The following is a 71,716-nucleotide window of genomic DNA, read 5'->3' on the forward strand; positions in this document are numbered from 1 at the left end:
TACTGTAACAATGTTGTAACTATACCCCCCCCCCCCCCCCACCCTGCCAAAGATTAAACAGTGGAAATAGCATATCCGATCTTACTACTATAATTGAAATGGCCTTCAAAAGTACGTCCGGGGTTACTCAGCACACGATCACTCCACTTGCCTCCAAACGTGCTCTGGCTAATACTTAGGCTTCTTTCCCCGCCTTCAATGTACTTACATATTATACAGTTAATATAAAACTACATTTTAACATTTTAGCCACAGCAACTTTCCTTCTTTTAGGCTGTAGCATCTTTCATTTGGCCGCTAGGACCCCACCCTACTGCGCATCTCCATATATGGCCATATCAGTTGTATCACTGGTGCAACGTAACTGTGATGTAGCTGATCGGGCCTAGATGTAAGTTCACCCTTTAAGTTCTTTAACTTTAAGTTCACCCTTTATACTGACAGCTGTAGTACTGAGAAATGTCTGTCTGAATGTCGCACTGACAAGCCAGACCAATACATTCTAAAGTACTCTGATGATACAGTTTTGATTTCTCTTTTGGATAGTTCCAGTGATCCTGGACTGCACCAACACAGAGTAAATAAGGTGGTGGAATGGAGTGATAACAACGCTCTTATCATTAACACAAAAAAGACAGAAGAGATTGTTTTTTGGTGCCCCACTAGAGATACACAGATCCCCTATTACTATTCATAGTGAACAGATCAACCAGGTATGTTCGTATACATACCTAGGAGTAGTAATAGACCACCTTTTGTCATGGAAAGACCAGATTGAATCAGTGGGTAAGAAGACAAAACAAAGAGTCTATTTCCTTCGCCGTCTGAGATCTTTTGGTGCTAGTAGACAGATTCTTCTTTTGTTTTTCACTTCTGTTATTATGAGTGTCCTGCAGTACTGTAGTACCACCTGGTATGGATGTCTGTCTGACTGTAGCTTTAAAGTCACAACTGCTGCAACAAGTGAACATTTGTTCAAAGATTGTTGGACAACCACTTCAGAGGCTCTATACATCTACGTATGATAACAGTATGATAAGGTTGGCAAGGAATATCACTTCAAACACTAGCCATGCTTTGTATGGAGAATATAGGTTGCTGCCTTCAGGAAGGAGATACAGTGTTCCTACATACAATAAGGTCAAACTGAAGAGGTCCTTTGTCCATCAGACGACATTGAGGCTTAATCAGGAGTTATAAGCCAGGGGTAGGCTGAGTGGTGGACATTGCTCTTGTCTTTGCATGTCTTTATGTATTTGTATTTTGTTGTTTTCTTGTGTCATGTCAAATGTGTGTACTGTTATATGTTGCATACATGGCTGTTTCTGGGTCGCAAGACAAATTTCAGTGCAAACTGACAATAAAGTATTATCGTATCGTATTATCGTATCGTATGTAAGGGCCGTGAAGCGGCCCAAACCTCTAGTATCCTAAATCAAAACAGGCCACATAACATTGTGGGTTTGTAGGTTTGCTATTTTTGCTACAATTCCTTTTTTGAGTGGTGCCAACCACTATATCTGACTTTGTCTGTGTGTCCGTGTGTCCGGGTGTATGTCCAATAAACAAACATTGATGACAACATCAATACGGTGCTCATCAAAGGCACCACTCTCTTCAAACAGGGTGTTATTTTTTATGTATAAAATACTGTCATAATGTAAAGTTTCTTGCAGGGGTTCGAATGCAGCAATGGTGGATCAGGTCACCGCCTCCTGTCTTGAACCCCCGTCTCCACTCATATAACAAGGGAACCAGGAGACCTGGTACTGCCAGACCCCTAGTGGTTGAAATCTGAATGGCCGGACTTGGCCTGCAGAGGAAAAGAGGGACAGACCGACCGACAGACCGACCGACAAAGCCTCATGTAGGCCGACCCCCTGGGTCTGGCAATTAGATGAGAGAACTAGAAAGAGGGGGAGAAAGGTAAAGTGGCAGTACCCCGTGGCAGTACCCCTCCCTCTACGTGCGCCACCTGGCGCACATCTGGGCCAGTCCAGATGGTCATGATGAAACTGGTGAATGAGGGATGGATCCAAGATAAATCTTCGAGGGACCCAAGAACGCTCCTCCCGGCCATAACCCTCCCAATCCACTAGATATTGCAGCTCTCGACCAATGGCGGTTAACGTCCAGCAGTCTTTGAACTGTGTAAGCCGGGTAGTCGTCAATCAACCTCGGTGGTGGCGGGGCAGGCGCTGGAGGGACCAGTGGGCTGGTGGAAACTGGTTTGATCTGGGAAACATGGAAGGTAGGATGTACTCGGAGAGAAGCCGGGAGCTTCAGACGAACAGCACAAGAGTTAATGATGGACATGACTTCAAAAGGACCCACATAACGAGGAGCTTTTTGTGGCTGACTGAGTGGAATATCCTTGGCCAAAAGCCACACCATCTGATCAGGCACGTACTGAGGCGCTGGGGTTCGATGACGATTAGCCTGGTTCTGAATCCTCTACCCAGCGTTGAAAAGAGCAGCGCGGGCACGCTTCCAGGTCTTATGGCAGCGTCGCATGAGGGCCTGGACAGATGGAACAGCTACCTCGATCTCTTGAGCTGGAAACATAGGAGGCTGATAACCAAGAGAACAGAGGATGGTGGCATACCAGTGGAGGCACTGGACAGAGAATTGTGTGCATATTCTACCCAAGGCAATTGAGAACTTCAGGTGGATGGATTTGCAGACGCCATACAGCGTAGAGCAGCCTCAACTTCCTGATTGGCTCGTTCAGTCTGACCATTTGTCTGAGGGTGGTAAGCTGAGGAGAGGCTGGCAATAGCACCCAGGGCTGTACAGAAAGCCTTCCATACGTGAGAGGTGAACTGGGGACCTCTGTCTGAGACGATGTCAGAGGTCTGCAGTCTCTCTAGCAGAAGGAAGTTTATGCAGAGCAATGAGATGGACAGCTTTGGAAAACGATCAATGATGGTCAATATAACTGTTTTACCTCCTGATGGTGGCAGGCTAGTGACAAAGTCCACAGCTATATGTGACCACGGACCACTCAGAACCGGCAGGGGTCGAAGAAGGCCAGAACTAGGTCTTGTGGGTAGAATGCCCCATTCAAGGACCTGGGAGCGCACAGCATCAGGGACGAACAGACAATTTTGAGGGCCGTAACCAGGGTCAGGCTGTTGAGTTTGAGCTTGCAGGACCCTCGACTCGATCTCCCAGGTGACGGCGGCGAGTAGCCTAAACAGGTAGGTGGCACAATGGGTTCAGGATCGGTACCACTCTCCTCCACAGAGTATTGACCAGATAGAGCATCAGCTCTTGCATTCTGGGAACCTGGACGATAAGTGAGAGAAAATTTGAATCTGCCAAAAAACAAAGCCCACCTCGCTTGCCATGATTTAAGTCGCTTTGCTGACTGAATGTATGACAAGTTCTTATGATCAGTCCATACAAAAGGGCTGGACAGCACCTTCCAGCCAATGGCGCCACTCCTCCAATGCCTCTTTAACTGCCAAAAGCTCCCTGTTGCCGACATCATAATTTCTTTCTGCAAAATCAAGCTTGCGTGAGAGAAAAGCCAGTAGGGGAGCGTGTTGTTTTTAACAGTGATATTGTTCAGACCACGGTAATCAATGCAAGGTCTTAATGAGCCATCTTTTATTGCCAACAAAAAAAAAACAGCACCCACCGGAGATGAAGAGGGTTGGATGATTCCAGCCGCCACAGAGTCCCGGATGTATTTCTCCAATGCTTCCCGCTCAGGCCGAGAAATATCATACAACCAACTGCTGGGAAGAGGAGCGCCATCCAGGAGGTTGATGGGACAATCGTAGGGCCGCTGAGGTGGTAAAGACAAAGGTTGATCTTTGCTGAATACTTGAGCGAGGCTGTGATAACACTCAGGTATGAGTTGGTCTGCAACCGATGAGTCTTCTCCAGGGACAGATGTGCACGACCCAACTCCATTGGCTCGGACTGGACCTCATTTGGAGACTCGGCGGAGCTCTGGGCTTCTCGGAGATTGAGCGCTGCGGCTGGACGGAGGTGAGACACGGAGTGGAGCCCTGGTTGGAGATGGAACATGGAATGGCGCATGGAATGGAACACCAGAAGACGAGTCCACCCGCTGAGAACGGAAACCTCTCTCTCTCCGACGCTCACGGAGGCGATTATCAGGACGAATGGAGCAACTAATTAACTTGTCGAGATCCTTCGACTTGTCACGGGAGGCCAACTCGTCCTTGATGTCTTCATTCAGTGCTTTATGGAACGCACCTTGAAGAGCCTCATTATTCCATCTACTCTCCGCAGCTAGTGTACGAAACTCAATTGCAAACTCTGCAACACCACCCCTGGCAAAGGGACATGAGTCGTCTAGTAGCCTCCTTGCCTCGTAAAGGATGATCAAACACCTTCTTCATTTCACGGGTGAAAGCAGCATAGGACTGGCACACTGGAGACTGTTCCTCCCAGACAGCAGAGCCCCAGGTGAGAGCGGACCCCTTCAACAGGCCGAGCAGGTAACATATACGGAAACGATCTAAAGCATAGGTTTGTGGTTGCTGTTCAAAAACCAGAAAGCATTGCATTAGAAAAGCTTGACAAGCTCCTAGATCCCCAGCATAACGCTCTGGTGCGGGGACTGGCACTTCACGGGCCAGTAGAGCCTCAGGGGCAGCAGCAGCAGCTGCGGGGGGAGCAGCAGCGGCCAGGCCGAGGTGATCCCGTATGCCATTTACACTAACAGTAAGTGACATCAGAGGCAGACTTCCAGGTTTCCCGATTAATGCGTAAACATTAATGGATGGTGGCTGCTGGCTGCTGTGTGGGATGTGACTTACTGTATTCCTGATCTCCCACAGTCCGTTCAGGTCCAGGAAACACCAGCCAGAGCATCTGTGCTGGCACAGGTAGGCCTACCTATGACATTAGAGCATTGGGTTTCTCTCTGAGGTTCCAAATGATGATATAAACTTAATGACAAGTTGGGAGATGTTGTAAGAGAATTACTATTACTCATTTTATATGACATAATATGCCACTCCCTATTGATTAAGAGGAAGACACTTAGCTTATAAATTACTGTCAAAGCTCTTTTTTAAATAGGTGAGTTGACTGATGAAGCAATTTTATGGTAATTATCTTATATTGTTAATGTTGTCTTGACTTTGTATTGTGTTATTTTGCGGATTAGCAATTGTGTGTGTGTGTGTGTGTGTGTGTGTGTGTGTGTGTGTGTGTGTGTGTGTGTGTGTGTGTGTGTGTGTGTGTGTGTGTGTGTGTGTGTGTGTGGGTGCGCGTGTGATTTCCAGTCGCAGGGAGGTGCACATTCGTAGAGGTGCTGTCACAATTTGTGATTTATTGACTGTTGAGATCTCTGACCTGTAACTTTTGGGTTTATTTATGTTTCCTCTTCCTCTACATATTTGTGGACTGGCGGCATTCAAGCGGCATGTCCTGGTGGGACACTCACCTCAGGATATAACCATACAGTAAGCAATACACGACTACCAGCAAAGACACATTTCAGGAGACTATCATGGGCACACCACACCATCATAATTATTACCACACCATTGTGACGAAAAGAGTTGGCAAATATAGACCTTTAAGTGGCCTATTATAAGTACTATGATAATGGGTACTACACTAAGTAATCTGACAACGGGTACTCTGACGATGGGTACAGTACAATGGGTACTCTGACAACAGGTACAATGGGTATTGCATGACCATGCGTTCCCAATGGGAATCGCCCTAGTATAAATTCCTCAGATCTCCATATGCCTGTATGTACTGTAGTATGTCTTGTCCATCTGTTTATGTTAAATATACCCAAATTTGGAGTATCACGTGCACTTTCCAAAATATGACGATGACTGACGTCATAGTCCCATTCTTTCTCAGACCTTTAAATGTGATCTCTCCACTAATCCAGTCAACACTAAGCTATTTGCCATGCCGTTGCTTAATATTCAGACCATACTGCTTAAGGCAGAAAAGCCTCTCTTCTGGGTCGGAGCTTTCACCATATCATCCCTGGGGTTATGTCTGATATATAAATCGATCTCAGGCTGTAGGATTTGGGTCTTGGGGAACGGGAAGCTTCTCACCCCAAAGGTGGGGAAATGGGCAGTTGTGACGGGAGCCACAGATGGAATCGGGAAATCCTACACAGAGGAGCTGGCCCGTCGAGGATTTGCCATTGTGCTGATCAGCCGCTCCCAGGAAAAGTTGGATTATGTGGCCAAGGCACTCGAAGAACAGTTCAAAGTTGAGACAAAGACCATAGCTGTAGACTTTGGCAGGACAGACATCTACTACAAAATTGAAGCTGGCCTGGCTGACTTGGAGATCGGCGTTTTAGTCAACAATGTTGGTGTGTGTTACCAATATGCTGAGTACTATCACAACATTCCAGATTTGGACAGTTTTATCACAAACATGATGAATGTCAACATGGCCTCAGTGTGCCAGATGACACGCTTAGTGCTTCCCCGAATGATAGAGAGGTCCAAAGGAATCATTCTCAACATGTCCTCTGCCACTGGCATGGACCCATTTCCTCTGTTGACTGTCTACTCTGCTACAAAAGCCTTTGTGGATTTTTTCTCGCGCGGTCTGCACGAGGAGTACAAGGATCGGGGAATAATTATCCAGAGCGTTCTTCCTTTCGGTGTGGTCACTAAGATGGCCGGTATCAGGAAGCCCACCCTGGACATGCCCACCCCGGAACGGTATGTAGCGGCCCAGCTGGCCACCGTGGGTCTGCAGAGCCAGACCAACGGGTACTTCCCTCATGCAGTGATGGGCTGGGTGTCCACTTGGCTGATTCCCAGCAGCATCGTCATTCGTTTTCAGTTTAGGCATTTAGTAGACGCTCTTAATCCAGAGTTCATACCTGGTCGCCAAGTTTCTCCATCTGCAGCGCACCAGCTACCTCAACAAAATGACAGAGCACAGGAGGCTGAAGGTCTGAAGACAGAATGAGAGACTAGTCAATTAGCTATCAAAACCACTATCCGACATCAATGTTGATTTAAAAAAAGATCCAATTGTGTGTAATCTTTGGATCAGTATGGCTCTAATGTGGATCTCCAGACATCGTGGATCTCAGACTTCATGTGACCGGTCTGTTTCAGTCATCTTTTTCATGTCAAGCTGATACGTATTTGGCTGCGGACCCCCATCTTAAAATGTTTTGTGCCAGGAACCCCCAGAAGAGAAGATCTGTGTAAAAAAGAGAAATCCAAAGTTTTAAATAAAAAATGTTTTAAACATTTTGAATAATTTTGTGCATCTGCTATTTTTGATAACATTTGAAAAATATTTTCAAAAATAGCAGATGTACAAGCTAAATGGATAAAGTGGTTAAAATGATTGTTATGCTAAATTAACTACTTTTGCTGGGGACCCCCTGGCAAAAGAAACACATAAACAGCAGTCATATTCTGACACCAGTCCACAAAAGTGGTTAACATACAAGACAAGTTCTTGTCTATTCAAATCCTGAATGAAAAACTGCTGCCAACAAAACAACATTTGATGGGGCTGGGCAATATGGATAAAACCTTCTTTTTTTCACAAAATTGGGAAAATAGCTGATCTACAACGATCTGATCTATAACGCAACAACACCGTCATATGGTGAAGCACAAATCAAATATTATTTTGTTAACTATAAAAACAGGAACAGATTGCGAAGTGTAATTAGCAGTTGGGTGCATGTAGCCTATCTTCAAACATGCTTGTGATGTTAATTATAATATAATATGTCCGATTCATTGTCTCCGTCAGGAGACTATGTTTTCGTTCTCGTCTCTCCGTGTGTCCACCAAGCTAACATTGGTCAAGCTTCACGTGACACGTGACAATATGTTGAAAGGGTGTGCTTTGATTGGCTAGCGAGACGCATGATGAAATAGAGACCTATAAATGGGTGTGTCACTTCTAAAGATCATTTATATCTTTTGAGGTGACACACCTATCCATCAGCCAAGCTAACATCGGTCAAGTGACACGTGACAATATGTAATATTGACAGGATTAATGGAGAGTTAAAATAGCACAGGTCCGCTGGCGGAGACCTGTGCTCCGAGGAGCACATTTTCTAGTTTATTATTTGGCCGGTAAAATATAATCCTGTCGGTCAAGGTGGGCGGCCTTGCGGAAACCCTGATCCGGTAGGAGACCCAAAGTTGACTGTTTGAGGCTCCTACCGGAGCCGCCGCCATCAAATTATTGGTTTAGGAATGTGACAAAAACAAAAAAAAATCCATTAATTCAAGTCTCCATGGGGTGAGTAATCGATAGGGAAAAAAAACATGTTGGGGGTAAACTATCCCTTTAACTCGGAGAGTTGACATTTTGGTCCCTGCATCCCAAACCACCCCATCCCAGAGAGCAGGAACATGGATGTGTTTGTATTCATGAACGCTTGAACATTCACAGCTTTTCCATCGGATCTGCTGAGACACAGATGAAGCAAACTGACAGAACCTGAACCAGGAAGTACGCCTCTGGTTTATCAGCTATGTCGAGTACAACAGAGACAGAGAGATGGAGAGAGAGGAGGGGAGAGAGAGGGATAGAGGGAGTGTGGGAGAGATTACAGAGAGATTCCCAGATTAAAAAACTGAGAATAAAAAACTCACATATCTGCTGGGTGAAGTATAGAAATTTGCAAACACAGCTGCAAGATTAGTGAGTTGTTGTGACAAGAAAGGGATTTCAATGGAATACAAGCACACAAAGACTGTCATCCTCTGTGTATTCCTGCATCATCTGCACCATGCTGACCTCGATACCTGTAGATACATTCAAGAGAGCAGATACCTGGCCCAGAATCCATATTCCGAGGGGAACATTAGCCAAAAATAGCAGATCTACAACCTCACAACGTAACGTGTCCGCTGTTTTTGGCAAAGAGATTTGGTGTAGAGTAGATGGAACAAGCAGTCCAAGTACAGAACTAAGGTCCAGTTTACTAGGTCTCGAGGGTTTAAGTGGTTAAATGTAATTGCTAAACTGTTGCTATTTGTGTGTGTGTGTGTGTGTGTGTGTGTGTGTGTGTGTGTGTGTGTGTGTGTGTGTGTGTATGTGTTTTTCATTTCTAGCGGCGCTAGCCGCTCTATACCTTTAGGTATAGATCCTGCTCTATACCTGACTTTGTCCGTGTTCACCGTCAACGTTCTGATTGGTCAGACCCGTCAATGTTCTGATTGGTCAGACCCGTCAACGTTCTGATTGGTCAGACCCGTCACGTTCTGATTGGTCAGACCCGTCAACAAAGTGATTGGTCAAGCTTCACGTGACACATGGCTATAAACACATTATAAACATATATCGATGACAAAATGTATCAAAGGCGCCGCTACCTTCACACAGGGTGTGATTTTTTTTTAAATATATATTTTTTGGGGCGGTGTAGCCGCCCCCTATAAGTGAGTTTTGGACACCGACCAAAAAATGTGTGTACCCCCTAACCCTTCCATTGTTAATGCAAATCGATACTTTTTTCATATCAGCCAATCACATTACAGCTAGTGTCATCACCACTAACTGTAATGTGATTGGCTGACTTTGCAAATTCAGGACTGTGATTGGCTAGCGAAACACATGACACATGTGCAGCCCTATGAATAGCAGTATGGACTTTAAAAAAAGTCATTTATCCTTTTTTTAAAGTGAGTCATGTTGTGATGACCACACACCGCCCACTTCACAGTGGGTGTGATTTTTGAAATAATAATTAAAACATTTTAGGAAACACACACAAAAGAGGGATAGTTTCTCACAACCCATAAAAATGTGTCCGGTCCGCGACCCACAAATGTGTCCCGACCCATACTTTGGGAGCCACTAGCAGCAGTATGGAAGCCTGTACGTTAACTGTACAGTAAGTTAATTCTTTGCATGTGTTGCTGTAGTGTTGGTAATAGCTTAACTACAAACAGACTGCCTCTGTGGAGACTGACACAGCGGCTCTGTGTGCTGCTTTGATCTGCTGGATATTGTATCCCTGTATAAAAAGGGTCAGTGCACACATGGCCTGTTGCTGTCCATCAGCAGTGGTGCTGAACCATTCACTAATAAGTGACATGTGCTGTCCTTCGTTTGTCCATTGCTCCAATCATCACCACATAGTAAACCTCTCTAGGCAAGGCAGACGGCTTCACAGTAAAAGTGGGTGACAATGTTAGAAAAAGAGGAAATTACCTACATTTCCAGTGATAAAATGACAACTAAAGTGATCAAAAGAGTCAACCACACAATATTTTTGTACAGGATCTCCTCACTGGTCAGTAAGAATACATTGAGGAGGACACTAAGAGGAGCACTCATCCAAAGTCACTTCGACTATGCATGTACCTCATGGTACCATAGCATCACAAAGGCCTTAAAAACAAGGCTCAGACATCCCAAACTGGTCAGGCTACAGGCAACTCATTTAACCCCTGCTCATTTTGCTAGGGTCGGATAGCTCAGGGTAGATGACAGAGTACAGCAACTTGCAATGGGCCTTGTCTACAAGATACACTACACCACAAAGACAACCATGTGCCTGTCAAACTACTTCCAAAACGTCAATAACGTCCACAATCACAAAACCAGATGGAGCTCCACTAATCACGTTCAACCCAGATTTGGCTCAAACGAGGGGTACATTTGTTCTCCTGCTACGCCACAAAAATGTGGAACGCCATACCACTGTCGTAAAGCAGTGTAAATCCGTACTCTCCTGCAAAACCGCACTTACAGGTGGCTGATAATCGAAACTGGCCCCTGTAAAAATGTACCACAGACGAGGATCGATTGACTGTTCTCCTCCCTGTCAGTGAGCTCTGCTGCCAGGTACAGCTATTGGCATTAATCCACTCTCACTGCAACTTATATTTATGGCTGTCAGTGTCACTCATAACCTCTGGCACAACTAAGTATTCAGTAATCAGGCACAACTCTAACCCCAACCGATAAACCTAACCTCTAAATGACTATAGTTCTAACCTCTAAATGCTCTGACACACTGAAAGCGCCAGAAGCTCGCGTCATCAAAGGGCCAAAGGCTCCCATTGTTTACAACGGCTGGTGGAGGTGTCAAGTGAGTTCGTCAAAACCTGTTAAGAGCTCGGTTCTATTTTGGAGCGTCAACATGCGGCTCAGACCATCCAAAATGAGTTGGAGCAATACAGAAAGGTAACCTCTTTTTATTTCAAACTCGTTTTGCAGTGCATATCAATGTTTGTTTTCACTTTATTGACCATTCTAGAAACAAAAGTCTGTTTTTTGGGCGGTGTAACCGCCCCTATATGTGAGGTTGGGACATTGACATTTGCTGCACTGTGATTGGCCACCCATTGTACCCCCCTAACCCTGCACTTTGATTGGCCACCCATTGTACACCCCTAACCCCTACACATTCAATGCAAATCTATACTTTTCTTTAAGTGAGCTTCCATCACTGTGATGACCACTAGCTGCACTGTGATTGGCTGACTCTATTGGCTGACTCTATTCAGCACTGTGATTGGCTAGCGAGACACATGTGCATAGTCCTATAAACAGGACTATGCACTTTAAAAAAACACATTTATGTTTTTTTTAAGTGAGTCATGGGTCTGTGATGACCAGTGTGACCACACCGCCCACTTCACACTGGGTGTGATTTTTTTTATGATTCAATAGATGATTGCAATAGTGTGACTCGTGTCAATGACTCGTTCAGTGTGTCAGGGCCTTAACCCCAACTTGCATTTTATTTGAATTGTAAGCCTATATCTAAAAATATTTTTTAACCATAAAACAACCATTTATGTTGTGAGAATTGAAAAGTGTCCTGACAATGTCTATTTATAGTAATAATACAGGTACGCATGCACCCACAATTAAAAAATAATAGCTGGTTTTCAATCTGGCTTCAGCAAATCTCATTCAACGGATACCTGTTTGCTCTATTTAACACAAAAGGAGTAGATACGTGCATGATTGTGGTATGATTATGTTGGATGTTCAAAAGGGGTTCGACTCCGTAAATCTTGATATCCTTAGAGCAAACAAGTGGTGGATGTGAGTTAGAAAAAGTATTGATTTTGTAGAGTGCAGAACTCCACAAATCAGCATCTGGATGTTGGACAATAACATCATCTTGCATAACATACTCTTTGGGTCTAATGCAAAACTAAAGAAGTCCCCTGGGTTGAGAGGGGTGGTAGGTGACTTTGAAATTACAGCCAAGGATGAAGTCACTAACTTAGGCTGCCTATTAGACAACACACGATCTAGAGTTAGTATGGCACTAAAAGTTATCTCAATGGTCAATTAAAAAGTAAAGATTCTAACCAGAATATGTACTTTTATAGATACTGGAGAAGTGCTTCGAGGGAAATTCACTCACTAATTGTCGCCAGTTGGTCAATGTCATTGTGATTACGCCTGCACATCCTGGAACACTAGCATCCCAAATATCCTTAAAAATAAGTTACACACCTCACAAAAGGAATGAATTAGGTTAATTAAATCTCCATAGTGTATTGGAGACACGTTACTGTCACAACAAGACAGACAGACAGACAGACAGACAGACAGACAGACAGACAGACAGACAGACAGACAGACAGACAGACAGACAGACAGGCCCCTCTTTCTATTGAGAGGGGCCAGACCTAATCTGCCAAGGGCTTTTTATTTGCAATGGCAGATTTGTCTGGAACCAGGCTATCAGTGTTGCCTCCTCATTTCCAGGTGGAAGTTGTCACTAAAAGTTGCTAAATTATGTTTGTTTTATGTCATTGCATGATGACATCATTACATAATGCCATGTATCTGTGTCATTACGTAGAATACACGTTACTCGTTTGTTTATTATCAAATATTGTTGTTTGTAAAAGACACAACATAAACATAATGTTACTTTTATGAACGGATATTTGAATTATTTTTTATCCCTCATACTATATACTGAGTAGGCTATAATGTGCTTTTTTGAGTATCTGTATTTTACTTGAGTATTTGTTTTTTGCACTACACTACATTTTGAAGACAAGTATTGTACTTTGGACTCCATTACATTTACAAGCAAGTACTCCTCTTTAACACAAGTATAAATTTGTCTGAGCAATTTTCGCTTGTAGTTGAGTAGCCTAATATTTGTCGAGGAGTGGTGTTATAGTGGTGGCCATAGCTGAATGGTTAGAGAGCCCGCCTGAAAAGCTGAAGGTCCTAAGTTCAATTCCTGGCCTCAGCAATGTGTTGAAGTGTGCCTGAGTAAGAAATGTAACCCCTCACCGAACGCTGTACTAATGGCTGCTCACTGCTCCTTGTAGTTATAGGATGGGTAGATGCAGAGGCAAACATACAGTGACAAAAAACACCATTTCTTCGTGTCGTGAGATGCTTATGCATAAAGGTAGAGTAAGTAGTGTTTTGTACAGTAGTGTTTTGTACAGAAACAAACCTATTCTCCAAACTCCAGTTCTTTAGTAAATAGAAAATACAGGATACAGGTCAGGAAACTGATGTCATCCAATCAAGAGAGAGAACTCATACAGGATATAAGATAAACAGGAGAAATTTATATTGGGAACAAAAACCCAGACATAAGTAGAGCTAGAACACTACTAAATTGAAACTGACACAGTCACAGGTTCTCTATCCCGATTGGATGAAATTGGTGAGCCACCTGAAAATGTATTTCTGTTTATTATAGAGCTGGAGAGATGGGGGCACCCCTGTTACTGAACAAACATATAGCAATGATGATTACAATCAGAAGAATACAGAGCTTTAACGTTTTAGAAATTGGCCTTTTTGTTTAAACCAAAAGATATGACTTACAGCACCTTTTAGAAGAACAAAGACACATTATAGTACTATTACTAGCAGCTCTGGTTTTCATTCAGTGGAACATGATTTGTTATAAACAGATTGGAAGGCAACGCAAAGCTAGTTTATTTGTATCCCACATTTTACTCCCAAAGTGCTTTGCATGAGACATAAAAGGCATTATAAAGTAATAAAGTGTAGAAGGAATTAAATAGAATAGATAGATACATTACTGAATCAAGGAGGGAAAGGAAAATGGCTTATATCAGCAATAACTTTGCGTTAGCCATGCTATTCGTTTTTATACCAGGAGGTGGCGATAAAGTCAAAGTAATTGATCACCCTATTAAAAGACAGGTACACTACAGTGTAGAAATATGTTACAAGTAGCTAAGTCCTGCATTCACATTTTAACTCAAGTAAAGTAGCCTACAGAAAGTAGAATTACTCATTAATATAGAGTAATGTAGCCTATATTGTATTATAATTGTTGTATTATCACTTTGTAGTTGGTACAGGAGCAAAAGCATTTAGCCTGTTTGCTGATTATAGTTTTAATAACCATAATATGCAAAGTAAATAAATTAAGCTGTCAGATAGGCCTAAATACAGAGGACTAAACATTACCGTATGTAATTTCCCTCTGGAATAGTCCATTATAAGTGGAGTAGAAGTTTAAAGGACCAGAACATTGAAAACTCAATTAAAGACAAGTACTAGAGAACCTCAATGTATACTTAGATAGCCAGGTTCACTATCATGACGGTCGTTAGCCCCATTACGAACCTGTATAGCGGAGTGAGAGGTTCGTCTTCGTGCTATACTGCAGAAATACTCTGTTAAAAGTAAAAGTCTGTATTCAAAATGTATTGAATTGTATTGAATTGAGCAAAAGACAAAGTACAAATTAAATATTGGCATTAAAATGTACTTAAAGTCCCAAATTAGGCAGAATGTCTCATTTCATGGGTTTCAAATGTATAAAATCTTTTGAAAATAGCAGATCTACAAGCTCACAATGCCTCAGGCATTGTTGAGCTAGATTGGCTATTTTCAAATGGCCGAAATGTATATAGGGCTGAAGTGGTTAATGTATGTTTTGTAATAATAATCAAAATCTACAAAGTAACTAAAGTTTGCAAATAATTATAGTGGAGTAAAAAGTAGCTACAATATTTGCATTAGCCCCGTTTGGAACCTCACTCTCTGTTTTCCGAATCGGGAGCAGCAGGCTACTGGCACCTGCCGTCCGGGTTGAATGGGAAACATGGCACAGGCTGACTAAATAAGCGATTTAAACGTTTTTTTCAACCCCGTCCTAAAAACTTTACTTTCCGGAAATATCTTAAACATCTGGAGTGTCTAGGACTACCTTTACTTGTTGGATACGAAATACGAATCATACGATGTTGCGAAAAAGGTGATTTTCACTACATTTGCACGGACTCTACCTCTACCGGGGACCATAGGCCGGGGACCGGTACAGCGGGACCTCATCTCGGAGCTATCGTGGAGCGGGAGGTTCCAAACGGGGCAATATTTGCCTCTGATGTACATCCCTCGATCCCAGAGGCAAATATTGCCCCGTTTGGAACCTCACGCTCATGTAGTGGAGTAGAAGTAAAAGTACTAAAAAATGGAAATACTCAAGTAAAGTAAAAATCACACCCAGTGTGAAGTGGGCGGTGTGGTCACAGTGGTCATCACAGTGATGGAAGTGATTCACTTTAAAAAAATCACGGTGCAGGATTGGTCAGTGTCCAAACCTCACTTATAGGGGGCGGTTACACCGCCCCAAAAAATACATCAACATTGTACTTACCACTTAAGTACAATACTTGAGTAAATGTAATTAGTCGCTTAACACCACTGGAACACAGAGTTTTGAATATTTAATACTAAAGTTTAAGCCCAATTTATAGCAGTAGTCAGTACGCCGCTTGCCAAAAATAACCAGTTATAAAATAACGTTCTCATCAGGAGTAGCTGTCTAGTGTTAGTGCCTGTGGGTCCTTTACATTATTTACTTCACTGAACCCTGACTGAACCACTGAACTCCCACATAACATGCTATTTTAGTTTACGATTATTCATTTCATATTTATTTATAACAATTTTATCTCATGAAAACGTATACAACAATATAGCCTATGTTTTACCCTGGCATAAAAATAGACGCCCCTGTACATTAAAAAAAAAAAAAAAAATATATATATATATATTATACACCTACGTTAATTATCACGGGATGGCCAGCAGGGCGGTGTTATCTGGTTATTGGTATAGAAACGAGTCAACCGGGCGGTAAAGGTACGTTACACCGAGCGCTCCCTCAGCAGTGCCTCTTCTTGGCTGGAATCAACATATATCTATGGGAATCAATTCACTTTTGCAGGTTGCAGATTCAGTCTGGAGCGGATACGGAAACGGCCCGCGCGCGCCTGCATGTGTTCGTGTTAATTACCGGATACAGTAGGCGGGCTCTATACCAGATATGAGTACTTAACAGCAAATAGAAAACGGGTGCTTAGGAAAGCCCGGTGACGCAAGATCACGTTGGTTCCGCTCATAGGTTTTGCAATTTGCGCAGCCAGCAGCGCGCAGCTAAAATAGCAGAACTACAAGCTCACAGCACGTCACTTCCACGACGCGCGGTGAGCTTGTACATCTGCTATTTTCGGCGCGTGACACCCGGCGCGCAACTATAAAAGCATCCGCAAGAAGCTGGAGACGTATTGAAAGACGTTTGGCGCTGCTCCACCGGGTCGGTCACACAGGGACAAGACCCACAGCCTTCCAGACGTTTCTGTCGCTTCACCCACTTTACACTTAGGTAACACCACGTTAGGCCCGGGTTAACGGGGGGATTGGACCGGGTTACAACGCGTTTTTACCCGGGTTTGGTCCGTTAATAACGCTGATAATGCCTCCCATCGAGAAGGACTCGGGGAGGAATGAACTCAAACTCCGCATCCAGGAGCTCATAGACACCAACCAGGTGATGGTGTTCAGCAAAAGCTACTGTCCGTATTGCGTGAAGGTACGTACATTGTTTGTGTTGTATTATTATAAGTAGTTTTATACAGTTAATGTATTTTTTGTATCATTATTTCTCCCGCGAAACGGGCCGTGTCTATTTTCTGGTGCTCCCTCCCTTCCTTCCGCAGTGTTACCTGTGGAATGGTGTCCATTTGCCGTCTAGTGCTCGTATCCGGTCTAGCGGCCGCCCTGTGTCCTGTTTATTTCCACGATACGAATACATGCGCTTTGAATGGCTGTTTCCGTATCCGCTTTAGACCCGGATGTACAAATTGCACGGTGTATCGATCCCTGATCCCAGTCTAACGGCAACAATACGCGGGGCTGATGCCTACGTTTACTCAGATGAGATGAGATGACTGTCTGTCGCTTGGCGAAAAAAAAAGTTGATCTACAAGCTGACAAAGTTGTCCTCTTGTAGATCAGCACTTTCTTGCGAGCGACACTCACACCACTGTACGATGGAAGTGAAAGCCTAATAATAATACAAGTTTCAGCCCGGTGAATGCTGTTGCACGCACATCGGTTTCCTATCGAAATCCGCTACGTCAAAGGTCGCTGCTGGTTGAAACTTAATTAATTAATGCTCAACGAAATTGGCCGTAAAGGCATTGTATGTAACACAATGTTATTATTATGTATAACAAAGGTGAGGGAGAGATTGTGTGTGTGTGTGTGTGTGTGTGTGTGTGTGTGTGTGTGTGTGTGTGTGTGTGTGTGTGTGTGTGTGTGTGTGTGTGTGTGTGTGTGTGTGTGTGTGTGTGTGTGTGTGTGTGTGTGTGAGTGAGAGAGAGTGTGACAGAGATCTCGTTGCTGTCAGACAGAAACCTTATCTCCATATAAAAAGAAAAAAAAAGAAATCCAATACATTAATGTCCTACTTAATCATCATACTACAGTGTGTCATACAAAAGTAGCAAAAATGTCAGATTGCAATGTCATGCATTTTGAGATTGTTGATCTGCTATTTTGCTGCTTTTGATTGGTGTTAAATTGTCCTGATGAAACACGTCGATTTAGTCAAGAGCATCCTTTTTGCAAGTGCCAGACAGTCTGTGGGACCTTTTTCTTTGATTTGATATCATAGATCCCTTTGTGAACATTTGAACCCCCCTGGTTGTCCTACACACCTGTCACTGCATGGGCCTTCTTTCAAAATAATTTGAATGCTGGAAAGTAAACGTTTTGGACTTACAGGTTTCCACCCGACAGCAACGCTATAATGTAATGTCAGTTTGTGTGTGAATATTTATACTATAATTAGAGCGGCCCTCACACCCTTGATCCAACCCTCAATCCGACTGATATGCCCATATATGGAGATCTCTGTATCTGTCAGTCTTGGTCCCTTTTATGCCCATTTATGGAAAGTCATGATGTCATCAGTATATGCCCATATATGGGCATGCTGATATGCCCATTTATGGAGATCTCTGTATCTCTCAGTCCTTGTGGATTTTATGATATGTGGAGATCCCTGATGTCATCAGTATATGCCCATATAGAGACATGCCCCCTTTAGTGCCCAGATATCTGAATTGTTTGCACCTGATGACACATTGAGGTTAGACAACATCCATATCTGGGCGTAGCTGCATTGGGAACTCCTTATATGGTTATGGCTGAGTCATTGTGACATGAGAGTGACTTCAGAGGGCCAGCCAGTACTCAATTAAGCCAATTTTAATATAGGATACTCCATGGTTTTGTTTTCTCAGTGTGATGCTCAAAAACATGTTACAATCAGTCTGTAGTTCAGTAGTATTAGTATACAGTATGTCTCAATTTTAGAATTTATGCAGTGTAACAAAATGATATGCTCTATGATAAAAGGATGTTTTGAAACCCCATATTCAGACGTAGGTTGATGTCATCAAGCATATCGGAGTAGGACTGCCAATCTAGAATCTTATCATGAACGGTAAAACCAGTCAGTCAGCACAACTCTTAAGATGACATTTAAGTCCAGGTAGAGATTATGTTTGGATGAACATGATGTAATTAATTTGAATCAAATGGTCTCTGTTGGGTGCAGAGTAGACAGTGCAATGCCCAGGAAAGGAAAGGGTTAAGAAAAACCAGAGCGTCTCTTATAGACCAGGCCTATAAGCTCATGTCACATCTGTGGTATCGTAGAGTTTGTGATGATGAATGTTTATTGAACTGCATTAAAAAAAAAGCTTTCCTCGCAAGTGATGGAAACAAGAAAGAAATCACTCATTAATTTACTTCTGGGTCCAGATATGATGGAAGAGATCCTAGTCTGAAGGCCTGTCACCTTCATAAAGCAGTGGTTCTCAAACCTTTCAGATCAAGGCCCAAAAAGATACATTTGGTGTGTCACCGGGACCCAAACTTAAAAAAATAAATAATTATACACTCTGCATAAAAAACGTTCTAATGTAAAGGAGTCAATGACCCCCAATTGTGTATGCATTAAGCCACAGACCCCCATACATCTGGGAGTCTGAGAGTTTATGGGTCCCTTTTGTGCCATTTGTACGCTCTCAGAGTTACAGACTGTTAAGGGTCCATTTGGTTTCTGACTATCAATCAAAAATGAGGACCCTTGGAACCCCCTCTAGGACCCCTTGAACCACTGATCTAAACCATCATGCCTCACATCAAGCAGAGCAAATACTTTCTTCATTTTCTCCTCAATTATGCCAAGTCATTCACAGTCGACTTACTCTTTGACACAGGGTGAGATAAGCTGATCTTAATCCTATAGAAATGCTGCGAGGGCCTTAAAGCACGCAGTACACACAAGAAAGTCCCAAGACGTAAAATAACATATTTTTTCCTTTTCTTTTCCAATTCTCGGAGTGATCGACTTGTAGATAGCAAATTAATTAGCCCAACTACTACAGATGTGCTCGCCAGTTATATTGTATTAAAATGCTCTACCATACAGATGTACTAGTTAATTATATTGTATTCTCATACTCTACCACTGTGGGGTCGGAGGAGGCCCCCAGGGGTCCTTGAAGAGGTTAGATCTGCTATTGTCCATCTTGAAAATTGTGAAACGATTAACAACACAAATCTTGTATGGGGGGTCCCTGGCACAAAATATTTTCAGTTGGGCTCTGTGGCCAAATTACATATTAACTGGGGGGGGGGGGCTTTGACATGAAAAAGTTTGAGAACCTCTGTTCTATCATACAGATCTGTTTAAATAACTTAAAACAAACCCTGGACTGTGGCTTTAATTCCAATTCCCCTCGCTTATCATCAGGCGCTCCGTTCCACTTGATAATATGGAACCAGATGTTTCAAATTCAACTGGTGTATGTTTGTTTCATATTTGTTTGATGTATTGTTGTGAAGACATGGTGAAGAACTGAATACACTGTCACTGTGTTTTCACTTGCAGGTGAAGGATCTGTTCAAAGAGCTGAACGTCAAGTGTAATGTGGTGGAGTTGGATCATATTGGTAAGAACATTTGAAAAGCTTTTGATCAGCAATGGTGGTTACTTAGTATATGTCACAAGGCAATATTAACATTATGCTCTCTCTCACACACTGTGTGTGTGAGTGACCCAATGCAAGAAATGCACCTTCCAAAAACAGATCAAAGGGGCTGCTTCTAATTTTAAAGTCTCATAATGACAATGATATAATGATGACATGGAGAGTTGAGCTTGTAAAAAATAAAATGAACAAGCCCAACCAACTATTGGGTTATAGTATCACTTAGAGATCCACCGATTTATCGGGCGTATAGTATATCAGTATCGGCCGACGCTCGCCTTGTTGACTGCCATCGGTGTACCAGCAAATAAGATGATATTCACAGCTGCCAGTGGCCAATCTGTTCAGCCATAAATCTAAATGATGTAATTTTTACTCATTAGAATATATTGTGATGAAGGTCTTAACGACTGTATATGATCTAAGATGTATTAAAAGGGGAAACCTTTCACAATCAGTGCATCGCTAGTAATGTATTCACACGTCACTGTGCATTGATGCGTCATCATGTGCTGTAAATGTACAGACATTCCTCACATAGCCTGGATGTTAATGTTTTACTCCACAACACAACGTCTCCCTTAACAAAAATATGCTGAGTCACCCACCGCCTATATACGACACTGCAAAACATGTTGAGTCACCCACCATATATGATATATCTGTTTGATTCTTTTGTTTTTTGTTCAGCATTAAACTGTTACTCAGATATATTTTTTTAAACTTGTCTTGGACATTCAGATTGACATTAATAACTACTCTCAACACAAGTTACTAGAGCCTGACCGATGACAGATCTTTTGGGATATTTTTGTTTTGTCAAAAAGTGCAACAGTGAAGCCAACCTCATGGAGGTCCCCAAGGCCAAGTACTGTACCTTGGGGGACAGGGCTTTCTCTATTGCTGCTTCCCCCTCCCTCTGGAACGCACTCCCCAACCATATTAAAGACGCCACCTCCCTCTCTTCCTTTAAAACCACACTCAAAACCCATCTCTTCAAGTTAGCCTTTACCAGTTGAGGTCAGTTAGCCTTTACCAGTTGGGTTGGGGTTAGGATGTCTCCCCAACCCATGCTTAACTTTTGTTTTTAATCTAGCACCTATGTCTTTATTGTTTTAGTTAAAGTCACTTTCCTTATGTAAAGTGACTCTTAACATTTTTTCATACATCTTTAAGTTTCTATTTGAGAATATTTAAATAAATAAACACAAAGAACAGTTTGAAGGATTAAAAAAAAAAAACCTGCATGCACTGAAGGCCCATTAAAATTCTTTGACTAGAATTCCAAATAAAGCTCACAACACGTTGTGGGCTTGTAGATTGGCTATTTTTGAAACATTTTGAAAAACCTTTGGAACATTTTTGCCATACGGCAAAAGTAGGCAGACATCGATACAAGCTAACAGCGTGTCATGATTTAAAGATTGGTTTAGTTTTGCCATTGCCGTGTTGTACAATGAAATACATAGATTTCAAATGTTGTTGTTTTTTCAATTATTTGAAAAAAAGCAATATAATGCTATATAATTATATCTTTTTTTAAAAGATTTCAAATGGTTTAATGGTGCTGTCGTTTGTGTCCAGAGGATGGACCCAACTACCAGGAGCTGTTGTCGGAGATGACGGGTCAGAAAACAGTTCCTAGCGTCTTCATCAACAAGACACATGTTGGTGGATGTGACAACACAATGAAGGTAGGCAAAGGGTTTTTTCTACTCTAAGGTTCATTGCAAAGAGGAGTTATTTTAGCAGAAACCTTGTACTTCCATATTTCAACATTTTATTTTTTTTCCCGAAAATGAGCAGTGTCGTGCATGAACAGTGTCATGCAAAAATAGCAAATCTACAAGTTCATAACGTCACAACACTTTGTGAACTTGTACATTGGGTATTTGAAAACTTGAAAGTTTAACTGAAAGTGGTTAAATCTGTCTGTTGGTTTTATAAATACTGAAGCAATGGAAAGTATTAACAAGAGCTTGTGACTAAATAATGACTACATTGGATCCATTGGAACACAGGTTCTCTTTTTTTCCCCATTTCCTGAAAAGTAAATGATTTGGACATGCAAGGTTGTCCACCCGACAGCGACATGTCTCCTTCACGTGCTCGGGGATCATTGTCTCTCTTTGGTTCCCGTTTTCATTCATTATTAAGCCCAATCCACAACAACGCAACTAGTTGCAACCAGTTTGACCCCCACCTGAATTGACCCGTTGCAGGTTGGCGCAGTTTTGCAAGTGGATGCACATTGCGACTAGTTGTGTTGCAAATCATTGGTGTAGCTACTATTACCCAATCAAGTGGCTTATATCCACATATCAGGAAAAAACATAATGTTGGGGGACACTTGCAATTCCCTCACGGCCCACATGTTGAGAATCACTTTCCTAATGAGAGTTGTAGTGGGAACATGTCCAACCTGTGCACGTTTCTATGACCGGCACATAAAGACGGTGTTGTAACAGCCCCAATCTCTCAAGACAGATTCTGCTGCTAACGGCAGAATTTGTCAGCACCACTGCCCTAAACATTTAGTGTTGTTGTCCTGTAAGTAGGAATAAACTGAGGCAAAAACAGGGACAACGCATATTTCTTTCTTTTGTTTTTTTTCTCAAATGGGTTCCCAGCTTGTAATGTCTTTAACCTATGCACGTTTCTCTGACAGGCACATAAAGACGGTGTTCTGCAACAGCTGTTGAATGGAGACACAAACGAGGCGTATGACTATGACCTCATTGTCATTGGCGGTGGCTCTGGAGGCCTGGCCTGCTCAAAGGTGAGCCCTGATAACAAACCTAACCTGGTTGACCTTAACTAGTCTAGTAGTGTCAGTGTCTGTGTTATGGTTTAATGGAGAGCAGCAATTTGCTTGCTGAGCCCTAGGGTTCATGAGGTGTTAGTTGATGGATAATGGGCCTACAAATAATATCAGTTAATGGTTTAATTGTGATTTTAGCTTTGAACATTGGAACATATAAGAACAATTACATTTCTGGTTCTTTTACCAGAAATCTTTAAAGAAATATTGCACAGGCTGAATCACTTGCAAAGAAATGATTGACAATGACCAGTACCAATAAAATGACTGACAATGGCCAGTACCAATAACAGAACGGGCTTTGTATATAAAAATGTTATACTTGCAAAACTGTGACGTGTTGTCAGCTTGTAGAACTGTTATTTTCACTATTATTGTTTTTTTTTTTCATTTTTGAAAAGGTATGAACAATTTTCAGCAAATTAATTCATACAGATGAATGAAAACGATTATGCAAAATAATTGCGACATATATTTGTGACAGACCTACAAAAGTAGTGTGAGATCATCTGTATTATGGTTTAATGGGGAGCAACAACCTGCTTGTTGCTGATTCCTTGTTTCTTAAAATTGTCTTTGCAACAGGAATCTGCTGGTCTGGGGAAGAAAGTTATGGTACTGGACTATGTGGTGCCCACACCCAGAGGAACAACCTGGGGTAAAAACTACAACCACAACAAAAAGTCCTGTATTGTACAGCAGGGATTCTCAACCATTTTAATTTCAAAGACCCCCAGTTTGATATACATTAGAGATGATGCAATTTGCACCCCAATCTACACTGTCAAATCCTCTTGTGTAAAATGAACTCTTGGGTGCCCAAATGGACCCTAACGAGGCAAGGACCTCTGGCCGTCCTGATGTTGAGAACCAGTGTTGTACAATACACCACAGTAATGAAACATGTCACCATATTTGTCTGTAACCAAATCTAAAGGTTAAGGGGCCGTGTCTACAGGACACGTCTTTTGAGCTGCTAGTACCTTTCTTATTCTATCTTAAAGACACGCTGGTGTGCTCCTCTTATATATATATATATATATATATATATATATATATATATATATAATGATATATATATCATTACCACATTACCAGCATAAGTCCATGTTTACTGTTATTATTCTCTGCGTTAAAGAATGCAGATGATGCGACGTTTGAACGTTGCAGGTGTAAATAAATACTCTACTTGGGTAGAGGTGGCTCTGGACATGATATTCAAAGTGTTCCACTTAAAAAGCGTTCTATGGACACGTCCCCTACTTTATTCTCCATTGCTCAATGATGACACTTGCTGACAAGAACTGATCACTTGAAGATCAGTTCTCGTTGTTGGCAAGTGACCCTGTTGTAGTACAGAGTATAAACTATTTTTTCTGTTTATTTCGGATGGTGCTGCTTTTTGTGTGTTATCAGGTTTGGGAGGAACATGTGTGAACGTGGGCTGCATCCCCAAGAAACTGATGCACCAGGCTGGCGTGCTTGGCACGTCCTTGCAAGATGCACGCAAGTTCGGCTGGGAGATTGAAGAGCCAGGTGAGGGCTTTGATGACAGTGCTTCTCAAACTTTGTTATGTCAAGGACCCCCGTGTGTGTGTGTGTGTGTGTGTGTGTGTGTGTGTGTGTGTGTGTGTGTGTGTGTGTGTGTGTGTGTGTGTGTGTGTGTGTGTGTGTGTGTGTGTGTGTGTGTGTGTGTGTGTGTGTGTGTGTGTGTGTGTGTGTGTGTGTGTGTGTGTGTGTGTGTGTGTGTGTGTAGGCCCTTTTTGATTAAATGCCGTTTAGCTGCAAGAATAATGTTCTTGTCCAGTCATGATTTGTGCTGACTTAATTTTTTTTGTTTAGTGAAACACAACTGGGAGACAATGACCTCAGCTATCAGTAACTACATCGGTTCGCTCAACTGGGGCTACAGGGTGGCACTGAGGGACAAAAGCGTCAACTATGTTAATTCATACGCCGAGTTCATCGAGCCACACAAAATCAAGGTTGGTACTTTCTGGCTGGCCGCTATGACCAAAATTACTTGTCATTGTGGATGTATACTTCTGCCATGCCAGGTGCTGTTTAGGTCTGCCTCTGTCTAGGCTCATAGTACATGTAGTGAAGACTTTGAAGGAATTTAATTGTAGGTGTTTTGTGAGGTCACAGTGACCTTGACCTTTTGACCACCTACTTCTAACCGCAGTGTACTTGTGTGCCAACTGAAATTACCTCAAGGCATTCCTTGTACAAACTATATAATATATGAGTTATATTCAACTTCAGCCAGTGTCTCAATGATCTTCTGTATTCTCTTGTAGGCTGTAAATAAGCGAGGTAAGGAGGCATTTCACACAGCAGCCAAATTTGTCCTGGCCACTGGAGAGAGACCTCGCTATCTGGGTATCCCTGGCGACAAGGAGTTCTGCATCACCAGGTCGGAACACAACACGACACCATGCGTCATTGATCTGAAAAACATTTAAATCCCAATAGTGGCTGCAGCCATGTTCAATATTCATGAGGGTGCAGTCTATTTGTTTTTATCTGAGGGAAAGGCTGCCATCTAAAACATTTCTGCCTGCTTGTAGAATCTTTGGTCAGCGCTGTAGAATATATTTAATTATGCTCATCTCCAATCCCTAAATTGCTTTCCCCCCTTAAGGGAGCACTTCATTATTTTCAAGTTCAACCTTATCTTCATATAATTGGTCCTCACTAATTCTCATTATAAGATGGCACCATTTCTGTCTGCTTGCTCTGTGTCTCACTCAGAGGACGGCTGTGGACAGTTCAGTTGTTTGTTGGGTTCCAAGCTATTGGAAACTACAGCCTTTCTCTTCCTGGAAAGTTAGGACTCATTAAACTTATATATATATATACTAGAGGTCCGGGCGGCCTACGGCCGCCCGAAACCCCTAGCCGCGCACGGGGCCCAGCGTCGGCGCCTGTATATATGGGATGAACATTTGGGAAAAAAAAAAAAAAAAAAAAAAAGTTGTAATGTAAAAGTAAAAAAATAGAGAAAAAAATTGGGAAGAAATAATATTTTTTATGTTTCAGAAAAAAAAATCAAAAAAAAAAATCATGCAGGTTCTTGCTTGTTTCTGGCGTGGCATCCCAACCTGGCATCCCAATGCCGGCGATGTGTACTTCCGGGTTGCATAATGATGACATCACTGTCGAATCCTTTGCTGTCATGAACCTAGCCTGGTGTGTTGACCAGTAATGATGACATCACTGGCTAAGCCTTTGGTGTCATGAACCTAGCCTGGTGTGTGGAGCAGAGCAGAGCAACGTGCTCTTGTTGTTTTGGGGATTTTCAATGGCGGGCCGTCGTGTTGTGTTGGCCTCGGTGGTACGCACGGTAAGCGGTAGGAAGCTGCTTCCACTTCCGTTGTGTCCGACATTTGGTGAGTAGAATTAATTATGTTGCGAGGTGGGAACGGTGTAGTGAGGCATGCCAGGTGCCCTACGCGAAACGTAAATTCAGGCCGCCCGCCGTGGCGACAGTGTTGGCGACATGTGGTCTGACGGTGTTGTGTTTAGTCGATAACAGAGCTGTGGGGTGTCGCCACCGAGGGCACGGAAGTTGCTCGCCATTTATATAGTTAGATATATATATATATTTATTGATTTATTCATTTTCGAGTACAAAAGAAGGGGAAAGACAAGGCAGCGAAGCCAATTCAGAGGAAGATATGGAAGGTAAGACGGAAGAAGAGATCGAGATGATGAAAATAATGGGATTTGGCGTCTTTAACACATCCACCGCCAAGGTCTAATCTCAAAATGCACTTACCACTGCCAAGCTTTTTTTGTCCTTCGTTCATTTGGTTCGACACAAACACGGGATCCGACATTACAAAACACCGAAGACCGCGACGCGGTCGGTGCCTCCACCAACAAGCAAAACAACAAGCCGAGATAACCGCTTCCAAAGTTGATCGCTAGACAGGAAACGGAGGCGGGACAAAAAACGGAAACAGTATTATTTCGTTTCCGGTCCCCCCCCCCCCCCCCCCCCCCGAAACCGGAAGTGCAAAAAAAATCCGGAATCTGCACCTGTTCGATTTAACATGGGAAAACACCCGCCCCGTAGGACTACGGGTACGGCGGTTAACGGTTGGATTTAACGGCCCGTAGGACTACGGTCTTGGCGGTCAATGTGTTAACACCACAAAGGGTAGGAAGACTGATCGATCATATATATATATATATATATATATATATATATATATATATATTATTTTTTTAATGACCACTGATCATGAAATCCGATGTCATTAGAGTTACGTTTCTGAACTGTCCACAGCCCACCTCTGAGATCTAGGGCAAGTAGACATAACTTATATAATATAATGTTTGTTTTACTTAAACATAGTAAATTATTACTTCTAATTAATCTATTTTTTTGTCTGCATTATAGCCAAAAAGTTTATTTATTGACACTAGATTTATAGGTGATGATCACAGCATTGACCCTGACCTCTGTCGCCCGCCAGTGATGACTTGTTCTCGTTGCCCTACTGTCCCGGGAAGACGCTGGTCATCGGGGCGTCCTACGTGGCCCTGGAGTGTGGTGGCTTCCTGGCCGGCATCGGCCTGGACGTGACGGTCATGGTGAGGTCTATTCTGCTGAGAGGCTTCGACCAGGACATGGCTGACCGTGCCGGACAGCACATGGAGGAGCACGGCGTCAAGTTCCTTCGCAAATACGTTCCCGTAAAGGTGCGTTGAAGTTAAAGATGTGCTGTTGTCAGTATGTTATGGTTAATTTATAGACCTATATGTTAAGGTTCATTTATAGACCATTGTACAATGCAGTATATAGGCTTGACACAACTTGATTAATGAACTTATTTTAATAGGTTTGTAACACAATGTGTTGTTTGGTGTGGTCACGTTTGCCAACTCTGTTGCAGTAGAGAAAGCCAGATTTGATTTGCTGTTGGAAAGTTAGGGAAATGTTTTGATTTTAAATGTTGTGCTGTCAAGGTTGGGAATATGAATTCTGAATATTACTGTAAGTAAGGTGCTTGATTGTTGTCCTCTTAGAATGCCTAGTGCTGTAAGCAAATAATTGATATTTTACGTTTTATACATTAAAAAAAGGAAGTGTTAATATGTTTTGTGCGTGTTAACAGATAGAGCAGTTGGAAGCAGGAACGCCAGGCAGGCTGAAGGTAACGGCCCGTTCCACAGAAGGTGATGAAGTCATCGAGGGAGAGTATAACACTGTATGTATAAATTACTATACTATACCTTAATGTGCTTATGTATACAACGGTATGAATGTGTGAAATACAATAACGTACTGTATACATACAACAATATAAAATACTATACTGTATTTGACACTGTTTGTATAAAATGCTATACCATACGCTGAGCTAATTTCTAAACATTAAAGCAGTAATTTCCTTGTTTCTCAGGTGTTGATAGCTGTAGGGCGAGATGCCTGCACAGACAAGATTGGCTTAGACAAGGCAGGGGTCAAAGTCAATGCCAAGTAAGTTAAATATGTTGTGTCATACTTCCTTCTCTCACAATAACTGTATTGTCTTGTGAAACGTCATATTGTCTGTACTTTGTCATTGGCTGCACTCGTGTGCTGGTTGAACTTGTTAAACATCATATTTGGTGGTCCAAGTTCTGTCCCAATTAAAAAGTTCATTTTGGTGGATCACGTGGGCATCAAGGGTGCGTACTGTTGTGTCGCAAAATTACAATTAGAGATTGTTTTAGGTGATAATTGAGTCGTTTAAATTTCAACATTCTTCCCAAGTTAACACAGCGGGATGTTCTTTCCAAGGATGTAAATCCATTCTTTGCATTCTTGATATTGACAAACAACTCTTGTCGTTCTTCCTCCTCTCTTCTTCCTCCTTGTCATTCTTCTCTACTTCCTCCTTGTTGTTCTTCTTTCTCTCCTTCCTCCTTGACAGTCTTCTTTGCTTCCTCCTTTTGTCATTATTTCCTCTCTACGTTGTTGTTGTTGTTTGTCATTATTTCCTCTACATGTTGTTCTTCTCTACTTCCTTGTCATTCTTCCTTCTCTGCTTCCTCCTTGTACTTCCTTCTCAACTTCCTTGTTGTTTCTTCTATCTCCTCATTGTACTTCTTTCTATTCCTTGGCTGTATCCCAGGTCTCTAAATTCAATCTTTGTTTCCCTGACATTCATCCTTTCCTTGGGCATTGTAGGAAACAAGGCGAGGAGGAAGGAAACGACTAAATGTTGTTTACATATGGCATGTCAGGTCCTCTGAAGCATCATGTTAAGGAACGTCCATTTCTGATGAACAGGACAAGGCTGAACCCAATTCCTCACCTTCATGACTTTGTTTAGACACACCTGCTCATTGATAGCAGTGAAAGAACAGTCTTTAGTTATGCCACAGTTTAATTCGACCACTACAGTTTCACATCAGCTTCCCCCATAACAGATGCACACATACGTGTGGTGTCATGCTATTCAGCTTGGAAAGTCTTCCTGTTTCCTCACTCATAGCTCCTCAGTGATGCCACATTGCCACCTAATCAGTTTCAGTTGTATTTGTTTACACAGTGGGTGTGTAAACAAGGGTGATGATTCACCCCAAGGGTGATGTTGTTTTTTGAGGATGACACGAGTCGAAATGTCAGTCTTCCCTGCAAAAATAATAAAACGTGCAGACCCAGTTGAGTGCTCCAGTATTTCATTTGGATAGTCTCTAATGAAGTGGCCAGGTATTTTTCTTCTTATTCAAGTTGTCCCTGTTGAGCACTGAGCCCTTCTACCTTTGAACTGGCTGAAGCGTGTTGGACTTCTCTTTGTGACTCACCCCAAGGGGACTCTGTACACTTCACAACATAAAATACACAATATCAAGAAAATGCACACTAAGCAAGCACTAATGCACACTCCTAGCTCCTTGGGGCAGGAATAAGAGACTCGGTATCTGTCAAACTGGTGGACCGAGTTTTAGTAGTGGCTCAAGTAAGGATGGGGGAGCTGGGAAACTTCAGACAAGAGACGTGGGATGCAGCCCTGTCATTCTGTCTTCTCTACTGTTCCTCCTCCCTCTAGAGGTCACATGATTCAGTGAGTCATGTGTCCATCAGTAGGTTGTGTGTGTGTACCTTTAAGACTGTGTTCATAGTCATGGTGATTCAGCAGTATCTACAGCTCATGGCTCAATGCGTGCGCGCGCGCGTGTGTGTTGTGTGTGTCTTTGTTTTACAACATGTAAGATGAGTAAAGCCCTTTAGGTTATTAGACACCGTCTGTTCTCGAACTCTGAATGACATTGCATGTTTTACAACAAGCCACTTCATTGTTTTATTAGACAATAATAGATTGAAAGTTCATCATGAAAAGCATTATTGAACCGCAACGAAAATGATCTGTTTCCTTCAACTTCATTGTATTTTTGCGGAGAATAATGATAATTTAAAAAAAAATATATATATATATATATTTTTTAATATTATACATATTTTATATAAGTGTTGATGCCAGAGGATATCCATCCAAACTACTCGTCCCAGGAACAAAATATGTTGAGATGGGGTCCGCGGCCAAATGCATATCATTTTGGGTGGTCCTTGACATGAAAAAGTTAGCGAACCACTGATATTATAGCAACATACGGTTTTCAGAAAACTGTTTGGAAGACCTTTGTAGATGCGTTCCCAGATTTACTGGGTTAACGTGGTAGCCGAATGGCAGCCGTGTGAAGTGCATTTTCAGTGCATGTTTATTTTAATAAAACATCAATAGATTGTGTTACAGCTTGAATCAATGGAACTAACATAGTAATGTATAAGTTCTTATTCATACATTATTTTTTTCCATTTTCCTTGTTATAATATTAAAATCGTAGAATTTGCCAATCATTTGGAGGCCCACTTGCAATACCCTCACGGCCCACCAGTGGTCCCCGGCTCACAGGTTGAGAATCACTGAGTTTGTATAGGATTAAGTGAGCAGAGTTAAAAAGGCTCATGGAGTCATATGTACTGTGCTGGATTTACACGAGGCTGTTTGGGGTCACCAGGGGGTTATTCCTTTACAATATTGAATTTGCTAACCACCTAAACCCTATATGGTCCACCGGAGTCCCTCAGGGCTCTATACTACTGTATTTTCTGTTAATATCTTTGCTGAGCTCACAACGGGACGTGTTATGAGCAAAGTTCAATTGGAGTCATTTGAGATTTTAGCGTTGGCTAATCAAAAATGGCAGATATACAAGCTCACAGCGCGTTACTTTGTGCCATGCTGCGAACTTGGCCATCTGCTATTTTTGAACATTTTTGGAAAAAAAGTGTGAGAACTACTGATCTATAAGGCATTTGTAGAATCGGCCTCAGGTCTTAAGTGGTAAATCACAATAACCTGCCACTGACACCCTCTTTCCAGGAATGGAAAAGTCCCCGTCAACGACGAGGAGCAGACCAACGTGCCTCACATCTATGCCATTGGTGACATCCTGGAGGGCAAGTGGGAGCTGACGCCTGTGGCCATCCAAGCTGGCAAGCTGCTGGCACGACGTCTGTATGCCGGCTCGAACATGAAGGTACACAACGCCACGCTAAACCATCTTCTTGACATTATAGGTTGTTGTTCCTTTCCCTTGGAATATTAGTATTGTGCTGTGGTGGAAAAAGTACTCACATTTTTTACTTATGTAAAAGTATCAATACTGCAATGTAGAAATGTTACAAGTAAAAGTCCGGAATTCTAAATTTACTTGAGTAAAAGTATTTGTATCAAAATGTACTTAAAGTAGAAAGTTCTCGCTATGCAGACGGCCCATTTCACAAGTTTTCGAATGTATAAAATGTATAAAAATCAAGTACTTTAGTTACTTTACACTACTGGTATTGTGATACATTTGGACACATTAGATTACTAGTTTTGGTTTGGTTAGTTTTTTGGTTAGTTTTTGTCACCAGAGTTGTTAACACAGTTTTATTAAAAAAGTGACGTTGAGTGCCAGAGATCTCACCGTTTGTAACGCTACGCTGTTTACAGCTGTAGACTCCACGACGAGCACCCGATTGTAAACAATATGCGTGCACGATGGTGGATGGTCCTGGCTAACGCCTGGAACAATAACTTCTCTCACGCGAGTCACCATGGCGGAGTGATCGCGGATCGAAAATCACTCGTTTTCCCCACTGTAAAAAGTTGAGGAAATATGGATTTTTTTTGCAAGGATATCAATGGGAGCGGACGGGAGCCAGGTTATTTGGCACGGTGATCCATCTGTCCCTTCTTCTCAGAGTCACCGTGGGTGATTCCAGAGCTGCGCTAGCCCCCCCCCCCCCCCCCCCCCCCTTGTGGAAAAAAACAAAAAGATTGACTTCACGGTAAATCCCGGTTTTGGCACCTAAGCGCTAAAAATGTAAAACCGGAGAATCACGGTTTTGGCACCCAATGTGTTAACTCATTCAGTGCCATTGACATGTTTTGTTTGACGACATTTTGGCTGGTTGAAGACCAGACATGCTGGCTCCTTTTATACTGATTATTTCTTTATAGAATCCTCAGGTGAAAAATAATAACTGCCGTATATCAGATTTCAAACAAAGATGCACAGTATTAGTCAAGTCAAGACTCAACCCTGCGTGCAAAACAGGAAGAGGGTTTTACAACGTGAAGCAGTAGAGCTGCACAATACATTGCAAAAATATGATTGCAAGCGCAGTGATTTCCAAATGGCACTTAAGCTGCAACTGTGTTAAAGGGAAAGGTATTTCACATAAGTATTGCCACACTCTGCTATCCGCAACACAATGCAACACACACATTGTGACCTTGTAGATCGGCTATTTCCACTATTTTGTAAAATAAATGTATAAATTAAATATGGTGTATTTTGACCATAATATATTGACATCAATCATTTTAGTTCTTTGTGTATTCTTTGTGTAGTTTGTCATATCTGCCCCGTAAAAGCCACGCAATTATTTGTATGACAATGAATTGTCAAGTAAAATTTCATAATCGTGACAGCCCTAATACCCAAGACTAAACTAAATAAAACCAAACAAAATCTAGTCAAGTCCTAAAATTGAAGCTACTTATGAAACAAATTAAACTGAAAAACTAAAAACATAATATCTGAATATCTCGAAACTGTATTTAATTACTGAGAAGCAGATCAGAAACCCCCGTCGCGGGACAGACGTCCCATGAAACTTAACATGCGGACGCAGTCGTGCTCATCTCATGCACACGCCCACCCGTGCTGGAGTTAATAGTTTTACTTTATTAGAGTATTTCCAATTTTCAATACTTTTACTTCTATTCCACTACATCTCGGAGGCAAATATTGTACTCCATTACAATTATTTGACAACTTTAGTTACTTTGTAGAATTAGATTATTATTACAAAACATACATTAAGCTCACAACGCGTCGCATCGTGATGTGTTGTGAGCTTGTAGATCTGCCATTTTCAAGAGATTTTAATACATTTTAGACAAATATGATAACTTGTGAAATGGGACATTCTGCATAAGGAGTACTTTATATTTTGATGCCAATACTTTGACGCGTCTTGGAGTGAGAGACTAAAGTTATCTCCCGGACTGGAACTTGCAGCTTTAACCCTGGTGTCTTGTCTTCCATCCTGCAGTGTGACTATGTCAACGTCCCCACCACAGTGTTCACACCGATGGAGTACGGCTCCTGTGGCCTTTCAGAGGAGAAGGCCGTCGAGCTGTATGGCCAGGAGAATATTGAGGTGAGATGCACTCGTACACAACACACCCACATTTTTCAGCACAGGTTCACATTCAAACAAAAAAAATGCTGGTTGTGCTTGTTAACTGTAGTTTATATCAAAATGACTTAACTGCGGAGCAACTACATATGGGGTGGTCATGAGTCGACATTGAAATGAGAAATAATTGTAACTAATTTATGAAAAATGATCTGGTATTTGCCATCAAATATTTTAGCCCTCATTTTCTTTTACAACCATAGTGTTCATCACCGCCAACATGTTTCAGTTAACAGTGAAGTCTACAGTCGCATCTACAAAGTGTGTGCTCTTGCCCCCCCCCCCCGGGCCAAGGGAATTCCCTCTGGCAGGAGCGTTAGAAATTTGGTCTCATGCGGGAGACTCTGGCTCGAATCCCCGGTAGGACATAAGGACCTTTAGACTAAAATGTTTTTTTTTTCTTTGTTTGTACAGGTGTACCACAGTCTGTTCTGGCCCCTGGAGTTCACTGTTCCCAACAGAGACAACAACACATGCTACTCCAAGATACTCTGCAATAAGCTGGACAATGTAAGATGCTCTTATTCACTGCTTCTCAAACCTTTTCATGTCAAGGACCCCCAAATGAATATGCATTTGGCCGCAGAGCCCCATCTGAAAATACATCTGCGCCAAAAAATCAGACCTCTTTGTTTTCAATATTTTATATGATGCTCCTGTCTTTACTGTCTGACAAAATAATAAAGAGATTTGTAAAAAAAAGAAAATACTTTGCGCCAGGGACCCCCATACAAGATTCGTGTTGTTAAAAATAATGTTGTATATAGGTTTGAAGGGGTTAAGCTGATTTTGATGCTTATATCGACACATTTTGCTGGGGACCCCCTGGAACCCATTCAAGGACCCCTGGGGACCCCATTTTGAGAATTGCGTTTTGTATTTATCTGATCCGGCTTTGTTATGAGTCCCCTGTTTCAAACATGCCACTCAATGCCGGAGTGATAATATTATATATCTCTGCTGTCCAGCGCGAATCTGCTAACTCCAAAACGCTCATTGTTCAGGAAACGAAAAAACTAAATATACGTTTTTCAGGAAATGAAGAAAACCTTATATTTTTTAAAACAAAGCAATACTGCCTCATCAAAGTTGGTATAGTGACTTTATATATTGTCAGATACTTGCATGTGTCATTATATTATCAACACTTTAACCAAATCGTGGGTAAATCAACACTTTACCCAGCGCAAGTGGAGTTAGTAGTTTCAGACGAGCAGAAATCAAGCTGAAGTGGAGTTAGGTGTCCAAACAGCAATAGCTCCACTCGCTGCTGAGGGAGAGGTTTCAAAAGGGTAGAAATTCCCAAAAGCTAACAATGGATCTCCAAGCTCACAATGCATCACAACAGCGTGTGAATTAATGCCCTGGTGCTTCATGACACTTATTATATAGGCCTACAATAATAAACAGGATATCAAATATTACAATGACTTCTGCAAAGAGGTAGTAGAACCAGCGCGACAGAAATGCTATGAACGTCTTTCTTCTTGTCACATTGCTCTCCTCATTAAACACTTAATAGATTTTAGAAATATAATGAGTTGTTTTCATAACATTAGCGTCAGTGCTAAGTTTGATAAACAGGTACACTGCATAGTTTTAACAGACTACGGGGAGTTTGTTTAAGTGTTCCTCCTCCTCGTTCACTGCGCAGCGCGCTCTACTCATGCTGTTAAAAAGCAGCACTGGAGAGGAGAGGGGGGAGTTGTTTGTTTTTGTCGGACAGTTTGAGGATCCAATGGAGTTGGGAGTTTTCGTCAGAGGCGCTTTTTAATACTTTTCATTGGTTCAAATGTTTAGATTTTTTACACATGCGTAAAGGGTGTTCAATAGCGTTGATTTATGAAAAAAAAAAAGAAAGATGAAAATTAGAGTTAGCTGGTTCGTCCTGGACACCGACGATATAACATATTATCATATTATGATAATATATGTTGTTCGCATGTCTTAACTGTAATTAACACAGCACCTACTGTCGGTGTGCATATAGTTGACCCTTCATCATGTCTTAACTGTCTTCTCATCTGTTATTAGGAGCGAGTTATCGGGTTCCACTACTTGGGTCCAAACGCTGGGGAAGTAACGCAGGGTTTTGGTACGGCCATGAAATGTGGTGCGACCAAAGATCAACTGGACAACACCATCGGTATCCACCCCACCTGTGCTGAGGTAAGAATAGCATGCACACCATCAAATATTGTAGTTTACCCGCTATAGGAGTGTCTTGTGTGTCTGCCGCTAATCTCGCGAATCACTTGAGTGATCAGCACCACATTTGTTGAGCACACTGCCAGTAGGCCAAATGTTTCACATTTTGTTATTTCATAGTCTCAATCCATGGCCTGCCATCCCTCCATATTTGGACAAGAATGATCATGATGTCATCAAAATGACATCAGAGCTCCACAGGGAAACTATGCCATCATTAGATCCAATATTTCTTTTTATCTTGTGTGATAACCTCTACTAAAATGAACATCTATTACCATGGTCCACTCCAGCCAAAGTTACGGTAACTTATTTCAAAACTTCACATGGCTGGTAAACCCCAATACTATGTACAATTTGAAGTGAAACCAGTTTGTGCAGTGGAGAAAAGCAAGACAGACAGTACAACTGTGTGACCTGCCTGTCCAATACTTTGCTATTGATATGAAGTTACCTTGTGTGCAGTTAGTGAGTGAATGTCCTGTTCTCTGCAGATCTTCACCACCATGGAGGTCACCAAGAGCTCCGGTGGAGACATCAAACAGTCCGGCTGCTGAGGTTAAACCCTGCTCGTTTAGCCAAGGCTGTCCTCGCCTTTTAAAATTCATATACATCTCTCCCTCCTAGAACGCTCTTAGTTCTCCCAGCTGCTCCCTCGCTCACATTGACACACACCAGGCGTTTCTCAGGAAAAAAAACCTAATGGCATGAAACCAACTCATTTGGCATCAGGTCAATCCTTGATGTCCAATGAGCCATAGCGCCCTGCGAGAGGGCACTGTTGAGCTAGGAGGGGACCCGGAGACCATGATGTGTGTCTCCGGTTGATGTGAGGACAGCCTGCTAAACAAGCGGGGTTACTCTGCTAAGCCTTCTGGGTAATCTCCAGCATGTCTTTCTCCTGGGGAGCACCGTGTTTTGTCACATGCTGCTTTTTATGACGTCCCCGCCTTGAAACCCCGATACCGGGATGGGCGTGGATCGATGTCCCCTTGCGGAAGCACCGGAGTTTGTCCTTTTTAAATCCCTTCGTCCAACTCTCTCCAACTCTCATGACTTCTCACCATCGCGCTGCACGCTCCCATTAAGCAGCTTCCACATCAGGCTCTGTGCGTCTTTATGTTGCAGTTCATTTTCCCATAGCTTTGTTTTATCGCCTCGGCAGCAGGTTTGAACCGGAAATGCATGCAATACCTTCACGTGTTTCCAGTTCAAATCTGCTGCTGAGACAATAAAATTTAAGCTATGGGAAAATGACCTGGAACAGGAAAATGTGTATGTCACATTCTGGAAACCTGGGACTACAGTCTATGAAGACTGGTAGAATGTACAGTATGTATGATGTAAAAACATTGGCACTTAACCAGGGTTTGACTGGATGTACACGACTCTGTTCCACATAGAACACAAACATGAGGCTTTATACTTTGGTGTCAACTTCTCTTCTGTCTAGCCTTCAAACATTCCAAATGTTTTATTTCTCTTCATAAAATGTCTGAGTTTTGTACCAAGACATTGTCAAGGTTTCTGCAGGGTGATGTCATTATTAATGTCAACATCTTGTCATATTTTAGTGTCATGATCTTGTCAGTTACTGTGCAAAATTACATTTGGATTTTTTGGCTTTAAAGACACTTTCTTACGCACAACAACATCCACCAAAAAAAACGGCACTACTTTCACCACTAGCATCCAAATTTCAAACCTCTGGCTGGCGTGTGGTGCTTGAGAATATAATTATATCCAACCAGAGCTAAACAGAAAATATTTACAGAGCTAAACTGAAAACATTTACGAAATGATGTACTTGATGTTCCTTGTCTAAGAAAATGTGTTTTCATAGGTTTCCAGTCTAGATTGAAATGACTACTTATTTGATCTTGTTGTTTGCCTCTTTACTTGTATGTAAGATATGTATCAATCCTCATAGAGGCCAGTATTTTATTCTACTGACCCTGGTCAAATGTATAAACGACTGCTTCACTGGTTATCTTTGTTTGGAGATGGATTTCTCTTTGAAGACTTAATTAAAATATGTATTCACCTGGGTGAATTGGTCTCCCTTCATCCTTAACCGTTTTCTTACCGGAAGGCTAGTTTTCAAAACTACCCTTCCTCAGTACTATCAACACAAATCAATATGAACCTTACATTGCCTGGCTGTGGGTCACTAGTGTCTCATGGCGTAAAACAACCTGCTTCTGAAATTCCTCAGAGCAGAACCAAATGTTCAGTTTTGATGTTTACTTAAAAGTCATCATAGGTTAAAAACATATTATGGGGGGTATCTCTCTCTACACACGCCCTGGGAAGGCAACTACCAGGCAGAGATCTGCATTCTGAGGCGCACACTTTTCTAGTTCATAAAACCGTTAACAACTTCTTCTGCTGGATGATGTCAGTGTGATTGTTTATTTTACAAAACAAACATTGTATACTGTTTAAGTATACAAGTTTTCTGCAGAATTCTGTCAGTGTCATAAGCCTCTATTCAGATCCAGTATCCTGTTACATAATGAAGAGCTTATAAGTGGGCTATTTTTGAGGGGGTCTTTTCCACTCAACAGCCCACATGGGTATTGTGGTTCAAAAGAAAAAAAGGGGGGGGGAATCAGACAGACCACCTGGTTTGGACTGATTTGAAGTGTGTCTGTGAGACCATTCAGATGCTATAAGAGGCAGACGGCATCAAGGGTGTCGGGTTGGGGTGTGAAGCCTTTGCTTTAAAAAAACGTAATCCTCGCTTCTCATCACCTGCTGGGGTTGCTACGACAACACTGGCTTTGATTATTCTTAATTGCATGTGATTGATAGTGAAGGAGATATGAGAGACATGAGCAAACTGATTAAGAGAGAACAGGGTAGTGAGTCAGCCCTGGTACGGTACATTTAAAGATTAAATCTAATTTGTTAGTCATAGTAATAAGAGGCCACAGACAGACAGACAGACTGACCTTTACTGAACCCTGTGGGGTTCAAGATGAGTCTAACGGTAACAGCAATGATAAGACCTCGACCTTATTCGGGGGCGAAGATATTTAGTGTAGTGTATTTAGTATAGACCCCATGGGGGACAACTAAGAGTACCGTATAGGGTTTATAAGTTCCAGTTTCTCAGGAATATTCCAGCATTCCACAATTATGTTCATAGTAGGCTGTATTTTTATTTGAACTTTGAACTTGCTGTACCAGGACTGACCCACCACCACCCAGTTGTGTGACATAGTCCTATTGCCTTTAATATCCTCTTTATCTCTGCCATATTGCCTTTAATATTACCTTTCTCTCTGCCATATTGCCTTTAATATTACCTTTATCTCTGTAATATTGCGACCAATATTCCCTTGATACAGGATATTGCGTCTAATGAAACGCTAACCGGTAATCGGATGCAATTTAAATTACCCAAAGCCTGAGTTTACTTTGACAACACTCATCCTGTTTCACAATGACTTGCTAGTTTTAGTGTACACATAGCTTATCAACACCGCCCTACTTATATCGTTTTAAAATATTCCATGTAATCTGTCCCCCATCTATTCTTCTAATTAAATTACCTGACTACCTGATTTGTCCAGTCAATTTATGGTTGGACTTTAATGTAATTACAACAGCTCTTTCTTCACATTATAAAAAGGAAGCATCATATCATATAGAGGCTGTGTCTTCAACATTGTCATCTATTGTGTATACATGTAACACAATGTAACATGTTGACTGTATCATGTTAGAATTGTGTTAAATGCCAACTTAATCAACATTTTGCAAAATCATCTTTACAAAGTTTGTTCCTTTCCTGGATTCTAACAACCCCATGTGTCCTCTCATTATTATTATAACATTATGCCAGGTCAGCATTACATTGTCAAATAATATGATGTTTCCTTGGTCCTAAATGTAATAAGGCAGTTCAACTAGCTGATGTGGTGATTAAAACATGAACAAAGGCACCACCTGGTGGACAATTTGTGAACTGCCCAAAGCCACATTGTGATATCAATAGTTTTAGTTAAAGGCCTAAAATATCTATTATGAAAGTACGAAGGTTTGTTCATATGCTCAGCATTGTCTCCTTTAAAATATGTATTAATTTTTTGAGCGGTGCCAGCCGCTCCAACAAGTGACCGAGTGTGTTGTTGTGTCTGTAATGTATGAGCACGGCATCAACAGCTGCAGCTGAGTGCAACACAAAGATGCAACCAGTTACACTAATTAAACACAAACAGGAGACCGTGCAACACATGTGGCACTTACAGACTTGCACATGCTCAGAAAAAAGTCTACTTTAAGTAAAAGTACTTAATGAAATTGATACCGCACATTCAGGTATGAGAGAAAACTAGATTCAGGTGACCTACACCTAGCCCGATCATTCATCCAGTGCCTTTTAAGTCCTGTGTGATCTGTACACCTTCCGGGTAACCTGGTGATGTGAAAATGAAAATGTCAAAGAGTGTGAAAGTTGGCTTGTCTCTGTCGGGTGGAAACCTCATCAGTCCAAAACTGTTACTTTTCAGGATTCAAATTAAAAAACAGCAAAAGTGGCAGATCTACAAGCTCCAAACGGGATGCTTTTGTGTGACGCTGTGGTATGATCAAGTAGGGCGTTAATTTAAGAAAAAACACAAAAGGTTAAAATATGCACACATACACACGTCCTCAGTATCAACATCTAGTTCTGGGATCACTGCCAGAGCACAGCTCAAAGCAGAGCTGTTTACCGTTCTGATATTGAGGGTGTCTGTGGCCAAGAAAAAGTTAAAGATGAATTTCAACGGTTAGCCGTATTGTCTGAGTCAAAAGGACCAACTGTTTTGCCTCAACGCTCACTTGAGAGAGTGCCTTAATGCTTATCAGTTAGCATTATTATGAACACATTGCTATGTTGTTGATGCGTCAAGGTTGAGAGCGCCCAGCAGTGCTGTTACTACGTCATTTTAGTGGTCAGGTTCTGATAACTGGACAGGAGTCAGGAATCATTCTTAGCTTTGTTTATTACGACAGGCCTGTCTGGGTTAGTAAAAGTGTTAAGCTTCCACAAGCTCCTCCTTCCTACACATCTGGTATCCATTGCAGAAGAGAACACAGATAGATCATTACATGCTTGCAGTGGTGGCTTATCCAACGGGCTTGAGGTGCTGAAGCACAGGGCACCAACCTGGGGGGGGGGCACCAAACGTTTTTTTGAAGCAGGGCTCCGCGCAGCACCGACAACCACAACTATATAGTTGCAATCAAATATACTATCAGTTAACAATACATTCTAACAAGTGCCGTTATTCACATTCAGCTGTGGTTTGGATCTTGTTCGGTGAGTAAGTTATATCTGTGTTTATTGATAAAATAGCGGTTGTAGGGTTCTAGGGAGAAGAAGAAGGGAGGAAAACAAAAAGCAAGGGTGAAATTAACACACCACTAAGGTAGAACTCAAAAACTAAAACAAAAAACAACAGGGCAGACCAAATACTAGAACTTAACTCTCTATTGCCTGGGCCGCACAGGTCTCACCGGGCAGTGCAGCAGGTAGTAGCCTCGGAAACCCAAGCAGGTAGTGACCCACGGCGCTACAATAAAGGCTTACGCTCGTCCAGAGCCACCCGTCCGAGCTCCCGCAGGTCCTCCCTCCCTGGAGACGGGGATCGGTGATGAGCTCTCCGCCGGCGGCCCTCTCTCACCTGCAGAGGTGGACAGTAACGGAGTACATTTACTTGAGTACTGTACTTAAGTAGCCTACATATTCTGAGGATCTGTACTTTACTTGAGTATTAGATTTCTTACTTGAGTACAGTCTTACTTGAGTACATTTCCAAAACAAATACAAATATTTTAACAAATATTTTACTTTTACTCAAGTAAATTTCTAAAAAGGCTGAAAAGTTACTTTTAGGGCTCACACGGCCAAACGATGCAATAAGGTCTGGCTGCAGTGTGTGTATAGGAGTCTGTGTGTCTATGTATGAATAATATGATAAAGGGTTGATAGGTTAACCGTTTAGCGTGGAGATGGGAGTGAGTATAGGAACTAATAATAATAATAAGGATTACGAACAATAAGTGTTACTAAGTATTGTATTATATTAAGTGTGAAAGTTGTACTCCTCTTTCACTCGTGTGCTGCATGGCCTTCTCTCTCTGTACCTTCTCTGCCTGTGTGGCTGAGGGGGAAGGGGGGCCGCACACACACACACACACACACACACACACACACACACACACACACACACACACACACACACACACACACACACACACACACACCAGTTCCTCTGGCTGGAGAGTATTCCTACTCAAGTAGTAATGAACACCCGAGAGCATACGTGACACGTGCTCTTCGACAATGGAGAGTCGGGATGGGGAATGACCCTGAATGAAAGCAGATGGACCGGGCAAGGTCAAATCGAACAAGGTCTGCCCCCACAAGTACAGAGAGAAATTGCAGGCATGAAGGGACTTGGCAGTATGACTATATCTGTTTATGTAGCCCTTGTATACCACGTTGAGACCTGGCGCAGGAGACAGCAACCGCCTGGCGGCCAGCAGAGGTCGCAAAACAACAATACAGGGGGGTGGACTCCTGGGTCCCTGTTTCAACTGTCAACAGTTCGGACACTTGGTCCGGGAGTGCGGCCAGTTGACTCAGGTCCCACGGGGTCAGATGGCGCCCTCACACTAACGCAGTAGCAGCCTCAGGTGGCTGGCATAACAATTATTGATGTATCGCGATATGATTTTGAATACTGGGAGTATTACACTCCAAGATCAGATGGGTTCCCAGATTGGCATAAACCTGATCTCTCTCTGATCTCTCCCTTTTTTGTGTCTTCCTGTGTTTCTTCAAATCTATCCCCCTCAAGCCCCCACCTCTCAGCGAGCACACACGCTCTCCCCTCTCACTGCCAATCGCCCCCACCCTTCTTTACTCTTTGGAACATACTGTCTATCTCTCCCTCTTCTGTGCGAGTGCATTGTGTGTCCCTTCTTCAAGTTTGAGTGAATGAATGAGAGAGCTACGAGTTATTCTACATTAATGTAGTGTTGAGATTATGGTTTGAAGAATTGAAGAAGTGAAGAATTATCGCTAATGAAGTTGGTTTATGTTCTTTTGTGTTTGATCACACATGTGCTGTGAGGGAGTTTCCAGTGAGGATGACACCCCGTTTGAGGCCATCTCCCTGATACAACGACCCACCCAGGCCAAACAGACCACACAGAGGCCTTTCGTCTGGATGGACACAAGTTGAAAGAGTTTTACCAAGGGGGCGGGTGCGTAGAGAGCCTGGTGAGCGCAGTCAGTGCACAGAGCACGGACGGCTGTGTTGTTGGCGGAAAACGGATGCACGCTTATGAGAAACAACAAAAATAAAACCTGGCGAAACAGTTGCGTGCATTAGAGCAAGATGAGGATAAAGGAAACATTCAGTCTAAATGTCCAGTTTGCTAATTCACAACTACTACTAGGCCTACTACAGTACTATTTGAAACTTTACATTTCTCTAAATATTATAAACTTTCACGACAGCCTAAGTACAAACATAATTTATGAAAAGGCTACCATAGAGGCTACAGTGAAGTCGGACTGAATGACTGAAACGTTTTTTTTTGTTTTAGACCCCCATACACGATTTGTGTGGATTTGGAAAATATTCCACAATTTTCATTTTTTTTCAAGATTTCAAGCTTGTAGATCGGCTATTTTCAAATATGCAATGTATTTGTATAGGTTTAAAGTGCTTATGTGGCCTATAATGTCGCTTTTCTTACGCTTGTTTTCATAGATCTGGTTGCTTATTCCTCCCGCAAAATCTGGCAACATTTCAGACAGGCTGCTCACAAACGGCTCGCTCGCGCTCTCTCCCTCTCTGTATTCCTCTCAAATAAACATCCCCCCTCGAGCTCAGCAAGCTCGCTCACTCTCATTCTGTTTTATAATAATGTTTAACTTAATACAGGTGTTATAAAGTCCAAGAGACTACCAACCAAGAGACACCGTTAGGCTATGCCACCTTCTCTGGGAAAGACGACAAGGTACGCAAGGTGGAAGTGAAGACCACGGATCAAGGTTGTGCAAAGACTTTTCGTAGACCAGTCACTGAAATAGTTTTGCTTATACCTAAAGAAGACTGATGTTCATATTCAGAACCCGCATTGTAAAAGTTAAAGATAATGACCTCATACAGGTCATGCGGGGAGTGTGTTGACTTGTAATGTCATTTTTGTTTCATGCTGCTATGTTGATTGGAATGACTTCATCTTGAAAGGCCCTCTTGACAAGAAGAGGTCACTGTGTGACATTAGGCCCTCTTGATTAGAAGAGGTCGTTAAGTTAAGGCAGGTTTGTGAGTTAAGTTAATTGCACTGGATACACAGCAGCTGTGTGAGCCTGCAAACAGCATTTTTATGTTAGAAGCAGCAGAGAGTGCATGCGTTTCATTTCTGTGTCCAATTTTGGATGTTTTTCAAGTAACCTTCTACATACCTTCACCAGGAGGCAATGCTGTAAGTTAAAATTCATGTGGAAGCTATAATTTCATGTCTTAGTGACAATTCATGTATGCATAATTAAGTTGATGATAAAAATGCCAGTTAATTATTATTTTGTATTAAAACTGATTGTATTTACAAGCTACTGTAAAGAGGACAATGACAGCATTTCATGTGACATTGTACGTTATGTTTGATTTCAGTTTTTACTCCATGACCTGTAATAATGAAGAACTTCAGTAAAAGAACAAGTCTTACATCACGACTCTGTCATCATTTCTATGGGAAGTGGAGTTTAGCTCGCTGTTGAGCTGAAGTTCAGCCCACACTTTGGCAAGAACAGCACACAGGTGTTATAAAGTACAAGAGACTACCAACCAAGAGACACCGTTAGGCTATGCCGTCAGGAACGCTCTCAAAGCGCGTGCATGAGCGCACCCTCAGGCACGGAACGGGAGTGCGGACGTACCTGTCAATCATACGCTGTACTGCGGAGACGAGCTTTTTCACCGTGCCTAGAGGACTTTGTTTACTGCGACGGACCCTTCTGTTATTATACTCCTTTCTACCATCCATTCCTTTCCCTGTGTGGGTCATTGAACAACTGTAAGTTGTGCTTTATGTTTGCTGTATGTTTCACCGTATTGCTGGTGTATCTGCTTAGGGTAATTTTGTGCCATTGTTTGATGTGCCGTTCTATCCCTGTGGAGTGGACTGACTTTTTAGGTTGATTGCTAGGTTGATTATTGTTATTATATCTACGTCTAAATAATCTACCTATATGCGTCATTTACCTGTATTTATTTGTTTGGACTAAAAGGGAGTCTGCTATTAGCTCTTGCCGTAGAATACGACTCTGATGTATTTTATGATTCTGAAAATACATCAATCTATGAGAGTCGTAGGGAACATTCCCCATGGCCAACTGGAGTTTAAATTCATAGCCCGTACGGCCTGTACAAATGCAAAAAAGGGTGCGTAGCCTACCTCATTGCCCCAAATGTCAACTCATTCTACGGCGTAGTAGTGCAAAGAACTAATAATCCATATTTTTCAATAAATAAGTGTTTTAATCGGCCGATTCTGTCGGAAATTCACAATGAATTGTGTATTGACGAAGCGCATCCGGAATTACAAAAAAATATATAAACGAGAAGTAATCGAGGTACACTTTTTTTTTTTTTTTTTTGAGCTGAAATGCAGGATTTTAAACGAAACCTCCCTCACTTTATTTGTAAGAAGATATTTATATGGAAGTTTTCAAATAACTTTCCAGTTGAAGCTATCAACAAATCTGGACCAATAGGATACTACATAAGGTGTAGCCTACTAATAATATTTTTCTGGAATAAAGCCTGTATGTTTACAGTTATTTATTTATTTTTAATCAGGTGACAGGCAGACACTACCCACTGGAGTTTCCACAGCACCAAGTAATGGTGCGTGTCCCTTTAAGGAGCAACACAATTCCAGAAGGAATAGCATCCATCACCGTAGCATACTCCTTAGGAATGCCACAAGTTCTAAGAAACTCAGAGTAATTTAACAGTACCCCATTACCATCAAGTAACTGATTTACACGGATAATATCATTGTTAAACCAGTTATGATAAAATAAAGATCTATTTTTAAACAATGCACCTATTATTCCAGATGTAGCATTTATGGGGGGAACATTTGTGTTTATATATCAAAGACCATGGCAACAACATTTGTTTATGATATTTTTGACAGATTTGAGGGAAGTTTCTCTATTTTATACAAAAGTACACAATTAAGGCCTCCAAACTTAGAGAAGATATAGTTTGGTATAAAGTTCCAAATCGAAGTAGGATTATTAAGGAACTTCTTAATCCAATTAACTTTAAAGGTATTATCATGAGTAGTACTATTAAGCCCACCAGTATCATAAGTATTCACAACAACAGAGTTCTTCACATAATGTTCTTATCTTATTCCTCCATATAAAATTGAATATTAATTTGTAATTTGTCAATTGTACTACTTATCTGCTTATTGGCAAACAAGGAAATGGCTGCATAAGTGAGGGATATTCCTTCTGCCTTTGTCAATAGCACTTGCCCTTTTTATGATAAATCTCTTTGTAGCCACTGATTAAGCTTTTTCCTTGTTTTCTCAACAATTGAGTTACATTTTTCAGCACAACGTGTCTCTTCATTCTGAGCAATGGTTATTCCCAAATAAGTAACCTTTTCTTTAATCAGAATATTACATACATGAGTAACATTACATTCTTTGAGAGAAAAGAGCTCACATTTCTTCAAGTTCAAACAAAGCCCAGGTGCTTCAGAAAAGGATTCAATTAACTCGATAGCAATGGGCACTTGACCTGATGTTATTGGAAATATGTCTTTTTCTCATAAAATCTTATTGAGTTTCATCAATGAGTGGGTCCAAAACAGCTTTTAATTGTGTAGCAATTATTAGGGCAAAAGGTTGTAGTGATTGTTCAATAACGAAATAGGCCGCCAATTGTCAATAAAAAGAGTGTTATTTTTGGGCTTGGGGATTAAAGTAATTAGACCTCGCGTCAGTGAGGGAGGAAGAGTTCCTTTCTCAATACTTCCAAAACTACATTAAGTAGAATAGGAGCTAGCTTTTCTGTAAACGCCTGGTAAAATTCCGCAGATAGGCCATCAACTCCAGGAGACGTATTCATTTTAAGATGTTCAATTGCAGGAGTAATTTATTTTAAGGTTACATTCTCATCACACAGCTTAGCCTCATCTTGATGAATTGGAGTAATATTGTTAAGAGAATTAAAAAATTAAGAGAGACTGCTGACAATACTTGGACTTATACAAATCACCATAACATTTTGAGCAGTAATCAGCTATTGTTTTAGGATCATCAGTCAGTGTCATTAATATTAAGCTGATGGATTATATTAGCCTTTCCATGATATTTTTCTAAAGATAGATAGATAGATAGATAGATATATACTTTATTAATCTCGGCTCCAGTGCCAATACATTCATACAGGTGTCAATAAAAAGAAGCATGGTAAACATTTAAAAAAAACATTACACCAATGGGAAAGAATGCAATAATAAAAACCTATCGGTTATAAATTGAAAAAGTAAGCAGAATTCTGCTCACCTTCGTCAATCCACCTTTTCCTTTTTAGCCAGCCATGTCTCTGAGCGGCGAGGTGTGCCTGGTGACGGGGGCGTGTGGATTCCTGGGACAGAGGCTTGTCAAGCTCCTGCTGGAAGAAGAGAGACTGGCAGAGATCCGTCTCCTGGACAGACAAGTAACACTTGAACATGTCAAGACTCTGGAAGGTAAATAAATCTAATTCATAAAAACACTTATTTTCAAAAGTTCAGAAAAAAAAAGTTCAACATTTTTTAAAAGCAAACATTTTTAACTCAAATCTTATGTTCAAATAAATATGTTGAGATGGGGGTCCGCGGCCAATTACATAATTGTGGGTGTCCTTGACATGAAAAAGTGTGAGTACTACTGATATAGCAACATACGTTTTTCAGAAAACTGATTTAGAAGACATTTGTATAATCGGCCTCAGGTCTTAATGGGTTAACTAACTAACCTTCACTCTCACAATTAAGGGGTCCTTGAAATATTAACAAAAGTTTGAGAACCACTGGAGTAATAGTGCTGATTTGATGTGTTTGTCAGACTGTATGGTGGAGACCAAGGTGAAAGTGTTTGAAGGAGACATCAGAGACAGTGATGTACTGAGGAGAGCATGTCGGGGAGCGTCCACCGTCTTTCACGTTGCGGCTCTCATTGAAAATGATGCTGTGGACGACAGCGAGCTCTACGGGGTCAACGTAAAAGGTACTACTTCAGGCCATTGGTTCTCAAAGTGGGGTACGGGGGGACCCCCAGGGGTCCTTGGGGGGGTACCCCCAAAATGGGATAATATAGCGTCAAAATAATTTTAACCACTTTAACCATATGTTATACTTTGGCTATTAAAAACTAGCTGATGCTCATAGCTCATCTGCTATTTTTGAAAAATTGTGAAATGCAAATCTTTGAATATATATTTTTAAAGAACATATTTTACTAAAATCTTTGCTCCTGGGTGTCCCTCGTAAACTATTTTTGAGATGGGGGTTCTCGGCTAAATAAATACATATCAATTTGGGGTTTCTTGACATGAAAAGGTTTGAGAACCACTGCTTTAGGCCTGTCTGAAAATGCTACATAAACGTTGAGAGTCGTTTCCATTCATCTGTATTAACACAGCTGTATGAAATGAACAGAAATGTCATATTTCCATCTTTATTCCCACATTATAACCACTTTTCAACCTACTACTAATTACTAGTTACTAATTTGGGTATTTAGTGCAAAACATATTAAAAATGTTGAAAGTTTTTCCAAAAATGTCAAACATTTTCAGAAATCATGAAAATAGATCCTTTTCATCTTTTTATTTATTTATTTAGATATTTGGTACCGGATACTGTCATGTTTTTCTTAGCATAGGTAGAGTGGCTTGGGAAACGGAAGGTCCCAGTTTGATCCCGGGCTCCCCCTTAGTTAGTATCGAAGTGTCCTTGAGCACCCCCAATTGAGCAGGGTGGTGTCTTGCATGGTTTCCTCCGCCACGTGTGTGTGTGTGTGTGTGTGTGTGTGTGTGTGTGTGTGTGTGTGTGTGTGTGTGTGTGTGTGTGTGTGTGTGTGTGTGTGTGTGTGTGTGTGTGTGTGTGTGTGTGTGTGAATGTAATGCACATTGTAAAGTGCTTTGAATGAAGGCGCTATATAAATGCACCATTTGCCATTTACTCAAACATTACAGAATTTACCTGCCAAATGTAGTCAACATTTCCTATGCACACTGCCATCAAGAGTCCTCTTCATGATCAAATTCTAGTTTGAAATGCAGCACTTTAAAGGAACTGCTTTTCAAGGCATATTACATGAGTCCCAAGCCCTCTTGTGGTGTTTAGGGGTAATGAACTGTATTAGGATTTACAGTACTGCACAACAGTGGTTCTCAGTATTTTTAATGTCAAGGACCACCAAATTAATGTATTTGGCCGTGGATCCGCAGCTGAAAAAAACAGGGACCTCCATACAGTAATGTTGTTAAAAAACATAAATATTTCATGCGTTTTGAGCTTGTAGATCAGCTATTTTCAAATAGCCTATGAGGGCTATAGATGGGGTTAAAGTGGTTAACGGACTTTGATGCTATATTAACTCATTTTGCTGGGGACCCCCTGGAACACCCTCAAGGACCCCTGGTGGTCCTGGGACCCCACTTTGAGAAGCACTGCTGTACAGTATGTGATGCTCTATGTTGAAACTTATTGTGTGTGGCGAAGTGTGATCAGTTGTACTTGAAATACAGTCACTGATTCTAAGGTAATAAACAGGGGTGAGAAAAAGAGTGGAAGTCCGCGCACCATTTGAGCTCCTAGTGTTTCGGCCGTAGCCGGTCTTCATCAGGTCTTTCAAGACCTGATGAAGACCGGCTACGGTCGAAACGTTGCCTAACAAATAAAAAGACTCTTCCACTGGGAGCTCAAACGGTGTGCAGACTTCCCCTCTTTTTCTCATGTACATATTGTTGTCCAGCACCCGATTAACTGTTTTAGGATGTGCGTGCTTACCCCTCGTTCCTAATAAACAGGGGTGCACATAACCTTTTTGGTCTAGTTCTCAGGGGAGCACCTGAGATGTTACTTGGTGCTCACCAAATACATTTTGCCGCGACCCGTCTTGCAGGATGGATAAAAGAGGGATACATGGATGGATCTTTTCATAAATAAAGATGAATCAACAAATTATGATGTGTGTTAGTCTGTAGAATCAGTAGTGTAGGTGAGGATGTGTGCAAAAACACTGTTCTGAAGCATATATTAAGTACTAGAATGTTGTTTTGCGCAAGCATATATATACTCAACTGACTACTTACACATGTTACCCACTGTTTCATTACAATAACATCAAATGAGCACGGCTCAATACATAAATAGTAGAAATCCTCATGAGAAAGTTAAATGGTATGGTGAATATAATTATTAAAGTTCCATTTTCACCTTCTGGATATTTATCTTATTGAATTACATGTTTTGAAAGCTTTCATATCAGTAATATTCAGAATGTAAGTAAACAGACATGCAGGCTTCTAAAAAAACACTTTGATAACTACGGTAAACCCAAATGCTCCATGCAATTATTAAACAACATTTTGACGCACACCGCTTTTGAAGTCTAAACACTCACACTTCACTCCGTGCATTTCAATCTGTGTGGATTTGTGGATATTTGTTTCTTGCAGCGGAATATCGTGTACACACACACAAGCACATCAAACCATTCTCTGAGGGACACCACATCCCATAGCTGACAAAATTCGACCCTATAGCTCGCTAAGTCGATCACCCAGTCTAGTCACAAACTTCACGTTTGCCCGCAAACTCTGTTGCTTAAACCCCATCCAGACAGCCTGCTTATGCCAGCTGTAACTAGAAAATGTGCTCCTCGGAGCACAGGTCTCCGCCAGTAGTAAAAAGGGAAAGTAAAAAAAATAGTGTTGGGCATGTGCTGGCCTGGCAATTGACCATCAGGTCTAGAGAGTTCATGGGAGCCGTAGTGTGGCAGTTAGCAGGTACTCAAGTCCTCCTGAGGTGTCACCAAGCCCACACAGGGCAAATGGAGGCGGGTTAACACAAAGTAAAAAGGGAGTTTTCAAACTTCTTTTATTTTTTGTTGTCATCATCATCATCATCATCATCATCATCATCATCGTGTTTTGTTTTGCTTGCGTTTTCGTGATGCTCTTTTTAGAAGGAGTCCATGGCCTTGAACTCGCTGAGAGCCTGAACGGGGGAGATGTGTTTCTTCTGGGAGCCTCGTCTGACACGTGTCTGACACTCCTCCGGTTCCTGATTAATCCTGTCTTACCTCACACCTATTTATAGGTCTCTATTTCATCATGCGTCTCGCTAGCCAATCAAAGCACACCCTTTCAACATATTGTCACGTGTCACGTGAAGCTTGACCAATGTTAGCTTGGTGGACACACGGAAGGACGAGAACGAAAACATAGTCTCCTGGCGGAGACAAAGACAATAAAGCTGATCATGGGAGGTCTAATATCTATGCCTGGACCGCTGGCGTAGTGGTCCAGGCACATAAGCTCTAGAGTAGCCTGACAGCACGTCACAGGTTCGAGTCCCGATTCCAACAAACTTTGCTGCATGTCACCTCCCATCTCTCTCCCCATTTCATGCCAGCCTACTCTCCTATCCTATCAATAAAGGCATAAATACTGTGTGTGTTCCAAAGTCACAGAGAGTGTTTTTATGTCCAGCCACACAGAAGCTGCTTGAGGCCTGCATACAGGAGAACGTCGTCTCCTTCATCTACACCAGCAGCATCGTGGTGGCGGGACCCAACTCCAACGGTGACCCCGTCATCGGCGGCGACGAGGACACGGCCTACACGTGCTCCCTGAAGGTCCCATACAGCAGGACCAAGAAGGAGGCGGAGCAGCTCACCCTGCAGGCTCACGGCGAGGTTCTCCAGAACGGAGGCCGGCTGGCCACCTGCGCCCTCAGGCCCATGTACATCTTCGGAGAGGGCTGCCGCTTCCTCCGCGGCCACATGGCGGACGGGATCCGAAACCAACACGTCCTATACAGAATGTCGGCCCCGGAGGCCCACGTGAATCCGGTGTACGTGGGTAACGTGGCGTTGGCGCATCTCCAGGCGGCCCGCGGGCTCAGAGATGCCCAGAAAAGATCCAGGATAGGGGGTCATTTTTACTACATCGCCGACGACACGCCGCCGGTCAGCTACTACGACTTCAATCACGTCATGATGTCACCGCTGGGATTCCGAATCCAAGACAAGCACAGGCTGCCCCTCCCACTCCTCTACCTGATCTGCTTCCTGCTGGAGGCGCTGCGCGTGCTGCTCAGCCCCTTTGTGCGCTTCGTCCCGCCCCTGAATCGTCAACTCCTAGTCATGCTGAACACCCCCTTCAGCTTCTCCTACCAGAAGGCTGGTAGGGACCTGGGGTACGCCCCCAAATTCACCTGGGAGGAGGCCCACAGGCGCACCATGGACTGGCTAGCCTCCGAGTTACCCAAGGAAAGGGAGAAAATATGGGCTAAAGCCTGATTATTGTTCCGTAGTACAGCAGTGTCCCCTGCCTCAGAGAGCAGATCTACAACTAAGCTTGTAGATCTGCTCGTTGAGGCAAGCAAGCTTTTAGCGCATTCCCTTATGGAAAGACAGCAAACAGCAAGATGTTTTAGTGTCTGGATTTATAGCTGTAGTTGGGATGAGCCTTTCTGTAATGAGACCATTTTTATCAGTAGGCTAGTCTGCTTTTGATCCAGTGGATATGAGAGCACAGTGCAGGGCTTTCTTTTTAATTAAGGTTTATGCAGACTTTTTCTAAGGTATGTAAGGAGTGATTGGGGAGGCGTAGGGGAAATGTTGTACTGTAGTGATTTTAATTTTAGTTATACTAGTGTGTGGGCAACGGTTATAACAACTTGTAACTGATGAATTTTGCTCTGTTTAATGTTCCTTTGTGTAAAATGAAATGTGAGGATTTCAAACATTGATGACAACACATTTTCAAGAAGAATAACATACTGTATATTAAACTGTGTGACCCACATGATTTGGGGTGGTCCCCATGACAGTGAAGTGACAACTTAAGAACCTTTAATACCTAAAAAAAAATCACACCCAGTGTGAAGTGGGCGGTGTGTGGTCATCACAACATGACTCACTTTAAAAAAAGGATAAATTACTTTTTTAAAAGTCCATACTGCTATTCATAGGGCTGCACATGTGTCATGTGTTTCGCTAGCCAATCACAGTCCTGAATTTGCAAAGTCAGCCAATCACATTACAGTTAGTGGTGATGACACTAGCTGTAATGTGATTGGCTGACTTTGCAAAAGTATCGATTTGCATTAACAATGGAAGGGTTAGGGGTATACAATGCGTTGTAGACTATTGGCCAATCACGGTGCAGGATTGGTCGGTGTCCAAAACCCACTTATAGGGGGCGGCTACACCGCCCCAAAAAAAGACCATTACTGCATCAAAAGTAATCAACAAACTATACAATAAAAAATGGTCAAACAATGGCCAAATTGTCAAATAATTTTGAAAACATTTTGAAAATAGCAGATCTACAAGCTCACAACACCTTGCGAGGCGTTTTGAGCTTGAAGATCTGCTATTTTCACGATAGTCAAACTAAACGTAATGCATTCAACTCCTACATTTCAAATTCTATTATATTATTATCTCAAAAGATTTCCCACACAAAAATCAATCTTCATCAATAAAAAAACAAATCAAAGATTTCTCAAAAGAATTTCATTAATACATTAAAAAAAAATCAAAGAAATTCCATCAATTAGTAAAAAAATAACACCCTGTGTGAAGGTAGCGGCGCCTTTGATACATTTTGTCATCGATATGTGTTTATAATGTGTTTATAGCCATGTGTCACGTGAAGCTTGACCAATCACTTTGTTGACGCACCTGACCAATCAGAACGTTGACGTACGCACACGGACAAAGTCAGGTATAGAGCAGGATCCGCTCTATCGGCTAGCGCCGCTAAAAACACACCCAGTGTGAAGAGAGTGGTGCCTTTGAAAGTGTAACTGGTTGCATCCTTGTGTTGCAATCAGCATTTTAACTAGTTTGGATCCCGGGGAGACATCATACCTGCATGCCAACATTAGACTCTGAAGATTTTCTTCTGTTACAATTGCCCCCCCCCAGTATACAGTATACAGTATATATTTTTTAATTACATTTTACATTTCTTGTCCTCTTTTTGTGATGTGACATAAATAATATATTTATTATTTAATAATAGTAATGTCACAATAATTGATATGATTATGATAACATACATCCAATAACTTATTTACTTAATGGCAATTGGCAAATAATATGCTGGATTGATTCTAAATAACACTTTACTTCCTGAATGAAGCCAAAATAGACCACGGTGCTAGGGTTACCAAAATGAACAGATCTGCAGATCTACAACTTGACGCAATTCAACGCATTGTGAGCTTGTAGATCTGTTTTTTCCCTCTTTTTTTGGAAGCAGTGCATTCTGGTCTGTGAGCAGTGTTGCCATATCTGCTGCGACTTTGGGCTTGTTTTTCTATAAAGTTGCTTAAATATTGGTAGTTGAGGGGTGCTTTTTTGGGGGGCTTGTTTCTGAAGTGCAGTTATTTGGGCTTGCTTCTATTTTCGGGCTATTGGATGTCTAAAATACATCTAAGGGCTAGTCTAAAACAGGGTTATAATTGACACACACACACACACACACACACACACACACACACACACACACACACACACACACACACACACACACACACACACACACACACACACACACACACACACACACACACTCTGGAGTAATGACTAAATAGGGAGAAAAAAGGGGTATAAATAATTGCCTACTCTAAAAAAGCAATAGCAAACACACACACATTGGCCTGTGTGTGTGTGTGTGTGTGTGGGGGGGGGGGGGTCTTAGTTCTTCAAGCAGGGTACATTCATAACCACAGTTCTCTCATGATATACAATGTGAGCTTGTAGATCTGATATTTTTGGTGAAGATATTTGGTGTACAGGGGGAGGTTATGTTTTTAGTTCAGAGCCCTGGGGGACCCCGTATATATGTAGGGTTTAAGTGGTTAAGTCTTATACTCCGTAGTATGGTCACCGATACGTTCCGTATCAGGTGATCTGTTTTTGTCGGCAAGAGACGCCGTCATGCAATTGAGTGTAAGTAAAGCTTTTAATAATGCACACTGTTGAATACCATGTACTGTAAGTATTTTCATGTACAGTATGATGAACAAAATCCAAAAAAACTACAGCGTGTACTTAGGCTACCTTATTTTTCAGTTGCCTCTTATTGATATTTAATGTATTCCACTTATTTTAAACTTGGCCTCAGTCAGTGGTGTGCTGTGGATTTTTGAGTTAGTGGAGCTCTATTTTAATGACGTCATGTGCACATAGCCACTCAGCTCAGTGCTAGTTGAAATACTGTATTCAACATATGTGATTTTTAATGTAATTATAGAGCTTTTTTCTTGTCCTGTGTGTGTGTGTGTGTGTGTGTGTGTGTGTGTGTGTGTGTAAATTGATTGTGACACTATATTAACAAATTAAAACAGACCCTCTGGTACACACCCCCCCCCACTGTATACGCTCGTCATGTCCGGCCATAAACCTTGGCCCATGGGCTCCATGGCCCTGATGTTGGGTCCATCCGTGATGATTATGACAGCGAGAGATGGATGGGCACCATGGCCTCGTGCAGTAGCAGCTCTTAAGTACAGTCCCACTGAAACACTGACACACACTGGCCCTCTAAGGCTCCACTCATCAGCTCATGAAAAAATGCTTTCTGCCACTTTCAAAGTGTGTGCTGGGGTGATGGGTGCTGGGTTTTCCTACTTCAGGCACCAGAGAAATAAGACTGGTGAGTACCATAAGTAAAAGTACTAAAATGTTTGAGAATAGTAGATCTACAAGCTCACAACGCGTTGTGAGCTTGTAGATCGGCTGTTTTCAAATAGCCTAGGTGTGAAATAGGGCTAAAGTGGTTAATGTATGTTTTATAATGTAATAATTTACATCTACAAGCCCGAATCGAGCTTGCTATTTTTGAATTTGAATTCTGAAAAGTAACAGTTTTGGACATATGAGGTTTCCACCCTGTAGCAACCACTAATGTAATAACGGCTCATAATGTAATAAGGGCTCATAATGTAATACCAAAAATGTAATAACAGCTCATAATGTAATAATCAGCTCATAATGTAATAAAAAAAACGAGCGCATAACGTAATAACGGATTTTTCAATAATGTAATAATTTGTTACACATAGGAGGCTCATAATGTAATAAAACCTCATAATGTAATAATGTTTCATATTTTGGGTAAGTATCATGGTAGTAAATCAGTATCATGGTCAGTATCATGCCAGTACCATAGTCAGTGTCATATCAGTATCATGGTCAGTATGTCAGTATCATGGTCAGTATCATGGTCAGTATCATTGGCGGAACCCCGCCAGTATCATGTCAGTATCATGGTCAGTATCATATGGTCAGTATCATGTCAGTGTCATGGTCAGTATCATAGTCAGTATCATGTCAGTGTCACAGTCAGTATCATAGTTAGTATCATGTGAGTAGTATGGTTAGTATTATGTCAGTACATTAGTTTTTGGTTTACTGTTTACGTAAGAAGATCTGGTCACAGACAGAGAGAAGATCCTTGAGCGCTGGGCTGAGCATTTTAACGGCGTCCTCAACCGTCCCTCAGCCATCAATGATGAAGCCATTGCACGCCTCCCCCAAGTCCCAGTCAACACTGCCCTTGATGAGCCACCAACTGAAGCTGAGGTCATCAAAGCCATCAGAGGACACTCAAATGGCAAAGCACCTGGTGCTGATGCAATTCCAGCAGAAATCTATGCAGCTGGTGGACCACCCCTGACCAGACAACTGGCAGACCTATTACTCACCATGTGGAACCAAGGGAAGCTGCCTCAAGAGTTCAAAGATGCCTCCATTGTCCACCTATACAAGCGAAAGGGCAACAGGCAGGACTGTAACAACCATCGAGGCATCGCTCTGCTGTCTGTAGCGGGAAAGATCCTGGCCAGAATTCTGCTGAACCGCCTGACGGAACACCTTGAACATGAAGCCCTCCTACCAGAGAGTCAGTGTGGATTCAGGCAAGGTCGTGGTACAGTCGACATGATCTTTGCTGCTCGTCAACTCCAAGAGAAGTGCAGAGAGCAGAACGTCAGTCTGTACTCCACCTTTGTAGATCTGACAAAGGCTTTTGACACTGTTAGCCGCGAGGGCCTCTGGAAGATCATGTCAAAGTTCGGCTGTTCTAACACCTTTATCAACATGGTCCGTGAATTCCACGATGGAATGCAGGCACGAGTCCAGGACAACGGCACATCCTCTGAGCCCTTCCAAGTGGGAAATGGAGTCAAGCAAGGCTGTGTTCTGGCACCCACTCTCTTCAGCATGATGTTCTCAGCCATGCTGACAGATGCCTTCCGGTCTAGGGACATGGGGATCGACCTGCGCTACCGCACTGATGGCAAGCTGTTCAATCTGCGAAGACTCCAGGCAAAGACCAAAGTGCAGACGACCACTGTTTGCGACTTCCTCTTTGCAGACGACTGCGCATTGAATGCTTCCAACCAGCTAGAAATGCAGCTGAGCATGAATAACCTCGCTACAGCATGCACAGACTTTGGCCTTACCATCAGCACAAAGAAAACAGAGGTGATGTACCAACCTGCTCCTGGAGCCCTGTACACTGAGCCCCTCATCAGCGTAAATGGTGAACACCTTAAAGCTGCTGAAAAGTTTGTCTACTTAGGTAGCACCCTATCTCGCGTGGGCAACATCGATGAGGAGGACATGCACAGGGTAGCCCATGGAAGTGCCGCCTTCGGCAGACTTCGCACTTCTGTCTGGGAGCGCTGAGGGCTCAGCCTACATACTAAACTGAAAGTCTACCGTGCTGTTGTCCTCCCCTCCCTGCTGTACGCCTGTGAGACATGGACTGTGTATAGCCGGCATGCAAAGCAGCTCAATGCCTTCCATATGAGATGCCTCAGGAGGCTGCTCAGCATCAAATGGCAGGACAAAGTCCCAGACACTGAGGTCCTCCACAGGGCTGAAATGGAGAGCATCTATGCCATGCTCAAGCGCTCCCAGCTGAGATGGGCTGGCCATGTCTGCCGCATGCCAGATGAACGGCTACCAAAAAGGCTGCTGTACGGTGAACTACACCATGGCAAGCGCTCACACGGCGGGCAGCGGAAACGCTATAAGGACACCCTAAAGGCGAGTCTCAAAAGCTGTGGTCTGGATCCAGAGACCTGGGAGGCCGATGCCCAACACCGCTCCAACTGGCGCTCTGCAGTCAAGCATGGTGTAGCAGAGTCTGAAAAGCGCCGCATCCATGAAGCTGAACTGAAGCGACAGCTCCGCAAAACCAGAGCCAGTTCCTCCCTCTCACCCAACCATCCTTCAGCCATCACATGCCCGCACTGCAACCGGACATTTCGTGCAAGGATCGGCCTCATCAGCCATCTCCGCACCCACAAGACATCGTGAAGTCAATGGTCATCTTCGCACGCGAAGGACGAACATAGTTATACTCTGGCCCTAAGTCTGGCCCTCTCTCTCCTTCTAAGTTGGGCTTTTACTTTGGCCCTAACCCCGTACGTCCCATGTGACCCCACTCTGGCCCAAGTCTGGGGGTAGGAAAAAAATTGAAGTAGAGATATTTTTTATGTGACACTGGCACATTAGTTTTTGGTTTACTGTTTCATAAGATTAGTTATCGTTAAAAGCAAAAACAAAAAATATTTGTATTGTTTCAAAATAATTACATTTGACATTTTTGTATTTATGGTTATTTGTTATTTGCATGACAGACAGGCTTTGTTTAGTTTCATTGTTAGGTGCGGTAAAGATCAAGGAGCTTTTCGTCAAGAATAGTAAATGGATGAGTGAATGGATAATAATTAGGCATTTATCACATGGATGGTTCCAAATCAGGGACTATTTCTTTAAAAATTAATGTTTCTGTATCTGTTTCGTCATGCAATTGTTACATTGATTTTTGAGGGAAGAAAATAATTTGAAGTATATACATTTCTCATGTGACACTGGCACATTAGATTTTGGTTTACTGTTTACGTAACAAGATTAGTTATACTCTGGCCCTAAGTCTGGCCCTCTCTCTCCTTCTAAGTTGGGCTTTTACTTTGGCCCTAACCCCGTACGTCCCATGTCACCCCACTCTGGCCCAAGTCTGGGGGTAGGAAATAATTTGAAGTAGAGATATTTTTCATGTGACACTGGCACATTCGTTTTTGGTTTACTGTTTACATAAGATTAGTTATTGTTAAAAACAAAAAATATTTGTATTGTTTGAAAATAATTAATTTTTTTGTATTCATGGTTATTTGTTATTTGCATGACAGGCTTTGTTTAGTTTCATTGTTAGGTAATAAAAAAGTGTTTTGACATGAAAGTCTTTTTCATGTGTTTTTGAAGGAAGATACTTATTTGAAAAGACCAGTCCTAAAGTGTTTTATTGTATAAGTTAAGAGATAAAAGTCAACTTTTGTATTGATCCAGTAGGGAAAATCCAGGATCCACAACAAACATAATATGTGACATTGTTGACATTTAACAGTAAAATAGAATACAAAGAACAGAAGCATAACTACTTGTTTCTGAGCAGGATATTCCACCACCACCAAGCAAGATGAGATGAGATGAGATAATATTGTACATATTGATTGAAATATTACCTATAATATATATATATATATATATATATATATATATATATATATATATATATATATATATATATATATATATATATATATATACTATATTGATTGAATAGATATCACAAGATACATTAGTGAATAAAAGGTATTGAATTTATCATTAAGATATGATAGAGTTAAAAAATAAGGCAATTATTACATTAAGAACTTTTATTACATTATGAGTACATACACAACTCATAAAGTAACAAGGCTCATAATGTAATAATTAAAATGTAATAAAAGCTCATAATGTAATAATCAGCTCATAATGTAATGAAATATATTATTACATTATGAACTTTTATTATATTATGAGCCTCCTAAAAGCTCATAATGTAATAATCAGCTCATAGTGTAATAAAAATATATTATTACATTATGAACTTTTATTACATTATGAGCCTCCTATGTGGAGGTTGTTAATGTAACAAATCATTACATTATTACATTATTGAAAAATCCGTTATTACGTTATGCGCTCGTTTTTTTATTACATTATGAGCTGATTATTACATTATGAGTTTTTATTCCATTTTTTGTATTACATTATGAGCCCTTATTACATTATGAGCCGTTATTACATTAGTGGTTGCTACACACCCTCCTGGTTCAAATATTATACTAATAACTACAAGTGAAAGTTGCTCGGTCAAATTTGTACTCAAGTTAAAGTGCAGTACTTGCTTTAAAAAAAAATCAGTATTCCAAAGTATGTGCTTTATTAAAATATTCACGTATTGAAAAGTACAAATTACAAAAGTACATTTTCTCCAATACAAAATACTCGAGTAAAGCACAGATACTCAAGTAGATGTACTTTGTTACTGTCCACCACTGTTCATGTGTCATGTTCTCTGCCCAGTTGTTCAGAATGTTGTCAAATACTGCCCTCTACTGGCAGACTGATGCCACATCAACCAGCTGAAAGGAACCTATCGAAGGCTGAGAATAAACAAAGCACTTTTAATGTCACTGAAATGCAAAATTAGGTGAAATAAACTATACGATGAACAACCACAGAGACAATATGAAAAGAGCTATAATTTTGTAGAGGAATCAAAGTAGTAGTAGAACGTTGGAATCATATGGATTTGAGGATCAGAATAAAAATCAGAATCTGTTTTATTGTCACATCACTGGTCTACAGGTGTAAATCGGTGGGTGAGATTTGTCTTTGTGCAAGCTCCATTTTGTTGTTTTCCAGGAAAGAAAGGAAAATGGAAACATGTCAGATACATACAGATCCACATGGGAACAACGTGCCTCCAATGTTGATCTCGGACATCTATGACATCGATATCTCTTAATGACATCATAGGATATATATCTCAAAATGTGCCCGGTCAAAGCCCCTTTGACTTCCATTATAAAATAATATGTAAATATTTCATATCTTTGCTGTCCGGCAGGAACCAGCTAACTCAATTTTTCCATAAATCAGTGCTATTGAACCAATGAAAAGTATTAAAAAGTGCTTCTGACAAAAGCAGCTAACTCCATTGGATCCTCAAACTTTCTGCTAAACCAGCTAACTCCACCAAAGGGGGGTGGAATTAGCTGGTTTTGCTGACTTCAGGCTCCACCCCCTTTTGACCTCCAACCTCATTGTGAGCTTGGAGGTCCATTCAGCTGTTCTTATCAATGATGAACAAAACCTCCTAACTCCATTTTTTTTTTCATTTCCTGAAAAATTAACATTTTACAACTAGTATGTAATAACCAGTGGTGGGAAAAGTACTCACATTTCTTAAGTAAAAATATCAATACTGCAATGTAGAAATACTCTGTTACAAGTAGAAGTCCGGAATTCAAAATGTACTTGAGTAAAAGTACAAAAGTATTGGCATTAAAATGTACTTAAAGTACCAAAAGAAGGAAGTACTCATTATCCAGAATGTCCCATTTACAACTAAATTGTACAAAAATCTTTTGAAAATAGCAGATCTACAAGCTCTTGTAGATGCTTGTAGATTGGCTATTTTCAAATGGCCGAATTGTATTTAGGGCTGAATTGGTTAATGTATGTTTTGTAATAATAATCAAAATCTACAAAGTAACTTAAGTTTTCAAATAATAGTAGTGGAGTAAAATTACAATATTTGCCTGAGATGTAGTGGAGTAGAAGTAAAAGTGCTGAAAATTGGAAATACTCCAGTAAAGTACTGTACTTGAGTAAATGTACTTAGTTACTTTACACCACTGGTTTTCAGCTTGTAGATCTGCAAATCTTTATGCTATTTTGCTACTTTTTGTGTGACACTGTAGTATGCATAAGTAGGGCTTTAATTTACGGAAAACAAACGCTGTGAACAGTTTTTAGCTTCATCATTTTTAAATAGTTTTATATCATTTATGTTCCAATGCCTGCTCTTTGTTGTGATGTTATGTTTGACCAATAATCACAATGGAAAAGTGTTTTTTGCATGTCTACCATGTGTTCTTGTTCTTTTAGACATAACGTCTAATACATCAAATCAAAGTTAAGATCTGACCAAGGCCTTTTCTCATTGAAGACATACATTAATGTATAGGCTATCTCTTCATTACAGACACACATTAAAACATGTATAGGCGACTCTTCATTGTAGACATACATAAAACATGTATAGGCGACTCTTCATTATAGACATACATTAAAATATGTATAGGCGTCTCTTCATTACAGACATACATTAAAACATGTATAGGCGTCTCTTCATTACAGACATACATTAAAACATGTACAGGCGTCTCTTCATTACAGACATACATTAAAACATGGTATAGGCGTCTCTTCATTACAGACATAGGCTACTGTACATTAAAACATGTATATATCCCCAGGTTTGCAGGATAACGCAATGGTGGCCATCCACCATGAGCCCAACAAGATAGCAGGTACAGGACCCAGCAACTGGATCAGAGAAGTCCGCCGAAGGAGCTCCCTTCTCAGTGAGTCTCTCTGTCCCACATCAGGCTGATAGATATGAATAAATATCACGGTGTCTGTACAATACTACGGAAAACTGATGTTGAGGAATCACATAGACTCAACTTGCTAGTTGCTACCACTGTATACGCTGTTGAAACTGAAAGAAATATGACATGGGAAGAAGTATGTACATTTCTGCCCCTGGGATGTTGTTTAATAGGGCAGTTCGGTACAGTAGTAGGGCACAAATAGGATTGTCACAGTCACAGACGTAACTGTCTCTTATTTATGTATTATATATTTATTTTCATATATTATTTGTATTTCTTTTTTCGCAATAATTAATTTGCATTGTAAATTACAAAATCCTAAACTAGATTACAAAGTTCATCATCTTCATTTAATTTCATGTCAAAACCCCAACCCCACCTAGTGCAAAAGTCTAACAATGGATCTCTTTTACAACTATGTTTGCGTTTGCGTTTGCATTTGCATTTGCGAGAAAAGCATCAAATAATAAACTCTCGTAGTGAGTCAAGAGGGGAGCGAGGGAAGAACGGGAAATGCATAAGAAAATATAATTAACACAATAATGAAAATAGTGAAAGAAAGTACAAACATAATCATAATAATAAAGAAAAAAACTGAAAAAAATATCCCTTCTTGCCACCTCTTCTCATCCATGACACTCTAATACAATCTGTAATTAGGCTTATATAGATTATATTATTTGTATTTTGTGGGACACTGATCAAGGCCAAGACACAGATAGGCAGGGTACAAGCCCAATGAAGGGTTTTTATTCAACCTCTTAGCTCAGAGAGCTCTTGTTATTACGTTATTTGGCAAACTTAAATCATAATAGGGAACTCAACATAAATTCCTCCCAGGTCTGGGGACATTTTCCATTCACATTCACATTTGGTGTTTAAAGCTCGATCCATCAGGTTGCCTATGAAAATAAAAGAGACATTCTTTTAGTTCTCAAATTCACACACAAAGTCATTTAACGGTGTAGGGAATTTAATGTGGGATCTCACTCACCGCCCGAAAGCACCTGTCCAGTCACCAGGAGAGCCAGTGGAGAATGAGGCAGAGTGGCTGCGCTTTTAAATGTTTGTGGGCCACACCTAACTGGCCAGCGCAGGTGTGCGGAGTTGGGGCTGATTCATGATGAGGACAGGTAGGTACCGCCCCTCTATGACGTGTCCCAGGCTGCGCTGCTGTCTGTCTGGCCTCTCTCTGCCTCTCTCCCACTGCTTCTCCCTGGTGAGGTGCTTACCTGTCGGGCGGCGCCCTAGTGAGACTCCACATATCCCCCCCCTAAGCCCACCGCCTGTGCCGGGGGCTTCATTTCCTTCCTCCTCATACATCCTGGACAGGGCGTCTGCGTGCGGGATGTCCTTTCCAGGCCGGTGCTCCACCCTAAAGTTGTAGTCCTGGAGTTCCAAGAACCAGCGCGTCACCCTCGCGTTCCTGTCCTTGTTTGTCGCCATCCACTTCAATGGTGCGTGATCTGTAATGAGAGTGAAAGTGCGTCCCCATAGATAGTAGCGGAGGTGGTGTATGGCCCACTTCACCGCCAAACACTCTTTTTCAACTGTTGCATAGTTTTTCTCGTGGTCTAACAGCTTCCTGCTCACATACGTCACTGGGTGTTCCTCGCCATCGATGACCTGGGCGAGGACCGCTCCAAGCCCGGTGCCGGACGCGTCCGTGTGCAGGAGGAACGGCTGGCTGAAGTCGGGGGCCTTTAACACCGGCTCCTCACAGAGTGCGCTCTTCAGCCGCTGAAACGCCGTCTCCGTTTCGTCCGTCCAGGTTACGTGGTGCGGTAGTTTCTGCCTGGTTAACTCATACAGCGGGGCTGCAACAGTAGAGTAATTGTTAATAAACTTCTGATAATATGATATTAGTCCGAGAAACGACTTTACTTGTTTTTTCGTAGTGGGACGGGGCCAGTCCCGAACGCGCTCCACCTTGCGCGTCTGTGGCTTCACACAGCCCCGGCCAATCGTGTAGCCGAGGTAGTCGGTCTCGGTCAGCCCGAGACGGCACTTCTTGGCGTTGGCGGTCAGCCCGGCGCGTCTGAGGGCCTCGATTACTGCGTCTAGGTGCTGTAGGTGTCGGCCCCAGTCGCAGCTGTGTACGACGATGTCGTCCAGGTAGGCTGCGGCGTAGGCGCGGTGCGGCCGCAGGATTCGGTCCATGAGCCGCTGGAACGTGGCGGGGGCCCCGTGTACGCCGAACGGCAGCACCGTGTACTGGTAGAGGCCCTCGGGTGTGGAGAAGGCCGTCTTTGCTTTGGCCCGGTCCGTCAGTGGTACCTGCCAGTACCCCTTGGTCAGGTCGAGGGTGCTGACGAACCGGGCCGGGCCGAGGCGCTCGATGAGCTCATCGACGCGCGGCATCGGATAGGCGTCGAACGTGGAAACGTCATTCAGCTTCCTGAAATCGTTGCAGAACCGCAGGGAGCCGTCTGGCTTGGGGACGATAACAATGGGGCTGGACCAGGGGCTGTACGACTCCTCGATGACGCCGAGCTCCAACATCTTGGCCACCTCTTCTTTAATCGCCACCCGTCTAGCTTCTGGAATCCGGTAGGGCCGTTGGCGCACCACTTTCCCTGGCGTGGTGCGTATGTCATGCCGTATGGCGTTCGTCCGTCCAGGCAGGTCGGAGAATACGTCTCGGCTCCGTCCCAGCAGCTCCTTGACGTCCTGGCTCTGCGCGGGGGAGAGGTCCTCTCCGAGGGGAACCGGGGGCAGGCTCGGCGGGGCGGACGTGGCGAGTAGGGCGGGTAGGGACAGCGGCGGCGTGGCGTTCCATTTCTTCAATATGTTGATGTGGTATATCTGGTGGCCCTTCCTCCGGCCGGGCTGTGCCACCTTATAGTCGACGGGCCCCATCTTCTCGACCACCTCATACGGCCCTTGCCATTTGGCGAGGAATTTGCACTCGCTGCTGGGAACGAGGACCAACACCTTCTCCCCCACCTGGAGCTCACGGAGAGTGGCGCCCCGGTTGTACGTGCGCGCCTGGTCCCGCTGCGCCTGCTCCATATGCTCACGCACCAGGGGCCAGATCGCCTTGGCCCTGGCCTGGAGGCGCTCAATGTGGTCCACGACGCTGCGGTGGGGGGAGGGTTGACTCTCCCAGGTCTCCTTGGCGATGTCGAGCAACCCACGGGGTCTCCTGCCGTACACCAGTTCGAAGGGGGAGAACCCCGTGGACGCCTGCGGCACTTCCCTGATGGCAAACAGTACAAAAGGGATCAACTGGTCCCAGTCTTTCCCATCAACAGTGGTTAGTTTTTTCAACATTTTCTTTAGTGTCTGATTAAATCTCTCCACGAGACCGTCAGTCTGAGGGTGATATACAGAGGTGCGTATACGTTTCACTTTTAACCATTTGTACAGCAGCGTCATAACCCTCGACATAAAACACGTGCCTTGATCAGTAAGGACCTCCTCGGCTATCCCCACCCGGCTAAACATCATCATAAGTTCGTGGGCCACGGCTTTGGCCGAGGCGGTCCGTAGGGGAATGGCCTCTGGATATCGAGTGGCATAATCAAGAATTACCAGAATGTAGCGGTGTCCGCGGCCGGACTTTGGCAGCGGGCCCACGATGTCCATGGCGAGACGTGAGAATGGCGTGCTGATGATGGGTAGCGGGACCAGTGGGTTGTGGAACGTGGGTCGGGGGGCGGACTTCTGACACTCCGGGCAGCCCTTGCAAAAATCTTCCACGGCCCGCTTAACACCGGGCCAGTAGAAGCGGGCTAGAATGCGCTCGTGTGTCTTTTTCACCCCCAGGTGAGCACCCAACTGGTGCGTGTGTGCTAGGTACAGGACTCGTGACACATATGATTTAGGCACAAGCAGTTGTTCTAACGTTTCCCCCCCCTCGTCTATCACTCCTCTATACAATAGTCCATTTTTAACAAGAAAGTACGGGGGCTTTAGTGTACTCACCCCGTCACATTTCTTCCCATCAATGGCGGCGACACTCTGACGCGCCATCTCCAGCGTGGGATCGCACCACTGGGCGGTGGCGTACTCCCCCCCCCTCGGGGTTTCGGGCGACTCGGGCCTGGGGAATTCGGCGAACGGGTCGGGGTCGCTCGCCGCGGTCGAGACGGCGCGGCCTGGCGGAGAATGGACCTCCTCTTCTCCTGCGCTCGCCTCCTCGTCGTCCGCTGCTGGGGCGCCTGGAGCCTCTTCTGGCGAGGCGCCGCTCTCGGAGCCGGGGGAGGTGGGCCGAAACGCCGGGCAGGCGTGTAGTGGAGCTGGGGGTCCGCTGCGCTCTGCGCGGCGGCGTCGTCGGTGGGGCGGCTTCTTTTGCAGGCCGGGCTTCCAGTACCGCTCGAATAGGACGCAGTCCACGCCGATCAACAGCGGCACGGGGAGGTTCGGCACCACCCCCGCTGGCACCACGGCGTCTCCCCGTGGTGTCTGGACCCGCAGCTGCGTCACCGGGTAGTGGCGGACGTCGCCGTGTACACACGACACGGGCACGGTGGCGGTGGAGAGGCGGCCTGCCAGGTCGGCGCGGACCAGGGTGACGGCGCTGCCCGAGTCGAGGAGCGCGTGGGCGTCAGCGCCGTCTATCTTCACCGGCAGTCGGGCGTGGCGTCGAGGTCCAGTACCGGTGTGCAGGCAGGGGCGAGCCGGGTCGGAGCTGGCGGCGGTCCCCATTGACACGTCGCGGTCTCGGTCGGGGCAGGACCAGGAAATGTGGTCGGCTTGGCCACATACATAGCAGCGTCTCTGCTGGGCGCCCCGGCCGGGGCCCTCGGCGACGGCCGCGTCGGTGCGGTTGGTGGACGGCGGTGGCGGCTGGGCCCTCCGGCGGTCACGGCTGGGTTTTTCGTCTGGCGCCGTCTTGGGTGCGTCAGCGCGCGTGGACCTCATCATCTCAACGCTGACTTGGTGATTTTCCAACAGAGCTACGAGGGCCTCCAGTGAGGTTGGGCTCACCTGCGAGGCGTAGCGGCGTGCGTCGGGCGGCAAGGATCGGATGCATCTGTCAATGACGATTCGGTCGATTATGGGTGGCTCTCCTCCACTCGTCAGCCAGCTGTGCGTGGTGCGTAACAGGCTCGCTATTTGGGGCCGAGGTGGCTGGGCCGGCTGGTAGGCCCAGTGGTGGAACCGCTGCGCCCGGGCGGGCAGGCTGTAGCCCTGGCTGGCCAATATCGCTTCTTTTAGCTTACGATAGTCTCTGGCATCTGCCATGGTCAGGTCGCGACAAACCCGCTGTGATTCGCCCGTCAGGAAAGGCGCCAGGAGCGAGGCCCACTCTGCTGCCGGCCATCTCTCCCTGGCTGCGGTCCGCTCGAATACCTCAAGATAAGCTTCTATGTCGTCGTCTGGTGACAATTTAGTGAGCACCTCCCGCGGTGCGCGAGTCGTAGAAACATCTCTGGAGATGCGGTCGATTAATTTTTGTACCGCTGCCTGTAAGTCAGTTTGGCTTTTCAGAAGCGCAGTTAAAGCGGTAGAGTGCTCCATGCTGTGGCTTCTTGACGTAGATCAGTGTTACCCGTATTCTCCACCATATGTGGGACACTGATCAAGGCCAAGACACAGATAGGCAGGGTACAAGCCCAATGAAGGGTTTTTATTCAACCTCTTAGCTCAGAGAGCTCTTGTTATTACGTTATTTGGCAAACTTAAATCATAATAGGGAACTCAACATAAATTCCTCCCAGGTCTGGGGACATTTTCCATTCACATTCACATTTGGTGTTTAAAGCTCGATCCATCAGGTTGCCTATGAAAATAAAAGAGACATTCTTTTAGTTCTCAAATTCACACACAAAGTCATTTAACGGTGTAGGGAATTTAATGTGGGATCTCACTCACCGCCCGAAAGCACCTGTCCAGTCACCAGGAGAGCCAGTGGAGAATGAGGCAGAGTGGCTGCGCTTTTAAATGTTTGTGGGCCACACCTAACTGGCCAGCGCAGGTGTGCGGAGTTGGGGCTGATTCATGATGAGGACAGGTAGGTACCGCCCCTCTATGACGTGTCCCAGGCTGCGCTGCTGTCTGTCTGGCCTCTCTCTGCCTCTCTCCCACTGCTTCTCCCTGGTGAGGTGCTTACCTGTCGGGCGGCGCCCTAGTGAGACTCCACAATTTGTTGTTGCGTCTGAAGGCTCTCGCATCCCAGATGAGTTGGAGAGCTACAGTGAGGAGGAGCTGTCCTACATAGAGCAGGGAGAGAACGCCCTGCAGAAGGCTGTCAGCATCCTCAGTGAGCAGGACGGGTGGACCACAGAGGTGGAAGCTGTGAGTATTCATTGTGCATATTACTTATCATTGCTTCTTTCTTTCTGCATTCGCTGGCCCTGCTTATCGCTGCTTCCAGCTACTGTATATTGATTATTGAAATCGTAGTGTTATTTGGGGGCCCACTTACAATATCCTCACCCCCTGCCCACAGGTTGAGAATTACAAAATATACAATATATTCAAAATATTAAAATATTTGATCTCTTCTGCAACCCCATCACCACCAGGCCAACGGGGATAAAGTTCTGAGTAAAGTGTTGCCTGACGTGGGGAAGGTGTTCAGATTGGAGGTGGTGCTGGACCAGCCATCAGACAGGCTGTATGGAGAGTTGGTGGAGAACATGGAGCAGATGGGGGACTGGAACCCCAGCGTCAAACACGTCAAGGTGACAAACATTTATAACTGTCACTGAAAAATAATATGTTCAAGCTTTTATTACTAATGCACACACATGTCTCTCTGTGTATTTTCACAGCAAAGCTTTATGTATTTTAGTCATAGTCTTTTGAATAAAATTCAATTTAGTTTGTCACATTTTAGTCACCTGAAATGTTTTAGTTTTAGTTGACTAAATCTACAGTTGATTTAGTCAACGAAAATGTATCTTGGCGCGCGCCGTGATGGCGCTGTAATGTTTTTTTTTTTTAATTACGTGATGAAAATACACCCGCGTGCAACCAAGCATAAAATGATTTATCTTAGTTCTACTGGATCTCTTCTCCACTATTAAGGGAGAGACTAGTGGAGTCTCCACTAGTCTCTCCCTTAATATATACTTCTTTTTTATTTGTTGAAAAAATTGTCAATATGTTTAGTCATAGCTTTGTTTTTATTTCGTTTTCGTGAGTGGAAAAAAGGTAGTCGACACATTTTTTTGGTCAGTTTTAGTCAACAAAATGTATCTTTGTCTATCTATCTGTGTGTTTTTTGTATTATCTTTTAACTTACACCTGAACAACAAATACCAAGCATATCGTCGGTGTCCAGGACGAACCAGCTAACTCCATTTTCATCTTTTTTTTTTTTTTCGACGCTATTGAACACCCTTCACATCTGTGTAAAAAATCTAAACATTTGAACCAATGAAAAGTATTAAAAAGCGCCTCAGACGAAAACTCCCAACTCCATTGGATCCTCAAACTGTCCGTCAAAAACAAACAACTCCCCCCTCTCCTCTACACAGTGCTACAGCACAGCATTAGCAGTGCGCGTTGCGCAGTGAACGAGGAGGAGGAACACGTAAACAGACTCCCCGTAGTCTGTTAAAACTATGCAGTGTACCTGTTTATCAAACAGCACTGACGCTAATGTTATGAAAACAAGTAATTATATTTCTAAAATCTATGAAGTGTTTAATGAGGAGAGCATTGTGATAAGAAGAAAGACGTTCATAGCATTTCTGTCGCGCTAGTGTTCTACGGGAGGCATGCGATAATCCGACAGACCTTTTCTCCGACTATGTGGCATCCGCGTGCGGTTAGGGTTAGGGTGCGGGTTTGGTTCGGGTTTAGTATTGAAACGTCGGAGCGCTGCGCTGTCGGAGGAATGCGCTGTCGGACTAACGTACTGCACCCGTGTTCTACTACCTCTTAGCAGAAGTTATTGTAATATTTAAAGTCCTGTATTGTAGGCCTATATAATAAGTGTCATGAAGCATCAGGGCATTAATTCACACGTTGTTGTGATGCATTGTGAGCTTGGAGATCCATTGTTAGCTTTTAGGAATTTCTACCCTTTTGAAACCTCTCCCTCAGCAGCGAGTGGAGCTACTGTTGTTTGGACACCTAACTCCATTTCAGCTTGATTTCTGCTCGTCTGAAACTTCTAACTCCACTCGCGCTGGGTAAAGTGTTGATTTACCCGCGATTTGGGTAAAGTGTTGATAATATAATGACACATGCAAGTATCTCACAATATATACAGTCACTATACCAACTTTGATGAGGTAGTATTGCTTTGTTTTAAAAATATAAGGTTTTCTTCATTTTCTGAAAAACGTATATTTTGTTTTTTCGTTTCCTGAACAATGAGCGTTTTGGAGTTAGCAGTTTCGCGCTGGACAGCAGAGATATACAGTATGAGCTACAGAAATGTCTGCTCAGAGATGACGTATGTTTCTCCTCTGGTGTCTCCAGATCCTTCAGAAGATCGGTCAGGAGACCATGGTGACCCACGAGGTGTCGGCAGAGACCCCCGGCAACGTGGTGAGTCCGCGCGACTTTGTGAGCGTCCGCTGTGCCAAGCGCCGAGGGTCCACCTGCTTCCTGGCTGGCATTTCCACCCAGCACTCTGAGATGCCCCCGCAGTGGGGCCTGGTCAGGTATGTCACCACCGGAATCCCTCAGAGCTCTATGCTAGTGTCTTTTCTGTTTTCTGTTATTGTGGGGAAAGCTTTCACTGAAAATAGCCGATCAACAGAGCCTTGAGTCCCTCAGACCTCTATAATGTCATTTTAGTGTGGTTGCCCTGACTATAGTAATCCTCCAACTTTATTAACACATTTGGTGTCAGAGTATATTCATAATATACTCACCCAGTGCAAGC

At 42.8% G+C, this 71,716-nt stretch overlaps 5 protein-coding genes across 7 annotated transcripts in view; 4 read left to right on the forward strand and 1 right to left on the reverse strand.

Moving 5' to 3' along the window:
• Positions 1–4,355: 4,355 nt before the first annotated feature.
• Positions 4,356–6,945, forward strand: LOC311048456 (very-long-chain 3-oxoacyl-CoA reductase-A-like; the record flags this gene model as incomplete). Its single annotated transcript, XM_084061714.1, has 4 exons — positions 4,356–4,443; positions 4,533–4,673; positions 4,818–4,865; positions 5,894–6,945. 4 exons carry the CDS (start codon positions 4,356–4,358, stop codon positions 6,943–6,945), a joined length of 1,329 nt encoding a protein of 442 aa, XP_083917840.1.
• Positions 6,946–16,492: 9,547 nt separating this feature from the next.
• Positions 16,493–38,129, forward strand: LOC311048245 (thioredoxin reductase 1, cytoplasmic-like). 2 transcript variants are annotated; one of them, XR_014601075.1, is made up of 17 exons: positions 16,493–16,816; positions 20,192–20,252; positions 21,876–21,985; positions 22,960–23,070; positions 23,698–23,770; positions 24,529–24,648; positions 24,955–25,097; positions 25,413–25,528; positions 27,597–27,822; positions 28,239–28,331; positions 28,527–28,603; positions 31,497–31,653; positions 33,722–33,829; positions 34,283–34,378; positions 35,903–36,037; positions 36,571–36,713; positions 36,838–38,129. XR_014601075.1 is itself a non-coding variant. In XM_084061386.1 (16 exons), exons 1-16 carry the CDS (start codon positions 16,700–16,702, stop codon positions 36,631–36,633), a joined length of 1,806 nt encoding a protein of 601 aa, XP_083917512.1. In that variant the 5' UTR covers positions 16,493–16,699; the 3' UTR covers positions 36,634–38,129. The 2 variants fall into 2 exon arrangements, 1 of the variants encoding a protein (XP_083917512.1); XM_084061386.1 differs by having other exon boundaries at positions 36,571–38,129.
• Positions 38,130–45,047: 6,918 nt separating this feature from the next.
• LOC311048254 (3 beta-hydroxysteroid dehydrogenase/Delta 5-->4-isomerase type 3-like) lies at positions 45,048–52,994 on the forward strand. Its single transcript, XM_084061403.1, has 4 exons — positions 45,048–45,163; positions 47,706–47,862; positions 48,221–48,382; positions 51,876–52,994. Exons 2-4 carry the CDS (start codon positions 47,712–47,714, stop codon positions 52,685–52,687), a joined length of 1,125 nt encoding a protein of 374 aa, XP_083917529.1. The 5' UTR covers positions 45,048–45,163; positions 47,706–47,711; the 3' UTR covers positions 52,688–52,994.
• A 2,590-nt stretch (positions 52,995–55,584) lies between these two features.
• The window catches only part of LOC311048251 (steroidogenic acute regulatory protein, mitochondrial-like), an 18,538-nt gene continuing 2,406 nt past the window's right edge, over positions 55,585–71,716 (forward strand). Inside the window, exons 1-5 of one of the 2 annotated variants that reach the window (XM_084061399.1) lie at positions 55,585–56,057; positions 62,788–62,895; positions 69,035–69,168; positions 69,399–69,557; positions 71,308–71,492. In XM_084061399.1, coding sequence (XP_083917525.1) covers positions 55,790–56,057; positions 62,788–62,895; positions 69,035–69,168; positions 69,399–69,557; positions 71,308–71,492 — 854 coding nt within the window. In that variant the 5' untranslated portion in view covers positions 55,585–55,789. The remainder of the gene's footprint in view (positions 56,058–62,787; positions 62,896–69,034; positions 69,169–69,398; positions 69,558–71,307; positions 71,493–71,716) is intronic. The other variant, XM_084061400.1, reaches the window with a different exon arrangement.
• LOC311049416 (uncharacterized protein) lies at positions 63,761–68,391 on the reverse strand (the record flags this gene model as incomplete). Its single annotated transcript, XM_084062988.1, has 2 exons — positions 63,761–63,827; positions 63,920–68,391. One exon carries the CDS (start codon positions 68,389–68,391, stop codon positions 64,006–64,008), a length of 4,386 nt encoding a protein of 1,461 aa, XP_083919114.1. The 3' UTR covers positions 63,761–63,827; positions 63,920–64,005.

The sequence above is a fragment of the Gymnoscopelus microlampas genome (genome assembly GCF_963454915.1).
Source record: "Gymnoscopelus microlampas genome assembly, chromosome: 7".
Lineage (NCBI taxonomy): Eukaryota > Metazoa > Chordata > Actinopteri > Myctophiformes > Myctophidae > Gymnoscopelus > Gymnoscopelus microlampas.

Bases quoted from the DNA above. Each gene is read 5' to 3' on its own strand.
- LOC311048245 (XM_084061386.1), top strand. From the start codon at position 16,700: ATGCCTCCCATCGAGAAGGACTCGGGGAGGAATGAACTCAAACTCCGC. The intron at 31,654-33,721 runs GTACACAACGCC...TCCATCCTGCAG, and splicing joins ATGCCGGCTCGAACATGAAG to TGTGACTATGTCAACGTCCC. The intron at 36,038-36,570 runs GTAAGAATAGCA...TGTTCTCTGCAG, and splicing joins TCCACCCCACCTGTGCTGAG to ATCTTCACCACCATGGAGGT.
- LOC311048254 (XM_084061403.1), top strand. From the start codon at position 47,712: ATGTCTCTGAGCGGCGAGGTGTGCCTGGTGACGGGGGCGTGTGGATTC. The intron at 47,863-48,220 runs GTAAATAAATCT...TGTGTTTGTCAG, and splicing joins ACATGTCAAGACTCTGGAAG to ACTGTATGGTGGAGACCAAG. The intron at 48,383-51,875 runs GTACTACTTCAG...TTTTATGTCCAG, and splicing joins CTACGGGGTCAACGTAAAAG to CCACACAGAAGCTGCTTGAG.